General features: G+C 45.7%; 1 protein-coding gene and 1 pseudogene across 1 annotated transcript in view; one reads left to right on the top strand and one right to left on the bottom strand.

Moving 5' to 3' along the window:
• The first annotated feature begins 7,423 nt into the window (after positions 1-7,423).
• Positions 7,424-43,791, top strand: LOC138070215 (guanylate cyclase 2G-like; annotated as a pseudogene).
• A 5,340-nt stretch (positions 43,792-49,131) lies between these two features.
• Positions 49,132-64,523, bottom strand: part of TECTB (tectorin beta) — a 17,744-nt gene continuing 2,352 nt past the window's right edge. Inside the window, exons 3-10 of the mRNA XM_068961732.1 lie at positions 64,025-64,167; positions 63,847-63,919; positions 58,451-58,554; positions 58,226-58,309; positions 53,747-53,909; positions 52,146-52,218; positions 50,711-50,743; positions 49,132-49,181 (exon numbers count right to left, since the gene is read on the bottom strand). Of these exons, the coding sequence (XP_068817833.1) occupies positions 49,132-49,181; positions 50,711-50,743; positions 52,146-52,218; positions 53,747-53,909; positions 58,226-58,309; positions 58,451-58,554; positions 63,847-63,919; positions 64,025-64,167 (723 nt within the window). The remainder of the gene's footprint in view (positions 49,182-50,710; positions 50,744-52,145; positions 52,219-53,746; positions 53,910-58,225; positions 58,310-58,450; positions 58,555-63,846; positions 63,920-64,024; positions 64,168-64,523) is intronic.

Below are 64,523 nucleotides of genomic sequence, written 5' to 3'. Positions count from 1 at the left end.
CCATTTTGCATTTCTTTTTCTTGGGGATGGTCTTGATCCCTGTCTCCTGTACAAGGGCACGAACCTCCTTCCACAGTTCTTCAGACACACTGAAGTATGCACTTGTTCAACAGCAAAAGAATCTGCTGCACTGCAGGAGCCTCAGGAGACTCAGGTTCGAGCACTGGGTCAGGAAGATCCCCCGGAGGAGGGCATGGCAATCCACTTCAGTATTCTTTCCTGGAGAATCCACAGACAGAAGAGCCCGGTGGGCTACAGTCCTTAGAGTCACAAAGAGTCAGACACCACTGAAGCGACTTAGCACACATGCATCCATGTGCCTGTTAAAGGCAGCTATTTATCTTTCCTTTGGCTTATCATTCCCTTAATAAATTAAGATTTATACTTCACCTGACATTTCAAAAGGACAGCCAAGCCCTGATCTTTGGGATATTCATAGATTCAGTTCACAAGGATCCCATCCACATCTTCTCCACATGGAAATATTAACCCTGCTTCCCCACTTTTCTTCCTGACCCTGAAGCATTTACTTAAAAAGGGAGGAGGAAGTGGGAGGAGTCTGTCTTCCTGATCTCAGTTTAATTCTCTGTCAGATCAATTTATTTCCCGGTTCAACCCTGGTTATAGCCCTTGCTGCAGCCCTTCTCCTGTGCAGAACTTGGGAGGGAGCAGTGTTCAAGCCTGAAGATTGAGGACACCAGCAAGTGGGCCCAGCAAAGCAGCGAGAGGTGTGGAAGACCACACACCTGGGGGCCAATAGGCCTGCATCTTCCTGGCTCTGCAAACTTCAGGGAGTCTGTGCCTTCAACCCCTGCTTTTTAGGAGTGGATGGGGTGCCTCCTCTGCGGGGTCCACCATGACTGAAAGTGAAGGGAAAGTGTTAGTTGCTCAGTCATGTCCGACTCTTTGTGACCCTATGGACTGTAGCTTGCCAGGCTCCTCTGTCCATGGGATTCTCCAGGCAAGAAGTGGGTGGAAATTCTGGAGTGGGTTGGAGATACTGGAGTGGGTTGCCATTCTCTTCTCTAGGATTAGTCGAGTGAAATCACTAGAACCTGCAGCACTGGGTACATTGCAGGAACTGATGAATGTTAATGTTGTGTGTTGTCCTGAGTGGGAACACATCTTCAGTCAGTCCTAGGTCAGACTCCAGGTCCTAGTTTGGAGTGTAGAACTGCTGTAGTTTACTCCTAAGGGATTGCTAACGCAGCCTTTGTGTGTGGGGCTGGGCATGTACTAAGGAACAACAAGGAATGCACCTGGGCCTGGTCTGAGCAGCAAGCCTACTGCTGCTGCTGCTAAGTCACTTCAGTCGTGTCTGCCTCTGTGAGACCCCACAGACAGCAGCCCACCAGGCTCTGCCGTCTCTGGGATTCTCCAGGCAAGAACACTGGAGTGGGTTGCCATTTCCTCCTCCAGTGCATGAAAAGTGAAAGTGAAGTCGCTCAGTCGTGTCTGACCCTTCCCGACCCCATGGACTGCACCCTACGAGGCTCCTCCGCCCATGGGATTTTCCAGGCAAGAGTGCTGGAGTGGGTTGCCGTTGCCTTCTCCGGAGCACCAAGTCTGAGCACAAACCAAAACCAGAAAGGAAGGCTGAGAGTGAAGCTTGCAAACTCGTGCCCCAGGGCCTGGCAGCATGGAGAATGTGGGGAGGGCATTCCTCTGATATGAGTCGGCAGGCTGGCATTTTGAGCTCCAAGTTCCTCTCTCTGTCCCCCTTACTGTGTGTAAATGCTTTTCTTTCCAGGAATCACCGGCCCCATGTTTGTGGACTCCCAGGGAGAAAGGCACATGGATTACTTGGTCTATGCCCTATAAAAATCCCCAGACAACTACCTCTTTATGCCTTTTTTTCAATATGACAGCAATCAGGAAGTCATCAGGCATGGCAGGACCTTTATCAAGTTTAGTTCATGCTACGGAAAGAGGCCTGGGAGGAGACAGAGGGTTGGGGTTCCTGTTGGGAGGTCAGCTGGGGAATCTAGCTCCTATAATTAAGTTGGTGCTCTCTGAATTCATAAGTCATGGAGAAGCTCTATACAGTTAGCAAAAACAAAACCAGGAGCCAACTTTGGCTCAGATCGTGAACTCCTGATTGCCAAATTCAGACTTAAATTGAAGAAACTAGGGAAAACAATTAGACCTTTCAGGTATGACCTAAATCAAATCCCTTATGATTATACAGTGGAAGTGAGAAATAGATTTAAGGGATTAGATCTGATAGACAGAGTACCTGATGAACTATGGACGGAGGTTCATGACATTGTACAGGAGACAGGGATCAAGACCATCCCCAAGAAAAAGAAATGCAAAAAAGCAACATGGCTATCTGAGGAGGCCTTACAAATAGATGTGAAAAGAAGAGAAGTGAAAAGCAAAGGAGAAAAGGAAAGATATACCCATTTGAATGCAGAATTCCAAAGAATAGCAAGGAGAGACAAGAAAGCCTTCCTCAGTGGTCAGTGCAAAGAAATAGAGGAAAACAATAGGATGGGAAAGACTAGAGATCTATTCAAGAAAATTAGAGATACCAAGGGAACATTTCATGCAAAGATGGGCTCAATAAAAGACAGAAATGGTATGGACCTAACACAGCAGAAGATATTAAGAAGAGGTGGCAAGAATACACAGAAGAACTGTACAAAAAAGATCTTCATGACACAGATAATCATGATTGTGTGATCACTCACCTAGAGCCAGACATCCTGGAATGTGAAGTCAAGTGGGCCTAAAAAGCATCACTATAAACAAAGCTAGTGGAGGTGATGGAATTCCATTTGAGCTATTTCAAATCCTGAAAGATGATGCTGTGAAAGTGCTGCACCCAATATGCCAGCAAATATGGAAAACTCAGCATTGGCCCCAGGACTGGAAAAGGTCAATTTTCATTCCAATCCCAAAGAAAGGCAATGCCAAAGAATGTTCAAACTACTGCACAATTGCACTCATCTCACACACTAGTAAAGTAATGTTCAGAATTCTCCAAGCCAGGCTTCAGCAATACGTGAGCCGTGAGCTTCCAGATGTTCAAGCTGGTTTTAGAAAAGGCAGAGGAACCAGAGATCAAATTGCCAACATCCGCTGGATCATCGAAAAACCAAGAGAGTTCCAGAAAAACATCTACTCCTGCTTTATTGACTATGCCAAAGTCTTTGACTGTGTGGATCACAATAAACTGTGAAAAATTCTGCAAGAGATGGGAATATCAGACCACCTGACCTGCCTCTTGAGAAATTTGTGTGCAGGTCGAGAAGCAACAGTTAGAACTGGACATGGAACAACAGACTGTTTCTGAAGAGGAAAAGGAGTACGTCAAGGCTATATATTGTCACCCTGCTTATTTAACTTCTATGCAGAGTACATCATAAGAAACGCTGGGCTGTAAGAAGCACAAGCTGGAATCAAATTTCCGGGAGAAATATCAATAACCTCAGATATGCAGATGACACCACCCTTATGGCAGACAGTGAAGAGGAACTAAACAGCCTCTTGATGAAAGTGAAAGAGGAGAGTGAAAAAGTTGGCTTAAAATTCAACATTCAGAAAACGAAGATCATGGCATCTGGTCCCATCACTTCATGAGAAATAGATGGGGAAACAGTGGAAACAGTGTCAGACTTCATTTTTTGAGCTCCAAAATCACTGCAGATGGTGACTATAGCCATGAAATTAAAAGATGCTTACTCCTTGGAAGGAAAGTTATGACCAACCTAGACAGCAAATTAAAAAGCAGAGACATTACTTTGCCAACAAAGGTCCGTCTAGTCAAGGCTATGGTTTTTCCAGTGGTCATGTATGGATGTGAGAGTTGGACTATAAAGAAAGCTAAGCACTGAAGAATTGATGCTTTTGAAGTGTGGTGTTGGAGAAGACTCTTGTGCGTCCCTTGGACTGCAAGGAGATCCAACCAGTCCATCCTAAAGGCGATCAGTCCTGAGTGTTCGTTGGAAGGATTGATATTGAAGCTGAAACTCCAATACTTTGGCCACCTGATGTTAAGAGCTGATTCATTTGAAAAGACCTTGATGCTAGGAAAGATTGAGGGCAGGAGGAGAAGGGGAAGACAGGGATGAGATGGTTGGATGGCATCACTGACTCAATGGACATGAGTTTGGGTAAACTCCGGGAGCTGGTGATTGACAGGGAGGCCTGGTGTGCTGCGGTTCATGGGGTTGGAAAGAGTCAGACACGACTGAGTGACTGAACTGAACTGACTGAACTCATAAAGATTGACTTTGGGCCTTCAAGGAGATCTTGCCCTTGACTGTGGGTATGGCTTAGCCACTTCAGATTCCACTTAGAGCCTCCCTACCTGTACCTCCTCGTCAGCCTAGGCCTCCTCTGATGCTGCTCTGGGCAGGTCCTACTGCCTGGTGTCTCAGGGAGAGGCCCTAGCCCTGGTTGATATTGGAGCACAGCATCCCTTACAGGATTAGGTTCACAGTCAGTGAAACTGCCTCATCCAGACAAGCCATGGGGATGCCAGGACATGTCTGCCACCCTGGGCTCCCAGTACCTGGAAATGCCTGGGGGAAATAGTCTCTGTTTCTGTTTTCTCAGCTACAAATCAATGAGCAACTAAACGAGAATCTAAAACGTAATTCAGTTTCTGCTTGCCCCCCACTGCCACTACCTGCAGTCAAGATTTGATTTAACACTTCTCTCTCCCCTTCTCTTATGGAATTTTGTTATTGTTGTTGAGTCACTTAGTTGTGTCCGACTATTTGTGACTCCATGGACTGTAGTCTACTATCCTGTCCTCTACTATCTCCTGGAGTTTGCTCAAATTCATGTCCATTGAGTCAGTGATGCCATCCAACCATCTCATCCTCTGTCGTCCCCTTCTCCTCCTGTTCTCAATCTTTCCCAGCATCAGGGTCTTTTCCAAAGAGTCTGTTCTTTGTATCAGGTGGCCAGGGTATTGGAGCTTCAGCTTCAGCATCAGTCTTCTAATGAATATTCAGGGTTGATTTCCTTTAGAATTGACTGATTTGATTTCCTTGCTGTCCAAGGGACTAAGAGTCTTCTCCAGCACCACAGTTCAAAAGCATTGATTCTTTGGTGTTCAGCCTTCTTTATGGTCCAACTCTCACACAATACATGACTACTGGAAAAACTATATGAATATAGTTGAATATATGGACCTTTGTCAGTAAAGTGATGTCTCTGCTTTTTAATATGCTTATTAGGTTTTTCTTAGCTTTCTTTGCAAGGAGCAAGCATCTTATAATGGAATTTTACTGTTCCCAAATGGATTGGCCTAAGCAGGAGATGCTGGTTTGATTCCTAGATCAGGAAGATACCCTGGAGAAGGGATAGTCTACTCACTTCAGTATTCATGGGCTCCCTGGTGGCTCAGATGGTAAAAAGTCTGCCTGCAATGCGGGAAACCTGGGTTCAATCCCTGGGTTGGGAAGATCCCCTTGAGGAGGGCATGGCAACCTACTCCAGTATCCTTGCCCCAAGGACAGAGAGCCTGGAGGGCTAGAGTCCATGGGGTCACAAAGAGTTGGACATGACTGAGTTACTAAGCACACACAGAAGAAATAAAGCAACCGTGGCCAACTAGGTTCTCAGTGTTGCAGGAACAGGCATTCTCCATGCAGTGGGGATGTTATAGTCTGTGAAGTGTGAGGATGCTTTCTAACAAGATTTGTCTAAATCAAAAATGGAAGAAAACCCCAGCAACATCGGAGAATTGACACATCGTCTTTGAAGTCAGGAGTGACATGGTTTGAATCAAAAGATCATGTCAGTTATTCTGCCCAGCAAAAAATATTGCTCTCTCATGAATTATACTACCTGAAGGCTAGGTTTAAAGAGTCTAGGTGATGGGGGGAAACTAGATGGGTCAACAGATGTTTGAGTTAAGAGACCAAGGCCTGTTTTTGCAATGACGTGTGTGTTTCAGCTGTCCCTGCTATACCTAAGGTAGAGACAAGTAGAATAAATCAAGCTGGCACTGACCTTTAATTGTCTTCTTTTTTTTTAAGACCCATGGGTAATTTCTCCACTATTTCTTGGCTCCATGGCTCCCTTCTTGAGGACAGACCTGGCTGTAGATTTTCCAAAGGGCTCTGTGAAACTGAGGTGGCTTTTACAGGTCAGAGTGGCCACCTGGAGAAGGGAGCAGAAAAGATTCATTACAACAGGGCTTCTCAGCAGTGGCAACAGCACTGATGTTTAGGATGGGATAATATTTTTCTGTGAAGGGCTGTCCTGTGCCTTGTAGGAGGCCTACCAGCATCCCTGGCTTTCACACACTAGATGCCAGAAGTCCCCTCTGGTTGTAATAACCCAAAATGTCTCCAGACATTGCCAAATATCGCCTGGGGAGGCAACGTCACCGGCCTCCCCTATCGAGAACCTCTGCCCTGAGAAAACTTGGCCCCTGAGAGTTGAGTCTTGGGAATTCCATTTCTACAGAGATGGAGTCTGGAAAAGGGAGTGTTATCTGGTGGTTAGGAGCCCAGGCCTGCAACGAGGTGGATCATACCTGAGAGCAAGTGTAAAGAGAACACATAGTATATGTTGAATGAAAGGTGGTAATGGTATTAGAAGTTTTCTCTACAAGGGAAGTTTCTATATAAGGAAGAGGTGAGTGCAGTTGCCATGGGAATCAGATGGGTATGGGAAGACCATGCACTTGGGGCCCTATAGGATTCCCTGAGAAGATACATCTGAGTAGACTCTGTGTGCTTTAATTTGGACCCACGCCCGGGCAGCTGTTGAGCCTTCTGTTTAGCAGGGCCGGGCTGGGGCCCCAGTGTGGTCACTTTCGCTCCTAGGTGGGCCTCAGCAATGCTATGTCTCTGCCCTTTAGGTGTGACCGCTGTGATCTTCGGAGAAGGCGATGGCACCCCACTCCAGTACTCTTGCCTGGAAAATCCCATGGATGGAGGAGGCTGGTAGGGTGCAGTCCATGGGGTCTTGAAGAGTCGGACACGACTGAGTGACTTCACTTTCACTTCTCACTTTCGTGCATTGGAGAAGGTAATGGCAACCCACTCCAGTGTTCTTGCCTGGAGAATCCCACGGACGGGGAGCCTGGTGGGCTGCTGTCAATGGGGTTGTACAGAGTCAGACACGACTGAAGCGACTTAGCAGCAGCAGCAGCAGCAGCTGTGATCTTTACCCTAACCCTCCTGATTACCATCCTGGGAGCTGTCATCATAGGTCTTATTTCAAGGATAAAGAGAGGAAAACTAGAGAGGCAAAATAAAGATGCCGCTGCTGCAGCTAAGTCGCTTTAGTTGTGTCCATCTCTGTGCGACCCCATGGACGGCAGCCCACCAGGCTTCCTCGTCCCTGGGATTCTCTAGGCAAGAACACTGGAGTGGGTTGCCATTGCCTTCTCCAATACATGAAAGTGAAAAGCGAAAGTGAAGACGCTCAGTTGTGTCTGACTCTTAACGACCCCATGAACTGCAGCCTACCAGGCTTCTCCGTCCATGGCATTTTCCAGGCAAGAGTACCGGAGTGGGTTTGGTGGCAAATCAATTATGATGACATCACCATTCTGCCCCAGAGCAAGGTGAGGCCTCTCCTGGCCCAGACATCTACTTTCCTGCTCACTGCTTGTGCCTCATGGAAGGGTCCTGAGCTAGGAGCCTATGAGGGCGCAGGCTGACTCACTTATAAATTGAATGCTTAATGGAGAGTCTTGGGCCCTGATTTCTTGTTCTAGACCTACCACTTTCTTGCTGGGAATATCATTTCCAGGCCTCAGTTTCTGAATACTTAAATATGATCAGATGGTGTCTAAAGTTCCCTTCAGCTCTGTTTTGTGGTGCGTAGAAGAACCTGTACGCATGCATGCATGCCAGGTCACTTTAGTTGTGTCCAACTCTGCGGTCCCATGGACTGTAGCCCGCCAGGCTCCCCTGTCCATGGGATTCTCCAGGCAAGAATGAGGGAGTGGGTTGCCATGTCTTCCTCCAGGGGATCTTCCTGACCAGAGATTGAACCCGTGTCTCCTGCATCGGCAGGCAGGTTCTTTACCACTAGTTCCACCTGGGTAGTAGAAGAATCCATATATCCAGCTCAGATATTAAAGCTGGCTCCTGGGGAGCATTGAGTTATTTTCAAAACCACATCAACTTCTTTAACTTACTGATAATTAAGACAATACAATTCATTTACTCCACACACACATGTGTTGCCCATCTACCTCAGACCAGCAGAGTGGAGGGTACACCGGGAATAGATGCCTTCCGAGGGAGGCAGGTGCTCTGGGAGGTGTCTACAAAGTGGGGCAGAGACCCGCACAGGCCTTTGTGGATGTGGCTCAGGGACTGAATGTGGCAGCACTGTGAAGGCTTCAGAGAAGGGGTGTCATTTGGGGAGGGTGGGTTTGCTAGTGGTGACCAGGAGAGGTAATGCCAGGGTATACCGAGGTGGGGGCTTCTCAGGGCTGCGAGGTTTGACACACATTTAACAAGCATGACCTCATTTGATACGTATATAACATTTATGTAATTCCAGAAAATACAGCACTAACGGTATTTTATGCATCCTTTAAGCTTGAAGTTTTGAAATGTCTTTTTTTCTTCTCTCTTTTTTTTATTTTTTTGTTTTGTTTTTGTTGTTGATATTAGACAGGGTAATTTTTGCCAGCGCATATTGATTATTCTGAAGTACTTCTTCCCAGAGGGATTAATGAGAAATGTTCTTTAGAGTAGAAAGACAGAACCCAAGTTTCTACACTTTGATAAGAGCTCTTTGTTCCTGCGGGAAGGTGAAGGGAGGGTTTCGAGTTTACTTTCAAGTGATTCTCAAAGTAATTGAAAACCCACAGCTGAAATAAATTTTATGTCAAAGATTAAAAATTTTAGAATTTCAGGTAGTACTTATTCAGGAATATATGCTACTGATGATATTCAGAGAATAGCAAGATAGGCAGATCAACTATTGAATTAGAATCTATGCACTTCAACAAATATGTGAATCTCAAATATCTCACAGCAAAAGTGTTCCAGAATGTTGTTACTTGTTAGAAAATTGCTCAAGTTAGACCAAGGGAAACAGGTTTGTTCTGAACACATTTAGCTTAACTGTAAAAAACAAGAAAGCACGGTGAGTCAAAAACAAACATTCTTCTCTTGTCATGTATATTTTATTCTTGTTATATTGGCTTTATTTTCAAAATTGTAGTTTGCAAAATTAGTTTCCTTTTATTGGTATTCTTAATGATACTATTTATTGAATAAATGAATTATGACTTTCAATAAAAGGTGACTTGACAGGTACTAAGTCAAAGAGTGGAGAAGGTAATGGCAACCCACTCCAGTATTCTTGCCTGGAGAATCCCATGGACAGAGGAGCCTGGCGGGCTACAGTCCACGGGTCGCAAAGAGTCAGACATGACTGAGCGACTAACACTTTCACTTTCAAGTCAAAGAAGCTTGATCAGGAGACTGGTGTTCATTTGTAAATTAGTTTTCAAGTGTCCCTGGGGATCCTGGGGCTCACTACTCTGGCCTCGGGTGGATGATAGAATGAGGTAGAGGTGTGGTGGGGAGGAATTGTGAGCCCTCCTCTTCTGCAACTAAAACAGCTCTGCATTGGTCTATTGTATTCTATATCAGGGTCCTGAGTAAGACTCTTCTTGAAAAGCAGGGTTACTGTGTTTAAGATATATTCTCTAGGGACTTCCCTGGTAGTCCAGTGATTAAGGCTTTGTGTTCTCAATATAGGGGACCTGGGCTTGATCCCTCGTCAGGGAACTAGATCCTGCATGTCACAGTGAAAGATCTTGCATGAGGCAACTAAGACCTGGCCCAGCCAAATTAAAAAAAAAATTATAAATCTTTAAAAAAAAATCTTAAAATACATTCTCTAGGTGTTGGGGAGGCCCTGGGGGCGGGATGCAGAGAGGCCACATCCTCACATGCTCATTGAGGAAAATGACTTCAGCGTCAGGTCATGCATCAGGCTAAGTGCCAGAGTCAGAACTTGAATTGGGGTAGCCTGAGCCCAGAGTCTGTGTGGATCACAATAAGCTGTGGAAAATTCTGAAAGAGATGGGAATACCAGACCACCTGACCTGCCTCTTGAGAAATCTGTATGCAGGTCAGGAAGCAACAGTTAGAACTGGACATGGAACAACAGACTGGTTCCACACAGGAAAAGGAGTACGTCAAGGCTGTATATTGTCACCCTGCTTATTTAACTTCTATGCAGAGTACACCATGAGAAACGCTGGACTGGAAGAAACACAAGCTGGAATCAAGATTTCCGGGAGAAATATCAATAACCTCAGATATGCAGATGACACCACCCTTATGACAGAAAGTGAAGAGGAACTAAAAAGCCTCTTGATGAAAGTGAAAGAGGAGAGTGAAAAAGTTAGCTTAAAGCTCAACATTCAGAAAATGAAGATCATGGCATCCAGGCCCATCACTTCATGGGAAATAGATGGGGAAACAGTGGAAATAGGGTCAGACTTTATTTTGGGGGGCTCCAAAATCACTGCAGACGGTGACTGCAGCCATGAAATTAAATGACGCTTACTCCTTGGAAGAAAAGTTATGACCAACCTAGATAGCATATTGAAAAGCAGAGACATTACATTGCCAACAAAGGTCCGTCTAGTCAAGGCTATGGTTTTTCCTGTGGTCATGTATGGATGTGAGAGTTGTACTGTGAAGATGGCTGAGCGCCAAAGAATTGATGCTTTTGAAGTGTGGTGTTGGAGAAGACTCTTGCGAGTCCCTTTGACTGCAAGGAGATCCAACTAGTCCATTCTGAAGGAGATCAACCCTGGGTATTCTTTGGAAGGAATGATGCTAAAGCTGAAGCTCCAGTACTTTGGCCACCTCATGCGAAGAGTTGACTCATTGGAAAAGACTCTGATGCTGGGAGGGATTGGAGGCAGGAGGAGAAGGGGACGACAGAGGATGAGATGGCTGGACGGCATCACTGACTCGATGGACGTGAGTCTGAGTGAACTCTGGGAGTTGGTGATAGACAGGGAGGCCTGGCATGCTGCAATTCATGGGGTCGGAAAGAGGCAGACACGACTGAGGGACTGAACTGACTGAACTAACTGACTGAGCCCAGAGTCTTAACCACGACACTGTCCACATTGGCCCAGACCCAGCAGTGGTGTGTGGAGCAGTTCAGCACTTGCACTGCAGGTCAGAGAGATCAGCGTTGGAGTCCTGACTCTCATTTATTAACTGCTTTTCACCTTGGCACTAATCGTCCTCATCTATAAAAGTCACAGTCTCGTTAGTACTTGGTCATCCTACTGAGAACAACCGAGTTGTGTCCTGTTTTGCAGCCACCCCAGAGGGCCACGCCTGTGTCCAGAGGGAACAACAGTATCACGTCTAATGCAACAATTTCGGGGGATGTCAACTCCTTTGTGGACAGCCAGTGAGGTCAAGAGCTCTTTTATGCCCCAGGAGGGCTTTACCAGGTACTTCTGAGGGCAGAGTGGTTACATGCAGATGTTCAAATTCTGGTTGTACAGCTGTGTAACCTTGAACAAGTTCCCTAATCTCGATGATCTTGTCTGTAAAAGGATGAATCATACCTGCCTTGCAGGCCCATGCTGCCTGTTAAATGAGGTCTCCTGTGTCGAGCAGTGAGCTTGGATCCTGGACCCAGCACTGTGCTCCCATCCCAGGTGGGTTTGGGTTGGGAGGTGCTCAGCGATCGCTTCCTAGGTAGATTTCTTTCCCGTCTTCTTTTCCTCCCTCCACCGCCCCCGCCCTTTCCTAGCTCTTTCTGAGTGTAGCATTTTCTGGTTAATCCTGGGTTAAGAACATTCTGCTCCTTCGGCTCCAGGGCAAACATGTGGCCATCTGGTATGTTGGTGACCAAGTAGAAGCCTGGATCAGGAAGCCGCCTGTGCTGCAGGCAATTCGGCTGGTGAGGCCCCCACCCCTGGGAGGAGACAAAGCTTTGCTGCCCTCAGCCTCTCCCCTGCCAACTCCCCATTCCCACCTCAGGTGGGAGTGGCCCGCACCCCAAAGGGCAATGGTGGGAGTCTGCTTCCTTAACTTGGCCCAAGACCACCACCCCAAGAGCCCAAACTGAGGTCTAAATACTTCAGTCCCCTTACGCCTGACTCAGCGCCTGAATCCTGGGAGCTCTCCTAGCCTGTTCTCTGCCTTTAATCCTGGCCTTAATCCTGCCTCTTCATTCTTTGTGTCTATCTCCCTCGAACCCAGTCCTTGCAGGGAGTCAGGTTTATAGGGTTCACTTCTGGACACCCTGGTTTTATTTTGTGTTGTGTTAGTTGCTCAGTCGTGTCTGACTCTTTGTGACCTCACGGACTGTAGCCCTCCAGGCTCCTCTGTCCATGGGATTCTCCAGGCAAGAATACTGGAGTGGGCAGCCATTCTTTTCTCCAGGGGATCTGCCTGATCCAGGGATCAAACCTGGTTCTCCTACACTGCAGGCAGATTCTTTACTGTCTGAGCCACCAGGGAAGCCCTGTGGTTTTGGTAAATCCCCATTACTGGGGAGACTTCAATCATCCCTCTGGTTTATTTGCTGGAGGCAGACTGCCTGGATTTACCTCGCAGCTCTGCCACTAAGAAGTTGTCTGGTCTTTAACACGTTACTTTATCTTTTGAGCATCAGTTTCCTAATCTGTAAAATTCAAGCAGTCATAGTTCTTATCTCACAGGGTCTTTGTTAAAACTAACTGACAGTGTGTAAAGCACATAGCATCATCCCTAGGGCGGGAAACATACTATCATCACAAGCTATTATTCCATCATTATTTTCAGATGTGTGAATTAAGGCACATTCCCTTCTGTGGTGTTTGCACAGAATCACCAAACACCTGCATTGTTACCTAATGTTGCAAAAAAGGAAGTCTTAAGGTAAGCAAAAGAATCAATCTTACCTCACATTCGATTAGCAGCACCCTTATGGCAGAAAGTGAAGAACAAAAGAGCCTCTTGATGAAAGTAGAAGAGGAGAGTGAAAAAATTGGCTTAAAGCTCAACATTCAGAAAATGAAGATCATGGCATCTGGTCCCATCACCTCACAGCAAATAGATGGGGAAACAGTGGAAACAGTGTCTGACTTTATTTGGAGGGGCTCTAAAATCACTGCAGATGGTGATTGCAGCCATGAAATTAAAAGATGCTTACTCCTTGGAAGGAAAGTTATGACCAACCTAGATAGCATATTCAAAAGCAGAGACATTACTTTGTCCACAAAGGTCCATCTAGTCAAGGTTATGGTTTTCCCAGTGGTCATGTATGGATGTGAGCATTGGACTATAAAGAAAGCTGAGTGCACAAGAATCAATGCTTTTGAAGTGTGGTGTTGGAGAAGACTCTTGAGAGTCTCTTGGACTGCAAGGAGATCCAACCAGTCCATCCTAAAGCAGATCAGTCCTGGGTATTCATTTGAAGGACTGAAGTTGAAGCTGAAACTCTAATACTTTGGCCACCTCATGCGAAGAGCTGACTCATTTGAAAAGACCTTGATGCTGGGAAACATTGAGGACAGGAGGAGAAGGGGACGACACAGGATGAGATGGTTGGATGGCATCACCGACTCAATGGACATGGGTTTGGGCAGACTCTGGAAGTTGGTGATGGACAGGGAGGCCTGAGATGCTGGGGTTCATAGGGTTGCAAAGAGTCAGACATGAATGACTGACTGAACTGAACTGAACTGAACTGAACTGAATAAAGAAGCTTATCAATGCTTTTGCCCCTTCATCCAAGAGGAGTTCTTCTCCAGTCTAATTTCAAGATCTGAATTATCTTGCTGGGATGCCTTCAGAGGATTAAATTAGCAGCGCAGTTGCCAAGTGTCTGGTTTCTCCGTTCTGGGTGGAGACTGTCTGAGCTTGGTTTTGACTCCTACAGTGTCATAGCTGCTTCTGGACTGTGCTCCTGGGCCCATCCTCCCCATGGTATGTGACCATCAGCTTTATGTCAGGAACAAGGAAGTATTTGTAAAACTCAAGACTGCATGACTTTCTCAATATTGAATGGGGTTATGGTTTCTCCCAGGAAGAGTTCAGGTTACTAGAGTTAGAGTTCTCTGCCTCAGGTGTTATCATTTCTGCTTAATCATCCAAAGTATTAGGATCAAATCTACAGAACCTATGAAGCTCCCTGTGCTTCCAGGTGAGTCACTTGTGATGTTTGGAATAATTGTGTTTCTCAGGATGTTTTGAGAAACTCAGAAATGGATTGGATATTCAAGCTCTCATTTGCATATGACATACTCACATATTATATGTGAATATCACATAAACCTATGTAAAGAACAAATAGTGTTCTTGAGTTGTTCTGTGTCTTGGATTAACTCTAATCTTTCTTGAAAATTCTGGTCCTCTTCAAATCTCTTCAAACAAAATAATTCCACTCCTAAAATCCACCTCTTCCATCAGGTTTTCCATCCTTTTCACCCTCCCTGATCTCAAATACATGTCAACAGAGTAAAATATTTTACACTCAAGTTGGAAGGGATACCCAAATATGAACGGAGTATTTACATTTTAGCGTAGATTTTTTTTATCCCAAGGAGAATCTAATTACTACATCATACAGTGAGTTGGAGAGGGAGATCCTAATAACCCTTCCTTATCCCTAACCCTTGATTCTTTTCCCCAGAAAATGGGATTAACTGTCACAGTCACCATAGAGCTGTTGATCTAAGTGGTGGCCTTAGGATGCATGCCTGAGAAAACAAACCAGCAGGTGAATCTTCACTTTGGGCAAAGAGGGTTGTGATGGATGTAAAGAAGAGGAGGAGCAATAATAGTAATAACAGCTAAACTGTATTTAGTGCTTACTTTGTTCTCACAACAAAATATAAGATCTTAAAAAAAAGGTAGATTTATTATCACCCCCATTTCACAGGTGGAAAATGACTTGGGGGACCCATTCTGAGGGTGCTCTCTTCACCCTGGGCTAAAATCCACCTGGTCTTTCTAAGCTCACTGCATCTGCTTTTTCCATTAGAGGGGACCAAGCCAACGACCTGGAAATGGGTCCTGGTGAGGGAGTCACTCACCCTGACACACGGCAGCAGGACAAGGCTGTCCGGCCATGAGTCAACATTCCCATCCATCAGCTGATAGCCTCCTATAGGCAAGACCCTGCCTGAGTGCTGTGGGGGATACATGGGGGAAACATTAACTCTGCTCTTCTGGGTTTCTAGGCCAGTGACTCACTGAGTGGCTGTGGCACATTGCTTCCCCTCTAAATGGTAGGAGCGGATCAGTGAGCTTAGAAAGAGCAGCGGAATTTTAGCCCAGGGTGAAGAGAGCATTTTCAGAATGCTGGTCCACAGTGTCATGGCCCACCTGCCTCATTTTCCATCTGAAACAGGGATAATAAGAGATTTGCCTCATATTCTGTTTCAAGGATAAAGTAAATTAATGAACACAAAGTGTGAGAAAGTATCTGAGCCAGAGGAAGTATTGCTGTAGCCACGCGTTCTGGGAAACAAACTCACTCAGAAGGGCAATGCAGGTAGCGGCGTGCAGTTTATTACACCGGCTGCCCAAGGCAGAGTCTCCTCTTAGCCAAAGGACCCCGACCAGTTTTTGTGAAAACCTTGTATACCCTAAGTGTACTTGCTCAAACCCACCTCCCCAAATTCCTTGAAACTAGTCTGGACAAGGTAAGAGAGAGATACGATCAAAGTTAACCCATGATTCATGTGTCACAAGACTAGATAAAGAGTGGATATTTATCAATAGGCCTGTGGTCATATCCCGATAAACATAATGGAATTTACCACTTTGTTCTGTTACAGAGATGATTAGCATATTCTTTTAGGCAACGGAGAGTCCAAGTCCAAGTCCTGAGGCTCTTTTATCCGGGGGTCTGGTTTCCCATTGGTATGCCGTTTCTACAGACACTGGGCTCAAAGTTCAGAGTCCACTGGGAGGGTGACCATGTGTGTAGCCTAATGCTCGCAGCCTGGCCTAAGAGGGAGTCCAGCTCTGTCTGTTTCCTCCTTCATTCCCCCCTCTTGATGCTCTTAACTCATATTATGAGCATCACTCATAGGGATATATTGCACCCTGGCTCTCCGACCGCCAATTTGGGAGAATGACATCAACCTTCGGGTTACAAAGTTCATAATACATTGTAAAATTCAGGGTCCACAAAGCAGAACTATCAAGGTAACTATAACAATGGTAAATATAGTTTTCCATCAATTGCCCTTCACCCAAGAGAGAACTGAAGTCCAGAAAGGAATGTTTTCATTTGACATTGTTTTACCTGGTTTTTCATGTCATCTAAAGCAATCGATACATTGCCAGATAAGTCAGGAATGTATACACAACATTCAACCTTAATTATAGCACAGGTCCTTCGTTAAGTAGCTGTATGTCCAAAGCAATTCTATTATGAATTACTGCTTTTCTCATTTGGATTTGCTCTTCATTTAAGGCTTAGATGGCTTTTGTTCTATCTAGGAGGGCCTGTTTTGTGAAATTAGTCAAGGCCTCTACTTTAATCATATCTGTTTTCCCTATAGTGAAAAGTGAAGTCGCTCAGTAGTGTCCGACTCTTTGTGACCCCATGGACTGTAGCCTACCAGGTTCCTCCATCTACGGGATTTTCCAGGCAAGAATACTGGAGTGGGTTACCATTTCCACCTCCAGGAGATCTTCCCGACCCAGGGTTTGAACCTGGACCTCCCAGATGGTAGGCAGATGCTTTACCATCTGAGCCTCAGGGAAACCTAAGGCAGCAATATACTCATACCACTGAAACACAGATCTTGTCCACCTAGTGTGTAAATAAGGTAGATTTATTGGGGCTTGTAGGTTAGGCTTTTGTTACACTGGCCTTTATATCAAATGTAACCCCATGACCTGAGTTTATTGACTGTAGGTCTTACACCAAGAGAGCAAGGAGAGGTTATGATTGACAAGAGAGGGGAAAGTCTCTTTTTGTCATTCCAGAAAAGAGCAGAGTGGTTTAAAATCTTGGCAGAGTGGTGACACCCACCAAGGAAGTCCCTCCATCGCTGACAGAAGCATAGCCCCATTTATCCAGCAGCTGGAGGTGTTTTGGAAGTCTGGTAGGAATGTGCCCATGAGATGAACACATTGTCCCGAGTTGAAATGGAAGTTAAATTCAAAATCATGTTGATGAGGCCAAGCAGCAGGAGTTGATTGTGCGGCTTCATCCTGAAGGGGCTCGTCCGGGATCTTCTTTTCCTTCTTCTTAAGGATGGTCTTAGTCTCTCAAAGATCAGTGGGGTCCCTCTGTGCAGCCCACTCAGTATTTTTTGGGTCTGCATGGTATGTTCTCTTCACCGTTGTATGATGGATCCAAGGGACAATACCTGCAACTTTAACTGCAGTAGGGGTAGTTAGAATAACTTAAGGGTCCTTTCACCGAGGGGTTAGCAAATCATGTTTCCAATCTTTGACCCATACTTGGTCACCAAGCGTAAACTCATGACTCTGTTCCCCAAGGGGGAACGGCACCCTTTCTTGTACAAACTTAGTTATCCGATTTATTACCTTACCCAGTTCCATCTGCTGTAAAATCCTATCCCCCATTACCTGAGGCAAATTTGTTGACACCTGTTTTATTATGGGAGGGGGCCTCCCATACATAATTTTGTATGGAGGATAGCCTTGGGACTGTGGGGTCATCCTGAGTCTGAGCAGAGCCCTTGGAAGCAAGTCCACCCAGGAGCAGTCAGTCTCTATGATCCACTTGGAGAGTCTCTTTAATGTCCGGTTGGTTCATTCCACCATCCCAGAATTCTGGGCCTATATGCAGTGTACAGTTTCCATTTGATGTTTAAAGTTTTGGTTACTTGTTGTACTAAATCAGCTACAAAAGCCGGGCCATTGTCTGAACCAATGCTGGTAGGAAGTCCAAATCTGGGAACTATTTCCCTAAGCAGGCACCGGGCTACTTCTGATGCTCTTTCAGTCCAGGTAGGAAAAGCTTCTACCCATCCCGAGAATGTACATACCATGACCAGCAGGTAACGGTAGTGTCAGTGAGGTTTCATTTCAGTGAAGTCCACTCCCAGGTGTTCAAAGGGCAGCGTGACTTTCAGCTGAATACCCAGAGGTTTTTGTCTAAATACCCGAGAGGCAGCATTAACTTGGGAGCAGGCACCCTGGCCTAGGTGTGTCGCTTGGTGTGTTTGGCTTACCAGATAGTGTGCCAGCTCCTTTGGTACCAATAATTTGCCACTTGGCAATTCCCACCATCCCTTTTCAGTCTTGATGGCCCCTTCCACTTTGGCTAACCTGACAGCTGTTGTCCTTGTTTTATCAGGCTGGTGCCATCAGTATATGGGACCCAGCTAGGGTCTGGAGCCTTGTGTCCTTCTTTAAAACAAATCCCAGAGACCTTTCCTCCTCCCTGCAGATCTGTGCCTTCTTCTTCAACACCGGGTGACCTGCCTCCATCAGCAGCTGGAGCAGCGCTTTTGTCCCTTTCCAGCACTTTTCCTTGGTCTCGGCGGCCAGCAGCAGGACATCCACATAGTGTAGGAGCCAATATTCATACTCTTCCAGATGGAATGAGTTCAGGTCAGAAGCCAAGGCTTCCCCAAAGATGGCTGGGGAGTTCTTAAACCCTTGTGGGGGAGTCCAGATGAGCTGTTGCTTGGTGCCCCCGACCGGATCTTCCCATCCAAAGGCAAAGATGGGCTGTGACGCTGGGACGAGGCGTATGCAGAAGGCATCCTTGAGATCTAGGCGGGTATAAACTTTAGTCCTTGGCGGGAGGAGGCTAAGTAAGGTATAGGGGTTTGGAACAGTGGGGTGTAAAGTCACAGTAGCCTGGTTGACCAGCCTGAGATCTTGTACAGGCCTATGGTCCTGCCCTCCTTCCTTTTTGACTGGCAGGATCAGCATATTCCAAGCCGAATGGCACTCTACTAGAATGCCCGCTTGTTTCACTCTATTGATGTGGGGCAGTATGCTGGCCCAGGCCTCTATAGACAGCAGGCACTGGTGCTTTCTAACCGGGATGGTGCCTGGTTTGAGTTCTTTTATCATTGGGGCTTGATGTTTAGCCAGCCTGGGGGGAGGGGGTGTTGTCTTCCATCCAGACCTCAGGGAATAATTGAGTTAGCTCTCTCTCATGCTCTTCCAGCCCACCTGGTTCTTCCTTTGGAGGCTCATGCAACCTCCACTCATCTTGGGGTGGTATTGAGAGAGAGCGCAAGTAAGTCATAGTGTCCATCCAGAAGGTGGGCCTCTCCTCAGGGGAGAAAGTCACTTGTGCTCCTAGTTTGGTTAGCAAGTCTCTTCCCAACAGGGGTACTGGGCACTCAGGAATGTAGAGGAATTCATGAATCACTTGGTGCCCTGCCATTTGACATTTTCTGGGCTGGCAAAACAATTTAATCATCTCTTCTCCCAATACCCCAGTTACAGTGGTAGACTTTTTGGACAGTGGTGGTCTTTTTGGACAGTGGTGCCACAGGTTTTACTACTGACAGTTCTGTTCCTGTATCAACCATGAAGTCAATGTTTTGGTTGCCCACTCTTAAGGTTACCAGCAGCCCTATTTAATTTCCAATCCAGCAAGCCCCACAACTGCGGGAGCTTCCTCTTCCTTCCTTGCCTTAGGGCATTCATTCTTCCAGTGGCCAAAAGCTCGGCACCGGACACACTGGTTTGGCTGTAATGGGGCCCGGGACCTCTGTTGGGACGTGTTGAAGGACTGTCCTGTCCCTGGGGCAGACGAGGTTTTCCGGAGGGCCCGAGATAGACTTTCTCAGAGCAGCAGCTAGCATTGCAAATCTGTTGTCTGTTCGCTTTCGTTCCCTCTGGCTCTCTGGCAGAGCGCAGTCTCTGCTTAATTCCAACGTCTCCCTCCCCCTCCTGTCAGTACTCACCGGGAGAGGCGGGAGAGGCGGATATAGCTCGGGGGGTTTGGCTGGAGCAGATCCTGGAAGTGTTGGCCAGAGGCTTCTGTCACCGGGATCGGAGCCTGCCCAGGTGGCGGCTCTATGACCTCAGGGAGAGCTGGTGGAGGAGCAGCGGCTGCTGCAGGACTTCCCCTGGCCCTGGATTGGGCATCAGGGTGGCCTCCGGTCCTGGTGGAGCACTGGGAGGTAGGCGCGTCATTATCCAGTATGGGGTAGGGGTCAGGTGGTCCCCGTCCAAATCCTGTAGAATTTCCTTTTTTAATCATCAGTCAATTTTTGTGCCATTAATATTTTTCCCTTCCCCTTCTGGATACAGAACCTTGTGGAAGTAGGAGGGTCTTGAGCTAAGCCTAGCCATGAGTCAATATATGGATATTGATTCAGGGGTCCTTGCTCTCCTGTGACTGCTGTATAGACTACTTCCACTATTTTTAAGTTCAGGGTGTTCTCTGGTGGCCATCCTGCTCCCATACGGGGCCAATCGACCTCACAGAGTATGTGGAGGCGGTTAGGCTTCATCTTCACCTCATAGTCTCCTCCTAATCCCCTCTTTAAATTTTAATCCTGCACTGCAATACAGTTGCCTTGGATTCACTTCCCCCCGTCTTGCTTACCTTCTCAGACCTTCTACTTTTCCTTTTCATTCTGTCTACAAAATTCTCAGAATCCTATGTACTTCTGATATTTCCACTCAATGACACTTAAATAGCCATTCTGCCTCCTTCCTAACTGGGGTGAGAAGAGCCTTACCTGCCAGATCCCAGAGGGAGAAGGGGGATCGGCATGTCTTCACCTGCTGGTCAGCACAGCTGATCCAGAACACCACGTGGTCCAAGACTGTTTCTCCCTTAAAGTCCATTCTGTCTTGGTGGGCTTGATCAGGTGCGGATGAAAACACAGATGGGTTAAATATCCCATGTCCCAGGCCGTCTCCGGGAAAGCCAATTCATACTCACTTATGTACCCCCTTCCTTCTAGCCTAACAATTCCAAGGGGGTCAAGAATTTCACAGCAGATGGGATAACTCCTGGGGAGGGCAGAATACGAGCATACAAGGACCAGTTTTCTATCCTAAAAATCCCCTGGCGATAGCTGGTAATAATTTCCCCTGAGACGGCGTGGACACACCTCCTAAATGACCTTCACAAATTTCCTTCCTAAGCCCTAGCACGCTCATCGACCTGTGTACCAAGCAATCGCTGCCTGCCTATTCCAGGCTCCTTGGGTCCCCACTCCTAGTCCCTCCCAGGGGGGTGATCAGGTCCCCTCTTCCACCTCCTCACCTGAGTGCTCAGTTCCCCTGCTGCCATCCACTACCTGCTAACGTGAAAGGTCCGGGCGTTGAGAAGCAGAATCCTTCTAGAAGGGCGAGGCGCCTTCCCCCCTCTAGAAGATTCAAGCCACAAGGCCTTGGAGTAGTCCCAAATGGGACTTGTCTCCTCAAAGTGAGGAGTTTCCCAGTCCATGTACCAAATGTTGTAGCCACACATTCCGGGAAACAAACTCACTCAGAAGGGCAATGCAGGTAGCAGCGTGCAGTTTATTACACCGGCTGCCCAAGGCAGAGTCTCCTCTTAGCCAAAGGACCCCGACCAGCTTTTGTGAAAACCTTATATACCCTAAGTGTACTTGCTCAAACCCACCTCCCCAAATTCCTTGGAACTAGTCTGGACAAGGTAAGAGGGAGATACGATCAAAGTTAACCCATGATTCATGTGTCACAAGACTAGATAAAGAGTGGATATTTATCAATAGGCCTGTGGTCATATCCCGATAAACATAATGGAATTTACCACTTTGTTCTGTTACAGAGATGATTAGCATATTCTTTTAGGCAACGGAGAGTCCAAGTACAAGTCCTGAGGGTCTTTTATCCAAGTACAAGTCCTGAGGCTCTTTTATCCAAGTCCAAGTCCTGAGGCTCTTTTATCCGGGGGTCTGGTTTTCCATTGGTATGCCATTTCTATAGACACTGGGCACAAAGTTCAGAGTCCATTGGGAGGGTGACCATGCATGTAGCCTAATGCTCGCAGCCTGGCCTAAGAGGGAGCCCAGCTCTGTCCATTTCCTCCTTCAGTATCAGATATATTTTGGCTATTATTATTATTATTGTTACTCAGCCTCCATGTAGGTTTCTTGGATGAGGTTGACCTGATTGACCTCGAAGGACATTTGTTCCTCAAGAATTCGATCGCTCTTTGTGTCTAAGGAGCTAAGTCCTAACGACCCTGTTAAACTTTGACCTCCCAGGCCTTAGTGGGAAGCCAATGTATTGTTACCAAGCGAGGTAGACAAAGAGAACCTCCCTGTGATTGGTTTCCGTGGACAACTCTGAGTCACCACTCATACTATTTTAGTAAAACTTCATTGAGCGTCTCTTAAGGGTTTGATTTAATCTGTGCACGTTCTTAGGAAGACAAGGACTTGTTTTCATCTTTGAATGGCTTAAAATTAAGCTAAAGAAAAAGTGAAAAGGTCAGGAATTGTACATAGGAAATTATTTAGATGGTGGTGTGAAATAGGAAGCTCTGACGTGGTATCCTCTCTTCTGGGATCTTCTATTTTTTCCCTCCCCTACTTTCCATTACTTTCCCTCTAAGCCCAGGGAAGTAGTCTCATCTCATCTCCAGTGGTCTGCCTCCCATCCCAATCAAAGCAGTTGGCATCATTTATATTGGATGTAAAGAGAAAGCTAGTAAGTTCTCACCATGATGTGAATGACTAGCCTTTTTGGTGTGGGTGCTTGGTTTTCGAGAATTAACTCAAATGATGGTCTGGAGAAATGCTGGGGTGGGTGTGAATGACACTTTGAAGGGGACAGTCTCCCTGGTGGTCATCAGCCATTTTAGGGCCCCTGAGTCTGTCCTGCATTCCACGCCAGAAGAACAGAGGACAGCTCGACTCTGCTTTGGAAGGCTTGCTGTCTCCTGAAACGAAATGTGCACATTGCCCTATGTCAAGGCTCATGTAGGGCCTCTGAGGCCAATTACTCTGCAAACATTCCTTGGAAGGGGATTAAGAATAACAGAAAATTCCCTAGATCATGTTGGAACTTTGGCATGGGTGACCTGGACGTGAACCCAGGTGCTGGATCGAGCTCTGGGGGTCAGGTTGCACTTGTGGCTGTCACATACCAGTCATAAGAACAATTCCTTTCCCGATGTCCATTTGACCAGAACCTCCTCTATACCAGGTAGCAGGGAGTTTCTGAGATGCCACCGACTTTTCAAGATAGCAAATGTATATTGATCAAGCACCTAATTGGGTTAACCCAATTGGGAGGGTGCAGAGGAGTGCATGTTATTGTCCTGTGCTCAGAGTTCAACCCAGTGGGGCCAGCTCGGAAAGGATCTTTGGAGAGAATAATACTCATCTTGAGTTAGGGATGGGCCTTTGTTTCTCAGTGAGAGATATCTTGATTAACAGGATGAAGGACAGTTTGGCATAGAAGTTGTCTTGGGGATTTAAACCCTGGCTCTGCCATGTATGGACAGATGACCTTAACTAGTGTCCCTGTGTATGAAATAAAGATAAGAACAGTACCTGCCTCATAGTGTGGTTTTGAGCGCTAAGATACTCTTGTCACTTAACATCATGCCTACTCCAAAACAGTTTTCTAATAAATGTTAATTGTTAGTATTAGCAGGAGTATGGTTTACTCTGGAGGAGGAAATGGCAACCCACTCCAGTATTCTTGCCTGGGAAATCCCATGGACAGAGGAGCCTGGCGGGCTACAGTCCTTGGAGGCACAGTCAGGCACGACTTAGTAACTGAGCATGCATGGTGTTACTGTTACCCCAGATAACCCAATTGCTAATACTAAAAACCATACATTTTCTTATTTAACTGAACAATAGGACAAGCCTGTATTGTTTAAATATTGTACCACCAGCTACATGCGACTACTGAAATTAGCAGTGTGGCTAGTTCAAATGGAGATGTGCTAAAAGTATAAAATGCATGCCAGTTTTTGAAGATTTAGTTAAAAAAAAAAGGAATGGGAAATATCTCAATAATATTTTCATGTTGATTACATGTTGAAAAGATAAGTCTTTTTTAATATATTGGGTTATATAAAATGTTAAAAGTAATTTCACCTGCTTAACTAAAAAATTAAACATGATACATGTGTTTACATTATATTTTTATTGGACAGTGCTCTTCATAATTAGCAATTAATCTTGTGGTTAATTTATCCTTAGCTCTACTATTTGTTATATTCATATTTACTTCATTTTCAAAAGGAAAAATAAACAGGCTTAGTGAGGTAAAGTAACCGGCCCAACTGGCAAGAGGCAGGTCGGGTTCTGCAACCAGTCTGTATCCAAAGGCTGAATCTTTCTTCCCAAGTGCTAGAGAACACAGCTGTGGGATTCAGAGGGAGGAGCCGTGTGGGCCAGCCTCAGCCTTCCAATTGGAAAATAAATGTGGCCTCAGATACGTAGGTAATAGAACTGCCAAAAGTGTATGAAACCTGGCACTTAAATTGTGAGATATCATGGTTCTATTTGTTCTCAAACAACAGAATACATTTCAGGCCCTTAGCGGATATTTCCATCAAGATAGAAAAATAAATACAAAACAGACAAAAGCCATCTCTTGGAGAGAACTACCTGCCTAGGATTTTAGGCAGCCCTAAACATGTCATTTTTGTCCTCATGGAAGGAGTTTTGCTAACATCCCTGGATGTCAGCGGTGGTCACCAGCAACCAGAATGTAGAAGGTTTCACGTCTGGGGTGTGCCTGGCACTAGCAAGGGCAGGGACAGTCGTGTGTGTCCAGGAGGCGTCCTGTGGAATGGAGATGTCTCTGTGAGGTCTGAGAGGATGGGACTCAGGTCTTCCCAGATTTCAAGCCCGGGCCGCTGTTTGTTGGCGCCTCGTCGAAACATTCTAGAGACAAACCTAATGGGCCCCTCCGGGACTGGTTCAGCGAGTCGCATTTCTGAAATGTGATTCAACTTTATCATCTCAAGAAACAATGAAGCAGGGTGGTAAAGGAACACAGCTTCCTGATTTTTTAGGGGTGAGGTGGGGGTAGTGTACCCACTGTCCTGAACGTTTCCTTATTGCTTTCTGTATTAGCCCGAATTCTACGCAATACTGGCTCAGGGCTCTTGCTAGGGCCGACAGTGATTCAGCCTGACATTACTGCTGGAGGAAGAGGGGAGTCCCGGAGCTGGCGCCCAGGGGGCCCAAGGACCCTGTCCCAGGGTACAATAATCCACTCAGGGACACTTCTCAAATTCCTCCTTGCTGGACACTGCTGCCACCTTGTAACCACACCGCGTGACTCAAGGCTAGACTTGTGATTCATTTAAACCTGACACTGTGCCAGAAGAAGAGGTATGCTTTCACTTACCTGCTTCCTGCTCCACCCTCCTCTGCAAACGCCAGGGGTCCAGAAACAGTAAAATGAGTGGTTGAGAAGTGGCTGGACTTCAAAGGTGTCTGAACCTGGGTTTATCTTCCAGCTCCATCCCTGCCCCCTGAGAGCAGTTTATTTTTTAAACATTTTAACATACCTTAAAATTTTTTTTTTAACTCGCGGTATAATTGCTTTACAATGTTATATTAGTTTCTGCTGCACAACAGTGAATCAGCCATATGTATCCATGTATCCCTTCCCTCTTAAGCTTTCTTCCCACCGCCACAGGGAGCAGTTTTAAACCCCGAGTTTCTTCATCGTGAGAGATCTCCCCTCACCACCCTTATCTCCTTGGGAAATAAGAGTCATCACTGCCTTGGGGACTGACCTCCTTTGGCCTGCCTTCAGATTAAGTCCTCTTCCTCCATTCTGATCAGTCTCCTCTGCACTCAGGCTTGGTTTATGTGATATGTAATCTGCACTAATGCAGGTTCTTGCGTCTGGCCCCAAGCATTCCTTTATTTTATTTAAGCTCCCCAGGTGATCTTAATGTGCAGCCAAGGCTGAGAACAAGACAAGGACAAGTCTTCTCAGCTTAATAGGTACATGCATCTCCTGGGGACCGGGTTTCAATGCACAGTCTGATCCAGTAGGTCTGGGCAGGGCCTGAGATTCTGCATTTCTGTGGATCTCCCAGGGGATGCTGATGCTGCTAGTCCCTGGGACATCTTTCGAGTTGCAGGGGTCAAAGGCAGACCCATCTCACAGATGGTAAAATTGAGGCCCAGTTAGATGATTTGTTTGAAGAAACTTAGTGGTAAAGTTTAGGCTTGAACATGTCTTCTGACTCTAGGCTTTTTTTTCTGTCCTCTTTATAAATAAACAATATTATAAATAATAGTGCTTTCTTATTGCATACAAATAATTGCTGTAATGTGTTGTGGTGTGTGGGCTTAGCTGCTGCACAGCATGTGGGATCCCAGTCCCCCAACCTGGGATCAAATCCATGTCCTCTGCATTACAAGGCAGACTCCCAAACATTGGGCCACCAGGAAAGTCCCCTGTCATTTCTGTTTTGACAAGAAGAGTGAGGCACACGGGGTAAAGTTACTTGCCCTCTACCATGTGGTAGAGTTAGGGTTTGAACCCAAGAGTCTGATCACAAGGCTACTTTTTTTTTTTTAAGTTGGCCTTGCCTTTGTGGCTCCACATTAAGGGGCTGGAAATAGTTTTCTCCTTTTTGGATGTCCCTGCCCAGGGTGACCCCCTGGGTGAGGGGCTCTTGAACAAGAGAATGTGGAAATGAACATGTCTCCCACCATGGCCTGTCTGTTTCTGTCTGTCAGTCTCTATGTCTTCCAGCAGCATCCATCGGCCCCTGCTCTAATCCATTTACTCATTTTCACTCTTCAGGGCCTGCTGTTCCTCCACAGGAGCCCCCTTGGGTCCCATGGCAACCTGAAGCCTTTCGACTGCCTGGTGGACGGCCGGATGCAGATGAAGCTATTGGGATTTGAGTTGTGGGAACTCCAGCATGGCCGGACATACAGAACATAAAATGAGGAAACGACGGACCCATCAGGTAACCACTGCAAATCCTGCACCCACGAGCTGTCAGGAGAGGGGAACAGGGCTCCTCATCCCACCTGCACTTTCTGATGCTCATCCGCTCGGGTCCCTGCAGTTGGGCCTTCCTCTGGGGCTGATGGATGCGGTTATTCCGGTCACGCAAAGAGAGGGAAAGAAAAAAAACAAAACAACCCACTGGTGGCCTGAGCCCATGTTGGGGTGTCTGCCCTGACTTAGCTGGGTGGCCTGAAGGGAGTCACTGGCCTTGCCTTCAGTCTTCCGTGTCCCCTCGTGTCTTCATGCCGTGTTCTCAGTGGAGAGGGAACCACCCGCCAGGCCCCTTACAGCTGATGAGCTTGGTAGTTCTCCACCATCTCTGCACTTCAGTATCACATGAGAAGCTTCAAAAGACATGAAAGGGGCTGGGTCCCATCTCGTGAATCAGAACTTATGAAGATGGGGTCTGCGCATCTGTGTTGCTTTCTAAAAGCCTCTTAAGTGATTCTGATGTACACCTCGAGACAAGACACCACCTGGAGTCCAACCCTCCTGCACATGTGTGCGAATTGAGACTCCACAACTCTTCCTACTTGCCCAGGCTTGCTGAGCACTCTTGAGTCTTGCCTTGCACTGTCCTGGGCCCTAGTGAGCCCAGTGTGCTCCGCTTTGACTGCCTCTCTCTGAAGCAGCATGCTGCCAGCAGCTTTGCTGTGTGCACGTGGGGAGGTGTCTATAATATGGTATCTTGCCGAAAAGACAAAGGGGGAAATGTTGAAAACCTGTTAGTAGCCGTTACTTCCTCCGCATCCTGCGCTATATTTTCTCTTCATGATTGTAGCCTATAATGATATAAGAATCCATAAACATCTCCGCAAAAGAAATGTAAGTTTATCAGATATCCAGCACAGATACATCTGTGGAGACAGAATGCGGATTGGTGGTGGGCAGGAGTTGGGAGATGGGGGAAATGGTCAGAAACTGGTTCATGGATTCAAGGTTTTACTTTGGGGTGTCAGAAATGTTTTGGAACTAGATGTACTCAATGCCACTGAGTTGTTCACTTTCAAGTAGTTTCATGTTCTATGAATTGCTACATGATTTTTTTTTTTTTTAATGTAGGCAATACAGAAAGGAGAAAGGAAAAGAAAAGCTGCCTGTAATTGCACAGTCATGAGTTAACTGCTGTTAACTTGTTAGGGCAGGACCGTCATCATTAGTTCCTTCATATTCACACACATGGGCCCCCAAGTGTGTGAATACAGAGATGCCTCCAACCATCAGGGCCAACTTCTCGGGGGCTGGATACTTTCAGGGCTCCTGTGCTTCCTGGAAAGAGAAGGGGTGACTTTTCCTGTTCCACCCAGCAGCTCTGACCTTTGACAATCTTGGCTTTGCAGAGTTCTTACTGGACAGCCCCAGAACTACTCTGGCTCCCCCAGGTGCCCCAGTCTGGCACCCCGAAGGGAGATGTTTACAGCTTTGCCATCCTAATGAGAGAGCTGATCCACCACCAGGACCTTGGACCTTTTGATGATCAAAACCTGACACCAGCAGGTAATGCTGGGAGAGACTCCTTGTCTGGCTTGGTCATTCAGCCTATCCTTTTTTCTTTCCTGTATAGTCAGTTTTTTATTTTAAAAATCTTATATCTTTAGACCCTTTTTGAACAGTTCCATCCTTTCACCCTCTTTTGGTCTTTTAAGATACTGACATTTTCAGAGTCCAGATCTCTTGTCTTGTAGAATGCACTACTACCTGAATTTGTCAGTTTCCCAATGGCTGGATGTAGGTTATTTTTAGTAAGAATACTTCTTCACATCAGGGAGCGCAGGCTATCATTGATGTCAGTTACTTCCCTGGTTACGCAGCTGGTAAAGAATCCAGCTGCAGTGCAGGAGACCCTGGTTCAATTCCTGGGTTGAGAAGATCCCCTGGAGGAGGGCATGGCAACCCACTCCAGTATTCTTGCCTGGAGAATCCCATGGACGGAGGAGCCTGGGGTCTACAGTCCATGGGGTTGCAAAGAGTCGGAATCAACTGAGAAACTAAGAACAGCAGTGAGAACTACCTTTTAAATGCTTGCTTTTATTCTTTGTTTTGTGAGATGTTTATTAATTTTGAATCTATTCCAGTCTTATTTTTTCATTTTTAAAATTCATATTCCTTCTTAAAGAATTAGAAGACAAATTACAGTTTGGTTACAAAAAAATTAAGAAACTCAGAACTACATACTTTATTCAGTTACAGCAGGCAGAGCAGTTCTGGAAGAAAATGAGTCAGATTGTGTCAATTCTCTACCCAGAATCTCCCCCTGACTTCCCATTTGGGGAGTGAAAGATAAGTCCTTACAATAAATAGCCTGCAAGATCACTGAAGGCCTCTGATGGAGCCTCTGTGACTTATATTAGTGTTTGGTGGCTCAGTGGTAAGGATTCTACCTGCCAGGCAGGAGAAGCAGGTTTGATCCCAGGTCTGGGAAGATCCCCTGGAGAAGGAAGTGGCAACCCACTCCAGTATCGTATTCTTGCCTGGAAAATACCATGGACAGAGGAGCCTGGCGGGCTACATAGTCTATGGGGTTGCAAAGAGTCGGACGTGACTTAGCAACTAAAACAAGGGCTGTGACCACAGCTGGCTAGATTGAAACAATATTCTTGCACAGTTCTAGAGACTAGAAGTCCAAAATCAAGGTTTAGCTGGGCTGAGCGCCCTCTAGAAACTCTGGGGGAGGCCCAGTCTTTGCCTGTTTCAAGGCAGCTGCCCCAGCCTTCCTGGGTTTGTGGCCACGTAGGTCCAGTCTCTGCTTCCATCTTCACATTGCCACATCTCCTGTGTACATTTCTTCTGTATGTCTCTTATGAGGACACTTGTCCTTGGATCAGGGCCCACTCACATAATCCAAGATGAACACTTCAACCCCAGATAATTTTTTTGCAAAGACACTTTTTCTTCAAATAAGGTCACATTCTCAGGTCCTGTGGATCAGGACACAGGCATATCTCTCTGGGGACCAGCATTTAGCCTTCCTCTTCCTAATTCTGCCTCTCATACCTTGCTCCTTTTACTCACACTGGCCACTTTTATATGCCTCCAAAGTGACACACTTTCACTCCAGTGAAATTGCCCTCTGTCTGGGCATCTCTTGCTCCATATTTGTAAGTACAAATTTGTTTTGTTCTTTCTTAAGGACCACAACAGTTTTCACTGTAAGGTTATGTTATATCTTGGGCTGGCCAAAAGGTTCATTTGGGTCAAGACGGTACAAACAAGCCCAAATGAACTTCTTGACCAATCCAGTATTACTGATTGGTAGACATTTGATTGTGTCTCTTTTTTTTTTTCTGTTTCAAACTCCTGCAGTGAGTAGTCATGAATCTTTGTGGACACGTGTGAATATTTCTTAAGGGTAGATTTCTGTTCACGAAATTGAAAAGGTAGACCTATTTTAAACATATTTAAATTTTCTGCTAAGTGGTGTCCAATTTTCTACTTACAAAGGATATATTCAGGTTTGAGAGATTTGGGGAGCCAGATTGTCTCTGAACACATTCCATGAGGGAATTAAAGGCAAAAGTAATGGGAGGTGAAGCAAGACCTGATCAAACTTGTTTAAAAAATGCACAGTAGGCATAACCCCCAGCACTGTTATTTTCCACTTTGGCTGCACATTGGAGTTTCCTGGGGCACTTAAAAAATGTCTGAGGTTTGGATCTCAGCCTCAGAGAGCCTGATGTCACTGGTTTGGGGTATGACCTTGGCATCTGGGTCTCTAAAGTTTCCCAAGTGATTCTAACATGTAGTTCAGGTTGAGAACCACTGTTGTGGAGAGAGGATGTGTGTGTGTGTGTGTGTGTGTGTGTGTGTGAGAGTGTGAGTTTGCGTGTAAACCAGCCCACCTTCCTCTCTTGATTTCTTTCCCCTTGCAGTGCTGTGCTCAGCCATGTCTGACTCTTTGCAACCCCATGGACTATACCCCGCCATGCTCCCCTGTCCACGAGATTCTCCAGGCAAAAATACTGGAGTGAGTAGCCATTTCCTTCTCCAGGAGATCTTCTTCCTGATCCTGGGATTGAACCTGTGTCTCTTGCATCTCCTTCATGGGCAGGTGGATTCTTCACCCCTAGCACCACCTGAAGGGCCCTTGTCTTTTCCCCCTTTTGTTTACTGCCTTCCCTACCATTTCTAGTCCATCCCTGATGGCCCGTCCCAAACCGCTTCTTTAAATCACTGTGCATTTCCTGGAGACTTTTTCAAGTAAGGAGCCTTTCTGAGTGTACTAGTCACTTTGAAAGCAGATTCTGGTTTCTAATTTGTGGCAAAATGTAGGAGAGGTGAGACTCCTCCCAAAAGGTTGATCTCAAATCCAGGGGCATCTGAATTTGGAACCAAGCAGCTAACAGGTCTTCCCTCACTGAACCCGGGTGGAAGCCCGCCTACCCTTGTTAAGCTCAGCTGCCACGTGATTGTGCCAGCTGGGTGGGGAGGGGGTGTGTGGAAAGACTATGGACAGTGGGTGCATTTCCCCCTCATTGTGGTCATCTGCTCACCAAGCTGAATGAGAGGCAGTCACAGGGGACGATGGGTACAGGACCACAACCAGGAAGGGTACAATAAGCTCATCGTTTATGGGCAAACACTCCCTTCCATTAACCTCTACATCCCTGCAAACAAATCCTGGTCCTGGGAACAATATCAATTCCCTGCACACATTAGACCAATGGTTCTCAAACATTTTATTGCTTCCCAGGTGGCGCAGGGGTGAAGAATCTGCCTGCCAATGCAGGAGACACAGGAGACAGTGGTTCAATCCCTGGATCAGGAAGATCTCCTGGAGAAGCACACAGCATGCAACCCACTCCAGTATTCTTGCCTGGAGAAACCCATGGACAGAGGAGCATGGCGGGCAACAGTCCATAGCATCGATAAGAGTCGAAATCAACTTAGTGACTGAGCACTCATACTCTCAAACAGTTTAGCGGGGATCAGAATCACCTGGAGGGTTATTTGAATTGAAAAGTAGAGGGATGTGCCCAGGATCTGTGTTTTAATTAGCTCCCCAGTTGATTCTGAGACCCGCTAACACTAACGTTTGAGACTTGATTTCCTCTCTCCCTATACTGTCCTCTTGAGAAAGAAGTCACTATGTGAAGTTTTCTCCTAAGGACAGGGGCGTGTGCTCCACCACCTTAAATGGAGAACAATCTGCATAAATTCTTTGGAATTTATTTCTACGGGTTTGTCTATGCTCTCCCATTTATTTATTCATTCAGTTACCTATTATATTTCATTTATGATATGTATATATAATTTATTGTATGATATAGTTATTTTATATTTTGAGTTATCTAATACTACTTTTTTGCTCAAATTGTTTTATCTTTGACTGTTTCATTTCAATTGTCTTCTGTATACCTTTGACATATACCTGTTGCAGGGTTGTATTTTGTGCTTCCTTAGTTTCTGGTGGTATAAGATGCTTTAGCCTCATCTTGGATTTTCCCTGCTTCAGTACTAGAGTCAACTGTTTTTTTTTTAAGAAACTCGACTCCTTTATTGGAAAATGAACACCAGGATGCTAGATGTGCTTGTTGCTATGGGCATACTGTTGTTTCTAGCCCCTCTTAGTAGACAGAGTGAGATAATATGTGTGTGTATACTAACTCACATGTACACACACATTCATATCATTAACTCCCCATCTGTGTCTGTGTTAAGGTAAACATGAGTTCATGTTGACATCTCCAGTGTCATTATTGCACGGTTCGTTTATTTTATTCTCTCCCCATCACTTATGCATAACCTCCTTTTCCAATAGCGAGCATCCTGGCTCCCGCCATCTGCCACCGGTTTACTTATTTGTTCAATCCCAGTATATGTTTACAGTAGTATCAGAGTTGTTCACCTGAATCCCCAGGAGAAGCAGTTCTACCAGCTAGAGGATAGTGATTATGGACATTTCCTTTTGACTTTAGTCACCATCCCTACTCATTTTATTTTATTTTTAAATATTTATTTATTTAGCTGCATTAAGTCTTAGTTGCGGCGTGCAGAATCTTTATTGAGTCATGCAGGTTCTTTTGTTGCCGCCTATGTGCTCAATTGCCCTGTGGTATGTGGGATCTTACTTTTTTGACCTGGATCAAACCAACATTCCTTACATTGCAAGGCAGATTCTTAACCACTGGACCACTAAGGAAGTGAACACCAAGGACCACCTTAAGAGAACTCTTTTTTTTTTTTTTTTAATGTATCTAGTGGCATGTGGAACTTCCCCAACCAGGGATTGAACCCATGTCCCCTACAGCAGAAGCTCAGAATCTTAACCACTGGACTTGCCAGGAAAGTCCCTATCTTCTCATTTTAGAAGCTGCTTCCATCAGTGCTCTACTGCCTGCCCCTTCAGTGAGGTCATGTCACACGTTTGTAAACCAGATTCTTTGCTCTCTGTCTGTGTTCTGCCTTGCAGTTGTCCAGTCTCCCAACTGGTATATTTTTAAACTTGCATTCTTTATGATTCATTCTTTGTGCTATAAAGTCCTGTGGGTTTTGGCAAATACACAGTGCCATGACCCACCAATGCAAATTTTGTGCAGAATAGTTCACAACCATAAAAAAATCCCCAGTGCTTCCCCTATGTAACTTTTTCTCCTCCCCCAATTCCTGGCAGCTTCTGATCTATTTTCTGTCTACAATTTTGCCTTTTCTGGGATATCATATACACAGAATCACACAGAATGTAGCCTTGTCAGACTGGCTTCTTACACTTAGTAAAAAATTTAAGATTCATTCATTTTGTCACACCCACAGTGTTTTTATAACAAAAACACGTACGTTGTTATCAATATTATTTCCTCCACAAACCAGAATGTTTAATAAAAGTCTGTAGATGCTAATGAGGAAGTGAAAGAAAGCAGGTTTACATAGTTGGACACAGAGGCAGAACATACTAGTTACAATTTATTGTTTGTTAAAATAACTTTTATGAAAAATTTTACTGGTAATGCAAATTTCATAAAGCACACTTAGAGTGTTTCTAGTGCCAAATGCATATATATTCCTGAGATCATGGGGAGATATCCTTCATTTCAAGAAAAGTTTTATTAGAAAAAAATCAGGTTAACAATGGTATACATTAGGAGTCCTCATTTTCCAGGAGAATTCTAATATTTCCTGTAAAATATTCAGATTTCTTTGAAATTTTAACCTGTTTGATTTGCTTAAAAACTGAATTTGTAAATTTGAAAACACCTCTGTTTAAAGTGAAGTGTCCTCAATGGCCCAAAGTTCAGGCATTGAGCTACCTGAACTCCAAATGGATTTCAGAAATCATCCACCGAATCAAGGACCCTACGGCCTCCGAGCCACATCGACCTTCCCTATCGGAGGAGGAGGGAAATGAAATTATGGTGGTCATGGTGAAGGCATGCTGGGCTGAATCTCCAGAGAAAAGGCCCACTTTCTGTTCCATCAAATTTTACAGGAAGCCTGTCCGGAGGGTGAGTTAGGTGTGTAGCAGAGGTTTTCTCCTAATTATTGAACCATCAGAATTTTAAAGCTCTGTGACTATGACTGATTCTGTGTGCCTCCCTCCCTCCCTCCCTCCCTTCCTTTCCTTCTTTGATCATATGCTCATACAGTGCCCATCATATACAAAGCACTGTGCCCCATGCTGGCTGAAGTCTAGGGGCAGATTCTCCCTTTATTCCATAAATGACATAAACAAGGATCAGACTTTCATTGCCCTCCTTTGTCCACCCCAGATACTGCTTATCAATCAAGACTCTCCTTCCCAAGGAGTTCTAATATGACCTCAGAATCTTTTTCAAGCCAGCATTCCAGGGGGTTATGACTCATCACTGGGACTAGATGGTAGGATAAAAAAACTATTCACCAAACTTAGAGTAAGTTATTGACTTTAATTATTCATGCTTCTTGAATAGTTTTCTCAGTAGTGGCTTCACATGAGGGTCACTGTGTCATCTTTTGACCCGTTGAATGTCAGAAGGTACAGCCTTTGAGAAGTAGCTGGAGTTGATAGATGCCTGGGTAGGAGTCGGGCATCTACTCCTAATTTGGCCATTCCACTATACGTTCTTAACAGAACAGCCCTGTGTTCTGCATTCTCCATATCAAAATAGTTTGAAATAGTAGGTCTCAGGTCAGTGAATACTTTTTACTTAGAAAATAGGGTCGCCAATGTAAGGTAAGTGTATTTCCTATAAGAGCCTCAGTCCCCTCATGTCAAAGATGAAAAATTTGATTACTCTGAAGACGCCTCTAAAACAAGAGCCTAAAATAAATAAATTTATATTTTAAAAAGTAAAATAAAAAGCAAGAAAAAAAAATCATTCCTACGCACCTCAAAAAATAAATTAATAAATAAAACAAGAGCCTATGGGATCTAGAAATGCCCCTGATATCTGTCACCAGAAAAGAAAACATCTGGTATTGCCATCTGAAGAGAAAAGAACAACTCATCCTGAAACCTACATTTCTGCACGCCTGTGACAGTGACATGAAACATGTAGGGAAGAGTGGTGTGGGGAGGGCAGTGAAGGCTGCCGTTTGTTCAGTGCCTGCTGAGTAGCAGACACAACCCTAGTACTCACTGCCTCGCTGAATTTTCTGAAGGACCCTGTGGAGTACGTATTATTATCCTCATGTCTCAGATGAAGAAACTGAGGCTGGAAAGAAGCGGGCAGTTCAAGATCACAGGGCTGGTAAAGGACAGACTGTCCTGTCACGTGTCTATGGCCACTGGCTTTTCACTGCTGTCCATTGGCAGCCCTTGAGGATGAAAGCTTAAGGGCAAGACCTGCTGTCTTGGAATGTATACTTGGATGCTGTGTTCCACTGTGGTCCTAAAGTTCTTGGACAAAGAACTCTGGGTTCCTTTAAAGCTGCGTGAGTGTACTAGAGACAGTGTGGTAAGCAAGCTGGAAGTGTACGCCAATCACCTGGAGGAGGTGGTGGGAGAGAGGACCAACCAGCTGGTGGCCGAGAAGAGGAAAATGGATCAGCTTTTGTCCACAATGCTGCCCAGGTATTCCAAAGTTCCGGGGGCCTTGACAAAAGAACCAGCAAGCAACACCATTGCTGTTTAAGGAGGCCCCACATGGAGAGACACTTTCCTTTGTTCTTTTCTTAAGAGACTGTTAGGCTCTTCTAAAATGGGTCAAGCATTCTGTGTGTAATTTGGTACATTTTGTAAAGGGAGACAGAAGCAAATGCCCTCTAATCCACAGGAATTACGAAATATAGACCTGTAAAAGATGGAATATAGTGAATGCAGCAATAGGAGGATACCACTAGATGGCGCTCTGGCTTCATGAGTCCGATGCGGCTGCTGCTGCTGCCAAGTAGCTTCAGTCGTGTCCGACTCTGTGCGACCCCATAGACCGCAGCCCACCAGGCTCCCCCGTCCCTGGGATTCTCCAGGCAAGTGTGCTGGAGTGGGTTGCCATTTCCTTCTCCAATGCATGAAAGTGAAAAGTGAAAGTGAAGTAACTTAGTCGTGTCCGACCCTTCCCGACCCCATAGACCGCAGCCCACCAGGCTCCCCCGTCCCTGGGATTCTCCAGGCAAGAGTACTGGAGTGGGTGCCATCGCCTTCTCCGCATGAGTCCGATACTCTCGGTCTATTCAGATTATTGTTCAGTCGCTGAGTCGTGTCCCACTGTTTGGGACGCCAGGGACTGCTGCACACCAGGCTTCCCTGTTCTTCACTATCAGATTATTTATATCATACGTCTGTCCAGATACTTTGCACAATGCGCACTACTAACTTCAGATTCAAAACTTGCTTCGTTTCTGGCTCTGTTATCACCTGGGCACTCTCTGGACAGAGCATCTGCTGGTAAAATCCCTGTACCCTTCCCTGTGTTTTGACTAAAAAAGGGGGTTGGCGATTTGAATGTGTTGATGTGAGATTGGTTGATAGAAGCAAAAATGTTAATTAATGAATTGATGAGTGTTCACAATTGTTCCCACATCTGCAGGCTGAGTCTTTCTAATCAACTCTATAACCAGTAGGGGAAAATGCAGTTCCCTCAGGGAGAAAATCTTTTTGAAAAGGCATTTATGTGACCTGCTCCTCACCCCTCCCCGAATTTATACCTACCAATTAAAAAATCTCTTTAGAGAAAATGCAGGCTGGGAGATGGGTGTCAGAAAATTCCCTCTAGATGACGGATTCTTGTTAACCAAAAATCCAATGCACTGAAGCAAAAAAGGTCTACCAGGGAGACTTTGTAGGATGTGTAGGAGGCAATATAAATAAGATACTATTCAAAAACGTCCTTATTCTCTGTTTTCAGCTTCACTGGAGAACAGCTTATAGCAGGAAGGTCCGTGGAACCAGAGCATTTTGAGTCCGTGACAATCTTTTTCTCTGACATGGTTGGATTCACAAAACTCTGCTCTCTCAGCTCCCCCCTGCAAGTTGTGAAGCTCCTTAATGAGCCGTACAGTTTATTTGATCACATCATTAAAACCTATGACGTGTATAAGGTGAGACACCTGGTTTCCTGGGTCGTGGGGGCACACATGACCCTTGTAGCTGTCCCCCCTGGGCAAGAATGAAGATGAATTCAGCCCAAGACATCAGTCAGGAAGAAGGCTCTATTTTAGGCTGGTAGTCTATCTCAATTCATGGCAGAAACTCAATATTTGATTCTTGTTTGTTTTCTTGGAAAAGGGCTTGATTCATCACAGATGTAGCTGCTTGTCAAGAATCATCAGCTGTTCCCTCTGTTTCCTTCCATTATTTTATCTCACAGTAAACACATTTCTCAAACAGGCATTGACCTTCTACTGGCTAATTCCTCCAGTTCCCTCCTGAATATTTCTTTTTCATATTCAAAGAGGCTCACATTTACTCTCCTTTAAAGATTGTCTTTGAATCCGGTGTGTCTCACTTCTATTACTGTGATCTTTAGCAATTCTAGCTTAGATTATCAGACTCATGACTAAAGGTCAGATAGCAACTACCTGACTAGTACTATTACTCTGGAGATGTATGAACAAGGTCACCTAGAATGAAAGATGAGTTTTGCAGGGGAAGAGAACAAAAGCCGACAGTTTGACTTCATTCATTAATGACAAGGCCACTTTATATGTTTTCTGGTGGGGCCAGATGATGACTCCAGGATGCCCGTGTTCACACACACCAGGTGGGCAGCCACAAGCTCATCAGCTCTGACCTCTGATGGCAGGGCTCTCTGCCTATGGTCCTGGATCAGGAAGGGGCAATGTAATCATGTCCTCTGGCAACACATCCTCAGTGGTATTCCCCCAAAGTTCCCCAATGATGTAGCCCCAGTTCAAGAGTGGATAGAAAGATAGTACAGACAGTCGCAAAGAGCAGATCATATTCACCCAACAAAAACAGAAGCTGCTCTGCTTAGAAGATGCTCCTCTGGAATTGCCTTTTAGCGTTTTCTTCTCAGCTATGCTTTGCGTGAACTAATCAGTTTGTATTTCTAAAGGATGTGCCCAAGGTGGGGTGAGGTAGCCTAGAAGCAGTATGACTTGTGTGCTTGTTGATTTTGGGTAATTTCAGTGTCACCAGGAGGCAGACGTGTTCTTGCTGCCTGGCTAAGTCCTGAAATTTCACCTTTACCATCATCGTTGGAATCTGCTGAAATGCAGATGGATCTGAAAGGAGCTGGAAGTTTATACTTATGCTTGTCATTTATTATCTCTTGTGAATGAAGTATCTGAAAGATGATTTTATTAGGAGGATTAGGGAAAAAGAAGACAGATGCCTACATTTATATATTTTGTATAGTATAAATGTATGCATAATGGTACCTAAGGGCCCTTCTGTGGAGTGAAGCTAGCTATTCCAGGTTGGATAAGATGGACTGCCCTTGATGGACCCAGGTGATCTTACAATGTTTGCCTCATCAGTGTGTCGCTGTCTGCCTAACTAGTTTTGAACTTGGGTTGGGAGAATACGGTCACCGGCAGCCTCAGATTTCAGAAGGGAAAGCCGTGACTGGGGAAGAGGGTTGGGGAAGGAAGGGTTCATGGAGGAAATGGGACAAGGGTGGGACCTTGAGGAAATGCTAGGACTTGGACGGGGTGGAGGTTATGGAGTGCGGCCCTTCCAAGGATGGGGCCCAAAGCAGGATCAGTAGCGAGGGGCCTTGACTTGCACTCATCCCCTCACTCCCAGCCTCCTTTGGGAAGAACACAAAGCCGTTTCTTCCTTTGTTTCCAGGTTGAAACCATTGGAGATACATACATGGTGGCTAGCAGACTTCCCATCTGCACTGGAATCTGACACGTGGACGAGATTGCCACAATGTCCTTGCACTTCCTCGGTGCCACCATCCACTTTCAGATTGGGCACATGCCCAAGGAGAAGCTGAAGCTCCGGACTGGTCTCCACACAGGTAGACAGCACTAAGGGCAGGTGGCCTTGTGGCCCAGATACAGCAGCTGCTGCTGCTGCTAAGTCGCTTCAGTCGTGTCCAACTCTGTGCGACCCCAGAGACGGCAGCCCACCAGGCTCCCCCGTCCCTGGGTTTCTCCAGGCAAGAATACTGGAGTGGGTTGCCATTTCCTTCTCCAATGCATGGAAGTGAAAAGTGAAAGCAAAGTCAGCAGCAGATAGTTCTAAATCCACACCCTAGGCCTGAGGCTTTCAGAAGCCCCAAAACCAAATGGTAAAATCCTCAAGGGGGAAGAAAAGATTGAATCATCTTTGCTTGTGTGTTTCTACTTAGCCAGATTGCTTGGCAACAACAAGCACACACAAAGATTCCAAGGTGCTTAGCCCAAAAAAAGGAGGAGCCTCCAAACCAGAACTGTTACTACCAGAACTGCTTTGCATCCGTGCCTCACCATCAAATTATCAAACTCATGGGCCTGTGACTTGGGAATAGATGATCTGCACTTGATTAAATGCTATTCTGTCACTGTCTTGAAATTCTTGATAATTTTTGAATGGAAGATCCCTTATTGTCATTTGAGACTGGACCCTGCAAATTATGGTAGCCAGACCTTTTCCTCCCTCTCCTCCACACCTCAACTAAAATAGACCCTGACTCCTAACCAGAATTAACCACTCCTATGTTTGTGCCGCTGACACTTTGTGTACATCCCCAGTGCATGAATAACATCATCATTGGTTTATGTCTTAGTCAGCCTGGTTGTTAGGAGAAGGCAATGGCACCCCACTCCAGTACACTTGCCTGGAAAATCCCATGGATGGAGGAGCCTGGTGGGCTGTAGTCCATGGGGTCGCTGAGAGTCGGACACGACTGAGCAACTTCACTTTCACTTTTCACTTTCATGAATTGGAGAAGGAAATGGCAACCCACTCCAGTGTTCTTGCCAGGAGAATCCCAGGGACGGGGGAACCTGGTGGGCTGCCGTCTATGGGGTCGCACAGAGTCGGACACGACTGAAGCGACTTAGCAGCAGCAGCAGCAGCCAGGTTGTTAAAATGCCGTACATAGACTGGGTGGCTTAAACTACACACATTTCTGACAGTTCTGGGGGTTGGAAAGTCTAAGCTCAAGGATTCTACCACGGTGGGTTCTACCTATTCAAGCGTGTAGAGTGCCTTCTGGCTGCGTCCTCATGTGGAAAAAGAGAGAGAACTCTGGTGTCTCTTCCTGTTCATTTCAGGGCTAAGTCATTTCAGTCATGTCTGACTCTTTGCGACCCCATGGACTATAGCCCACCAGGCTCCTCTGTCCCTGGGATTCTCCAGGCAGAAATACTGGAGTGGGTTGCCATGCCTTCCTCCAAGGGGTCTTTCAGACCTAGGGATCGAACCTACGTCTCATGTCTCCTCCATTGGCAGGCGGGTTCTTCACTACTAGTGCCACCTGGGAAGCCCAATTCCTCTTCTTACAAGGGCACTAATCCCATCAAAAGAGGCCTACACTCATGACCTCCTCTAATTACCACCTAAAGGCCCCACTTCCTAATACCATTGTATTGAGTTTAGAGATTCAACATGTGAATGTGAGGGGGGGCACACAGACATTCAACCCATAACAACTGATTATGTTGCTTTCTGCTCAGAGTCTGTGAATTCCGTAGTTTGCCTCATTGTAAACCTTGAAATCTGTTGCCAAACTTTGCCCCAGGAGAGTAGTTGACAAACATTTGCTGACTGGGTGTGCATTGTGGAGTTGACACTGGGGAAATTGCGGACTGGCCGTGCCCCTCTGTCCTTGGCTTTGCAGGTCCCGTGGTGGCTGGTGTGGTGGGAATCACCATGCCCAGATGCTGCCTGTTTGGAGACACCATGAACGTGGCGTCCAGAATGGAAAGCAGCAGTTTGCGTGGGTATTGTTTACAGCACTTTGCAAACACAAGCTCGCTGTCCCTCTGATCCCCTATCTTTAACCAGAGAGTACTTTTAGAAGACCATTTGCATTTTGTCTACTCTTTTCCATCTGAAGGACAAGATCATTATCCATTTTAGACAACACTGGTTGCAAGCTTTGTAGATAAGCCTTTGCACTGAGCTCTTGATGGAGCCCTGTAAACACACGTGACAGCTCCTTCTAAGACTTTCCATCCTAAACAGTCATGTACACATAGGGTAAGATCATTTAAATAAGGAGTAGGAGTTGGCCAACTTTCTGAGCAGGACCAGAGAGTAAGTATTTTAGGCTTTGCAGGCTATAATCTCTGTTGCAACTATGTAACTGTTGTTGTCATGCAGAAGCAGCAGTTTGCAACCTGTAAATGCTGGGTGTGTTTATGTTCCAATAAAACTATTTGCAAACACAGCTGGTAGGCAGAATTTGTCCTGTCAGTAGTAATGTGCCAAACTTGGTGTATAGTTTTGGTGATACCAAAGAAATCTATGGCCAGGAACTCTGGGGAACATCAAATTCTTTTGCTTCAGAGTAGTTTTATTGCACTGATTATTGCTAGACATATATATGCCATTTATTGACTGAGACATTTATCAACTGGAAAACTATTCAGTCATTTAAATATTAAAAAATTTAGATTAACATTCTTTTGAATTTGTAAATCTTTCACAGCGCATAAGACACACACACAAAATCTTCTCCCCTCTGATTACTTTCTTGTCTAAGTTAATCAACTGAGTTCCCAAATCCAGATTTAAAACACTGTCTTCACTTATAAGACTTCAAGGATAAAATATGAAATTGGAAGTGCTGAGGTAGGCTCCAAGCCTCACTTTGGTTGCAGCAGTTCAAGTTACAAAGGACCTTTTTGGTGGTATATCTCAGTTCTGGTACCATCCCAGGGAACCCGAGGGGCCCAGCTGACCTCCATCCATCAGGAACACCGACTTGCATATGGAGTCAGTTCTTATTTTTAAACTGAACCTATTAAAGCTTGAGCAACACCCAGCAGCATGTGAGAAGTGCCCGTATGATTTGGGGTCCCAGCCCATGTGTCCCAGATGAGGGAGATGTTGTCTGTGATTCGCTTAATGAGACGTGCTGGCAGTGCCCGAATTTGAGCCAAGTGTGAGGTGTTCCCTCAGCCTTTGCTCTACTTTTAACATCCATAGGAAATTCACAACCATGGTGATGACTAGACTGTAACTGGTTTCTGGCAGCTGTCCGGATCCAGGTCTCTCAGAGTACTGCAGGCATCCTGCTGGCATTTGGCGGGGGGGTACGATTTGCGAAAGAGAGGCACCATTCCAGTCAAGGTAAGACCAGGGCCACTTGGGTCCCGGAAGGAGATGTCAAGGAACTTGATGGAATGAGTGAGTCTCCATGCCCTGGTTCATGGAGATCACTGAGGTCCACACAGAGCGCTCTTGATTGCCAGTTGTCTTGCTCCAGAGAGGGCTGTATGGTTGCCTTGATGGTCAAGCATGGAATCTGTGACCTTGGCTCCCACCTAGACTAACCTCTTGTGTGACGCCTCCTTCCTCTTTGCTGCGCTGGTCTCCTGGCTTCTGCCTGAACCCCCAGAATGAAATAGTCTCCCACACGAAGCAACAGCAAATACAACCCAGGAATAATCATGCCCATATTCTTCTCTTTCCCTTCTCCTGAGTCTAAAGTGCCCAGGTGGAGATGATGGAAGCCCATTGGTCTGGGAGCACTTAGGCCTCATCTCATCTCTACACATTTCAGTATCTCTTCCCTCTCCCTCTGCCTTTTTTCCATGCTGGCTCCCAGTCCATCATTGAAATGTACCATGAAACAGCCTCACCTTTTTGATAAACCTTGCCTTTCTGGGGGTGGTGGTACTTCTCACAGCTTGGAGATGTTCACACTGGGGGTGGTGAGTGGTTACTGGGACTCTGGGAGCCTGAGTGAGTGTCAGGGTCCAGGGAAAGAAGTGAAGTGGAGGGAGGGGGGTTACCTTCAACTCCTCAGTTTACTAAGCCTGGCTCTGGCATCATCTAATGTCAGGTAAGAGGAAGCTTTCCTTAGATGGTGGAAGTGTAGACCTAGCTATGAATCCTGTCCCCACTAGTTCCTAGCTGTCTGATCTGGGGGCTTGGTTTTATCATCTGTAAAATGGGAACAGTGATAAGACTGCCCTCACAGGGTGGCTGTGAGTGTTGTGAACCTGGATGTGAGGTGTTTCCCCTGGTGGCCTACTCATGGTAAGAGCTCAACAGATTTTATTATTACTTTAAAAGCTTTTCTTTGCAGTCGATTGAGACTCCACTGGCCCTCACCCCCTAGGCCACTTGCTGAGTGTCCATTTGGGCTTATCAGCCTAGTCCAAGGACATGATCACGCTTTCATCGGTGATGAAGCTTCTCCCTTACCGAGGCAGCTCCTGCCTGGTTGCAGTTTGGGCTACAGACATGATTCTCAGGAAGCCAGCAAGGATGACCTGAGTTGTCTGCAGAGAGACCACACTTGACAGACAGCCCCTCCTGCTCTGAGATGCACCAGCTCTCCTTGACTTCCCACAGGGCAAAGGAGAACAAATCACGTTCTGGTTGAAGGGCAGAGAAGACTTCACTATTCCACTCCCCGAATTTGCTGAGAAAGAAGCTGAAGTCCCAGGGATCTTCTGAGGTGAGTATTTTCTTCAGAGGTGTTTGTGGGGTCCCAGGAAAGTCTGTGGGGGTGCCTTAAATATCCCATTTAGGGGTTGTGGTTCAGATGTCCCGGTAGTTAAGAACCTACCTACCGATGCGGAAGATGCGGGTTCGATCCCTGGGTAGGGAAGATCTCCTGGAGAAGGATATGGCAACCCACTCCAGTATTCATGCCTGGAGAATCCCATGAACAGAGGAGCCTGGTGGGCTACAGTCCATCGGGTAGCAGAGTCAGACATGACTGAGCTACTAAGCACACACCTGTGGTTCCAGGGTGTTGAGTCAGTCTCCCACTAGGGGGCGCCATCTAGCTGGCCTCAGCGCACCCTGGCGCCCCGTTCAGTTCAGTTCAGTCGCTCAGTCGTGTTCAACTCTGTGACCCTATGGACTGCAGCACGCCAGGCCTCCTTGTCCATCGCCAACTCCTGGAGCTTACTCAAGCACGTGTCCATTGAGTCGGTGATGCCACCCAGTCATCTCATCCTCTGTCGCCTTCTCCTGCCTTCACTCTTTCCCAGTATCAAGGTTTTTGCCAATGAATCAGTTCTTCGCATCAGGTGGCCAAAGTATTGGAGTCTCAGCTTCAACATCAGTCCTTCCAATGAATATTCAGGACTGATTTCCTTTAGGATGGACTGGTTGGATCTCCTTGAAGTCCAAGAGACTCTCAAGAGTCTTCTCCAACACCCCAGTTCAAAAGCATCGATTCTTCAGCACTCAGCCTTCTTTATAGTCCAACTCTCACATCCATACATGACCACTGGAAAAACCATAGCTTTGACTAGACGGACCTTTGTTGGCAAAGCAATGTCTCTGCTTTTTAATATGGATTCCTGTGGCCTCGAGCAAACCTAGAGTTTGATGAACTGGATACAGTGAACTCATTTCCTGGGGGACCAGGGCTGTTGCTCCCAGACCTGCCAGTGAGCCTGCCTCCCTGCCAGAAGTTTCCAGCCCATTAGCTTGCGAATTGGCAGTGAATCCAACTTCATTCTGGGGAAGGAGAAAGCTGGAGAATGAAGCCTGGGGCCAGGAGCCTGCCTCCCTTTGCAAAGCGCCTGCTCCCTAACCTCTAGTGTTTATTATCCTTATCAGCTAATCAGAATGCAGGGACGTTTAAGCCCACAGCTGAAGGCATCTCAGGAATGTTTTCTAGGCTGAAGCTCTGTCTGAGGTGTGAATCACTGAAATCCAGCCGAATTAGGCCACCTGGGGGCAGGCAGAACCCCCACACTCTGGCTGGAAGGCCTGGCTTCACTTCCTGTGAGCACTGCGCCTTCCAAATGCATAATATCCTGTTCTCAATTTATTGCTTAATTTCTTTCCTATCCACTGAGCAAAGGACAGAATCGAGGCTTGAATTTTAAGTAGGATTTTTAAAATTCATTTATGAAGTATTTAATTTTTCAGTCTCCAGGAGAAAAGGTGAACCCATCAATTCTGCCATGAGTAATTCCCCCTTTACAAAAAGAATGGGGTCCCATGTTGGTTTTGTGGGTTTTCCTATAGACCTACTGAACCACTGATGCATTTACAGTATTTTTTTTTTTTAATTCCGTGAAACTCCTTGCATGTGGCTGCCGCTGAAATTGGCAGAGCAACTTGAATGATATGTCCTCTTTGAGTCTTTTTCTATTGAATTTCCAGGACTAAAGATGTGAAAACCAAAGAGGAATATTTTCTTTTTCGCTTGACCTCAGAGAGGCCTTTGTGGAGATATTTCTGAGCTCTGTATAAGGCTTTTTGGTTGGATGGGAGCATTTAATACCAAATTTGACAAAAGGTTTGGTGGAATTCCTGCCTTTCTTCAGGAAGAGGGACCCTAGGCACCGAGGGAAGAGCTTTGCAAACAGTAACCCAGCTCCACTGAGTGCCTGAGCCTTCCCATCAGCAGGACTCCTTTGCCCTGAGGTGAGCAGTTGAATTCTAGGACCTTCACAGATGCCACAATCCCATTTTCACTGTGGCGGGCTCTGCTCCTCTCCAAAGCCCTTCAGCATCAAGGATTGAAAGCTCGTGACTGATGCTTAGAAGGAGAGAGGAAGAGGCATTTATATACGGGAAACATGGAGCTACCTCGGCATGGAGACCATGGGCCAAAAGTTGCTCCTTGTGCCTGATACCTTCTTCCCTGGTTTGGGATCAGGGTTTCTGAGTGCTAGCACTTTGTCCCATCATGAAAGCAAACAAGGCAGCTTCTGCTCTGGGGTCTCTCAGAGAGACTGGCCGTTCCCAACCATCCATCCATCCATCCATCCATCCATCCATCCATCCACCCACATATCCATCTATTTCTCTACCCATGTATCTGTCCATCCTTATGGACATTTCATTAATTCAAAGAGCATTTAGTGAGTATTTACTCTGTGCCAGGTACCACAGTGGGAGACACAAGAAAATAGGAAACTTTCCATGATCTTTAGCTCTCAGTTTACTGGGAGAGAGGAAGCATACTAGTAACACAATGTAATAGACTAATAGACGTACGTGCAAAAGAGCGGAAGTATCTGAGAAACCCAATATTCGTGCATTGAAAGACAATTAGAAAATGATACACAGATGTAGGGATGGGGTGGGATGTGATAATCAACTATCATTGTCCAGTCTTTGTATTTGTATCAAGTATGGGTGTTTATTCTCTTCCAGCCCTAGCCCACACGCCTACACAGTTATGTTCACATAGTAAAGACTTTGCTACCTCTGCCTTTTTCATCAGACATTATGACACAAACTTTTGGCATCCAATCACACACATGCCTGGAGAATACATATGTACACACACACACATGTGCCTAAATATACATATTCACACACATTCACGTGTATACATACACATGCACAGACATAGACTCTTATATACCCATATGCTGAGTATATGCATACATCTCTCTATATCTATCTCTCTATAGCTATAGGTAAAGCTGTATCTATCAGTTGGCCAATAGGTAGAGATTTCTGTGCATGTGTATGCTCAGTATATATATGTATGTGTATATGTCCTTGTCTCTCTCTATGTATATCCTTTGAATTACTCAAGTTAAGAGACAGAGATGTCTTTAGGACTCATAACCAGGAATTTCGATAAGAGCAATTTCCTAAAATCTGTATCCAGGTTGCTTCTATATCAACCAAGGATGCCTAAAGGGGAAATTATTGTTCCCTCCTCCTCTCAATGTCTCTTTTTTCTTCAGCACTAGTGGGAATTTGCAAGACAGAATGTTTGGAGAGTAGCTTTCTTTTAGTGATAGAGAAATTGTGAGACATGAAACCTACAACCAAATATCATAGACCTGTTAGTTAACTTCAAGTCTAAACATGTGCAGTTTCTGCTGAGACATGATGGCCTGAGAGACAGCGATGGCCACAAAAACTTTTCCTCCAAACACTCATCATGTGAAATGGCTGCACCTCCTTGCACAGAAACCCAGTACTGGAATTTTCAAATGCAGATGTAGGATAGAATGGTTGAACACCAGTGGAATATATGTGGATCTAAGAAGTGCTAGTTGTAGAAACCCCTGAGTGGATTGAAGAACTGGCTGTCAACATGATATATTAACACTGTAAGCTATAGTCATTATTTATTTGCTTTAAGACATTTAATTTATTCTGTAGCACCACAAAGAGATACAAGATCATTAAACATTATGATAAAACAAAGCAAAACTACCACAACATTGTTTTACTCTGACAGCCAAGGATTTATGATTATGGCTGTGAGTATGCTATTAAAGAGTTTTTGATTAGAACTGATAAAATATATCTTCTGTCCTTTTGAAGTAAAGGCTAGCTATAAAAATTCTGAATTTATAGGAAGAAGAGATCCCAAACGGTTGGAGTACCAGCTTTGAGACCAGTTCGACTACATTGACTTATTTTAATGTAACCTATTGCTAAACACGCACTCTGTGTCTCCAGAGATTTTAGAATTAGTTTAATTTCTGAGTTCATTAACACCATTTAAAAGCACCATCAAACTACAGATCTTAAAACTTCTCAAATACATTAAATGCAGAGATACAAGCTGACATGTTTTCCAACAATAAGCCCAAATCTATACAAGACAAAGAACAGAATTTAAAGTTCAGGCTTTTCCAATGACACCCCAGCTGCTAGCCTCAAACTGGGGTCCTCAATATATTTTCTGGGATCTGCCGATTATCTACCAGGACAATTTCTTTCAGTTTTTCTTTGTTTTCTGGGACACTGGAGTGGCAGTGCTCTCAGCATCAGACACCACATGGTTTCACTGGCCATTTATTTTCATTTTCTTTGTATTTATGTTTCCGATGTTTTGTTGGTTCCATTTGAACAATACAGGTTAGTGAGATAAAAACAGATATGGGCTTGAATGTTGCAGTCAAGGCTAAATGAGGTCAGGCCATTCTCTGAATCAAGATTTCTTAGCAGAGTGAATAAAAATAGTGAGCGCCTTGGGCATCGCAAGGCATATTAGGATGGGATTGCCAGGCTGCAGAGAACCTGTCACGGTAGTCCCTCTGAGGCATGTGCAAGCAGCAGTTTCGTTTAGGCAATGCTGTATTAACATGTGAAACTAATGCTAATGTTTTATTCCTTTTGCAGCTTGAGTCCTATTCAATTTGTCATTTTCTTCTCATCTTAGAAGTCTATATCAGCTATAAACATAGTGAGTGTCTACCTACGTAATGTCTATACATATCTTAAAACTTCATAGTAAAAAAAAATTAGGTTAGCTCTCATGGGGATTTCTCAAGAATCGCTTCCCTTCATACTGTTCAGTTTGGAGCAAAAGAAACGTTTCTGCTCTGATTTCCACATCATCACTTGAAAGATTAAAACCCCTGCCTGGTGGCTCAACCCTGGTCCTTAGATAGGAATTGCACAGCCTTGATGACAAAGGCCCCTTCGGCAGAGTTGGCCGTTCCTGTGCGTTCTGTCCCCAGTGCTGACTTTGTGCTTATTCTTTACCGCCTCCTCAAAATGTTCAGCTGTGCTTGGCTGCTACTCTTTCCAAATTAGAATAACTTTCAAAAGAGTCCACTGCAGCCCCGACTTGAATCTGGGGAAAGGAGACTTCACCGCCAGCTGCAGGGGAGACACGGCAGAACCTAAGAGCCACAGGAAGTCACAGGAGGAAGTAGGGCACCAAAGGAAAAAATGATCACTGAAATTCTCAAAGATCACCGGAACACATATTTGGCCAAGCGCTATTCTCTGCTCCCCAACGACACGGTCTTCTGTTTGTTCTCTTTTGGCAGCGCAATAAATGTGGTTTGTCATTGACAGAGGAGATGGTCTTGGTGGAGGAGCTGCATCTGCCTGCCCAGCTCTCCCTTATAACACAGCGCAAACCCCCAGCATCACGATGAGGTGATAGAGCACATCTGTGGACCAGACAGGAAAGGAGAGAGAAACAGTTCGACAAAGAGCAAGGAGAACTCAGCAAGAGAGTCAGCATCAAAGGGTCCACTCAAGGGTGCTGGGTTTTCATAAAACTCTGCACGCTGTATACATAGTCAGATTGTTTCATCCTCCAGGGTTTCCATAGCTCACCTTCATCAGTGCAAAGAACCCAACAGATAAGCTCAGGATATGGAACTCTGACAAATGGGAACCTGAACTTAATGATGGTCCTTTTCACTGTATGGCATTAGCTGTAGAACTTCCTTTAAGAATGAGAATCCGGGTATCATAAAGAATTGATTTGCACAATTTCATGTAATTATGAGAGCAAAGCCTACATCTGTGAGTTTATGAATAAATAGAACTGTCTTGCCCATCTTCTCGCATAGCTACCTCCTTCTCATTGTTTGACGAGACCTTATTCCTCTAAGAGGCTTCTCAGGCTGCTGTCTAAATCACTATTCAGCTCCCACCCGCCCCACTTCACACGTATTAGGAAGGGCAGGAGCCCTGCTTGCTTTGTTCACTGTGATAGTCGCACCACCTAGAAGAGTGCCTGGTACAGAGTCAGTACTTAGGGTTGATATTTACTGGATGCTTGCTGCACGCTGAGCATTGCTTAGGGCTCTTGGCTGTGATAGTTAATCCACACAACAACTTCTGTGTATGAGACGGGCAATTATTAACCCAGCTTCAGAGAGGAAACTGGGGGATGCACGGGTGAGGTCATGGCTCAAGGTCACCCAGTTCATGACGGGAGGGTCACAAAAGGGACTAGAAATATTTGTTGAATGAACAGATCATTGAAAACTCAAGCTCTCCAAATGCAGAAACCCCCAGGAAGCCACCTGGTGATGTCTGTGCTTAGACTTGGTGGGCCTGGGGGTAGGGGTCCCGTTCTGCTTCATCCAACTTGCCCCCAGCTCCTCCCTCCCTTCCGAGCTCAGGGGCTGGCTGGAGAGAGACCACTACTTCCAGTCCCCCTCCACATCATAAGGGTGTGCTTTAAAGTATACCTTTTAATTCTTAAGGGACCAAAGGTAAGCTTCTTTTAGAACACAAGAGGAATTTGCTGTATGGGTCAGGAAATTCAAACGGGAACTCTATCAACCTAGAGGGGTGGGATGGGGAGGGAGATGGGAGGGAGGTTCAAAAGCGAGGGGATGTATGTACACTTATGGCTGATTCATGTTGAGGTTTGACAGAAAACAGCAAAATTCTGTAAAGCAATTATCCTTCAATAAAAATAAATTAAAAAACCACATGTGCATGCTAAGTCACTTTGGTCATGTCTGACTCTTTGCAACTCTATGGACTATCCCCTGCCAGGCTCCTCTGTCCAGGCAAGGTTACTGGAGTGGTTGTCGTGCCCTCCTCCAGGGGATCTTTCTGACCCAGGGATCGAACCCTGCATTGGTAGGTGGGTTCTCTACCACCAGCACCACCTGGGAAGCCCCTTTGAAACACACATCTGCCTGTTAAAAACATTGCATGGAGCTCTTTTCCTTACCTGAGAAGCTATAGAGACCAGAGGATCCCCTGCCTGTAGTGAGTAAAGAGAAAATGCAGAAGCTTTAAGATAATATCACAAAGGGAAAAAAAAAAAAATCACAAAGGGAGCAGCTGTGTTCCCAAAACACAAACCTGACTGATTTCCCCCTGATTAAACCAACCGACTCCCCATTGCCTTTAGGACAAAATTTCTAGCAGGCTTGACAAGGCTTCATCTCACCATTCTTTTTTCAGCTTTCTATAGCAGGGCTTGGTAAACTTTCTGGAAAGAGCAGATGATAATAAATATTTTCAGTTTCACAGACCACATGGTATCTATTGCAGCCACTTGAGGTGGTTGAAAGCGAGGGGTGACAACCCCTAAATGAACCAGTGTGGCTATGTTCCAGTAAAACTTTCTGTAGAAACACTTACATTTGAATTTCATATAATTTTTGAGTGTTATGAAATACTGTTTTGATTTTTTTCAACCACATAAAAAGGAAAAACCATCCTCAGCTTGCAGATCATACAAAATCAGGCAGTGACTGGGTTTGGGTTCCTGGCCAAAGTTTGGTGACGCCAGCCTTGCCACAGGCTTGCCCACCCTTGATGTCACAGCCCCCTTGAGGGCCTGACTTCAAGACAACCCACAGAGGTCTTCCTCAAGCCTGACTAGGGTGAGTTGCCCACCTGGCCGTCCCCAGGGACCCTGCCTCCCCCAGCACGATGGACAGACGTCTCCCTCTCCCTTAGCATTTAGCGTCTCTCTCTCTTTGCTGGATGGTACATTCTAGAAGATGAGACCCATACGGGGCTCCTTTATTTCTGAAACCCCAGCACCAACCCAGGCCAAGCTCGCTCCTTTACTGGTTTGTTGAATTGCCCTGGATGCCCTGCTGCTGCTAAGTCACTTCAGTTGTGTCCGACTCTGTGCGACCCCATAGACGGCAGCCCACCAGGCTGCCCCGTCCCTGGGATTCTCCAGGCAAGAACACTGGAGTGGGTTGCCGCTTCCTTCTCCAATGCATGAAAGTGAAAAGTGAAAGTGAAGTTGCTCAGTCGTGTCCGACTCTTTGCAGCCCCGTGGACTGCAGCCCACCAGGCTCCTCTATCCATAGGATTTTCCAGGCAAGTGTACTGGAGTGGCCTGCCATCGTCTTCTCCCTGGATGCCCTAGTAGCTTCGTTTTCTGTTATTATTGCCTGCACACCATGTCTGGAAGTTCAGCACTTCCTAGTCCCTGAGGGGCATTGGAATTGCAGCCAAAGGCCCAACTTTTTAGGGTAATTAACAAACTTCCCCACCGTCCCCAGGTGGGGAGACTCGTTGCGGGTAAAGGTTGTGTCTACAGGCACAACTGGTTTGGCAATTCAGTGAAAATGCTCAAACTGGCCGTGCCTGTGGACATAGCCCGACATGAAGGCAACCGTTTGGAAAACAGAGAAGCTTACTACGGAGGGAGAGCTCCACCACCAGCACGCCTCCAGTCTGGTCCCGGAGGAGGCGTTTCCGCTTGTCACAAGTCTGGAGACACAGCAGAAGCAAAGGCGAGAGAAGGGGAGGGCGGAGGTGGGATCAGAGACAAACACAGGAGAGAAAAGAGATTTTTTTTTCAAAAGTCACAAGCTTGATGGAGTCAAAATCCCCCAGACCTCAGATACTAGTTCCCTTATACTTTTATAACCAAGTGAGAGATGTATCTCATCCCTTCTCTGACTTGACAAAAAGGAATAAATCTTTCCATTATGAACTCTTCAAGCTGGAACAAATCCACATAGCATTTGGGAGGGAACTGACCCTGTTTCTTTTGATGAGAAGTAAGACTTCTGTCCATAGTTACTGTTGTCAGAGTGGTTTGAAATGTGGACACCTGCAAAATGTGTTCCGGTTCATTTTCATTTTTTAAGGGTAATACCAATTACCCTTCCAGGATTATCCTTCCAGGAACAGTTAAATGTTTCTCTACTGCCTTCCCTTTATCTGTTTGTGCATAATTGACTACTGTCTGGCCAAATAGGGATCAACAGAAATAGAGATTATCATCTTATTTCTGTTGGTTACTACAGGTGAGCAGGTACCCTCTTCAGAAATACTGTGTCCCTCCTCACCAAGGTCTCTGGTCCAAAGAGACTGGAGGAGGCAACAGTTTGGAATTAAGCACTTTGAGGTCTTTAAGGCAGTGGTTTTCCAGCCGGAGCATGCCTCAGAATTACCCGAAGAGCTTGCTAAAGCACAGGTGGCTGGGCCCACCCAGAGTGTCTGAATCAGGTGGATCTGGGGTAGGGGCTGAGAATTTGCATCCTCACCTAACAAGTTCCCAAGTGATGCTGAGGCTGCATGGACCACACTTTGGAACCACTGCTCTAAGGCCCAGCTTCACATTGGGTCCCAGTGGAAAACTGTCTCCCACCTGAATTCTCTCTGCATGTTGTTTGATCTTCAGCAACTTCTTGGGGGAAAAGCAGAAGGGAAACTGACCGCCCTGCGTGAGGTGCACTAAACGTGTCTGGGAAGCTGGGCCCTTTCTCTCAGGTGATCAGAACAACTATGATCTCACGTGGGAATTCCTACAGCATCTCTCTGGTCTATCACAGGTCCTAGAGATGGACCCTCAGGCTGGTAAGTCAAGAGCTAAAAGCACCTTTGCCTTCCACCCAGAGCTTACTGCTATCACCTGGATTTTGAATTTCCCTTATCCTTTTAACTTTTCCAAAGCATTTCCATGTCTGTTATTGCTTTCATTTTCCCTAACACTGCTCTCTGAAGAGAAGGGCCGCCATTACTCATCATGGCTCTATCTTTAAAGATGGGAAAACCAGGCTCAGGGGTTAAGTAACATGGGCCAGACCGTGTAGCTTGTTGGTGGCGGGCAGAACCGCCTGGGACATCTGCTCCCACCCTCAGCATCCTTTCCTCCAGAATGTCCTCAGCACACACCTACAGGGTCTAGTGATAATTTCCCAGCTGAAAAAAAGTACAGCTTCTCAAATACTGCTTCCCCCGCCACACCCAGGCTCAGGGAACACTCTCGTTCCAGGGAGGGGTGGCTCACCACGGGGCAGGAGAGCTTCTCACTGTCACAGATGAACGTCTCGCAGTGTAACCACACCTTAGACAGTTTGGGGATGTTCTGGAACCGGAAGGCATTGAATTGGAAGGTTGCCCTGTGGTCTTTCCCGTTCTCATGCACAAGGACGGTTTCATCCGTGGGGCAGCTGCAGCACACGGGGTAGAGGGAGGGAAGCGGGGGAGACAAGGTCACCTCGTGACTCCAGCAAGAGTGTCTGGGGCAAAGCCGTGCGTAGCCTCCTCTGGGAGCACGCTATCCTTTGGAAGCACTTTGACTGGTGTCATCTCACTTATCTTCGTTTCTCTGGGGTCTCTTTGGGGAGCTATGAGATGGCTGTGGTCATCCCTATTCTACAGACAGAGTACAGCCAGGGCGAAACAACTTTTGAGAAGACACACATCTGGTAAGTCACCACGTCTCTGTCCCAAAAAAGTGAAACCCCCAAGACAGTGTCCTTGGCGGACTGGAGTGTGTCCAGACTCTCAGCATGCGTCCAAAATAGAGATGGTGGTGCTAGGAGCAGCGTTTCCCACTCTGCTGGCACAGCAACCTCTGCCCAGGTCACACCCAACACACTGTTGTGTGTGTATTGTGAGGTTTTGCCACTGGGAATTTGAATTTATATTACTGAAGTTTTATGTCCATTCTATTATACATGACTACTTTGGCAAAAAAGTGATATTTTTAATATGCACACAGAAAAAATGGCGTGAAGGATACTACCTAAATGTTAACCCTGGCTATTATGGACAGTTTTTTTGTGTGTGCTAAATTCTCTGTAAGGAGAATGTACTATTGGGAAGTTTCAAAATTCCAAAAGTACATTGCAGTAAAAGAAAAAGAAAATGATAACATAGATGGACATGGGTTGAAACCCATTGTTTTCACCTGGAGGCCATTTGGCATGTAGTTGTCATGACTTGGGGGACAGGGGAAAGCTCCTGGCGTCTAAAGGGTAGACATCAGGGATGCTACAGAATGTCTTGGAGGGCACAAGACAGATCTCACAACAAAGACTGATCCGGCCCAAAGAGTCCATGGTGCTGAGACTGGGAAACCCTGGTTTAAGCACAGTAATTTTTCATTTGCTCAGCACATATGGATTCTCTACATAAGTGCCAGACATTCAGGCAGGTGTTTGGAAGAGACACTGTTTCTTGGGAATATACAGGGGCCACAGAGTGTGGGGACTTGTGTACAGGTGATGGTAAGGAACAGGATCTGTCCTCTGTGGAACAAAGGTCTATGGGTTCAAAAGCTCAAGACCAGGGAGCAGCCCTGCTTGGACCCCAAAGTTCATGCCTCTCCTGGCGTGTCCCTCTGACTCTACTTTCGTTCCAACTCAAGACATACAACAGAGAGCAGAGCAACCACCCCAGGGAACCTTCATGGTGGACCCTCCCCTGCCGCCTCTATCAGAATCAGACTTTAGGAGCCAAATTAGAGGTAGGACAGAAGGGATGTTAACTCTGAGAGTCACTGAGTGAAATGAGGCATGAACACTGCACATTTTATCTGACCAAGGCTGGAAGTGGGGTTCTGTTGGTGGAGGCCTCTGAGCGGTGACAGAGCTGGGGGCATTTTCCGAGCTGTGAAACAAGACTCTTGAAGGATCATTCGGTCTTTAAACCCGAGATCCTTGTACGAATTCAAGACCAAGTGCTTAAAATAGATCCTTGCTGCTGGAGTGTCCAAGGCCTGGTGTCAGCCAGTGGAAAACAATGTAAGCAGAGCTTTGTTGGCGGCAGGCAGGAGGTAAGCCACAGGCAGGCCTAGATGCCTTGGCACTTCTGTCTCTTGGTGCTGACTGTGGCATTTGCCTGTCCGTGACAGGTAGCTCAGGATTGTAGAACGTCCAGAGGGAGGCTTGTATACCGTCATCACAGGAGTCTCCTTTCCCCAGCTGAGGTCAAAATTCCTGACAACCTATTTATTCCAATCTCTCCAGGCATCTTGAAAACTGGGCTTTCCTCCCAAAGGGCCTGGTGTGAACCAAAAGCTTGTGGGAGGTTATGGAGTGGACTTTCTAATTCTTCCCTTTGGCACTGGTCTTTGTGCATGTAACTCCAACTTCAAGGGGCCGTTTCAGCTAGGCAGAGTTTGCAACTATATCAGGGCTTCTCTGATTTAGCAGCACTTAAATGCAGATTCCCAGGGTTCACCTCGGGATCTTCTGAAGTTGTAGGTTTGCGATGTGTCTGCATGAGCAGCAGGCACCCGAAGGAAATCCTGGGCGCACTAGAGTTTGAGGCCCACTTGTAGAGACTACCCCAAAGTCACAAGCATTTCCTTTTCTGTCATATCACACATCTGCTAAGTGAGCAAGAGTACCAGAACTATCTAAGGAGACAATCCCATGATGTGCCAGAAGACTTTGCCCTTGTGTGGCTATTGTTTGAGAGAGGGTTCCCAATGCCTATTGGTAATTTCAAGGTCCCTATAGGTCAATAATTTATTTTAGAATCTCTCTGAAGTCATTGGATTTGTACCAACAACAACAAAACCTAAATGGCTCATTCAATAACATATGAAATAAGGACCCAAACTGAGCTGTCATCCCTGCAGGAAGATAGGTGGCTTGCATGTGGCCCTTACTGACCTGTCCTACCTGGTGTTCTAAGGTGATGTGTGTGTGCATGTGCACACGTGTACTCAGTCATGTTCTACTCTGTGCGACCCCATGGACTGTAGCCTGCCAGGCTCCTCTGTCCATAATGCTGCTCAGATCATCATCCCTTGACTAGCTTAGACTTGTGGAATTTGAATCTGCCTGTTCCTCAGTTTCCTCATCTATAAAATAGTGATTATTATACTACCTACTTTATAGGAATTTTAATGAAATTGAAAAAAGTATTTGTAAAATACCCATCTAGAGCAGTGTCTGGTATGTTGTAAGAGCTATATCAAGTGAAAATCACTCAGTCGTGTTCAGCTCTTTGCAACCCCATGGACTATACAGTCCATGGATTTCTCCAGGCCAGAATACTGCAGTGGGTAGCCTTTCCCTTCTCCAGCAGGTCTTCCCAACCCAGGGATCAAACCTAGGTCTCTAGCATGGACTTCCCTGGTGGCTCAGATGGTAAAGCGTCTGGCTACAATGTGGGAGACCTGGGTTTGATCCCTGGGTCGGGGAGATCCCCTGGACAAGGAAATGGCAATCCACTCCAGTATTCTTGCCTGGAAAATCCCATGGACGGAAGACCCTGGTAGGCTACAGTCCATGGGGTCGCAAACAGTAGGACAGGACTGAGCAACTTTCTTTCTTTCTTCTCTTTACCAGCTGAGCCTCAAGGGAAGCCCAAGGGCTGTATGAATGCTTCTTAAATAAATATAGATAAAGATCCAAAGTGGCTTTATCTTTGTTATCCCATCATCTTTGTCCCTGGTCCCTGTATTTTTGCTTAGCCCTGATGAGTTTCAGTGTAATTGTCTGCTTTGGTGTGGGGAATGGCCTCTTCTGAGTTTACTGTGCATTGTGTGGACAATGCCTGCATCTCTTTTGTTTTCCAAAGTTACAACTCTAAGGGTTTCTAGACAATTGTCATCTCGGGGTCAGCATGTCATCATGAACTCAAGGAGAATCCAGACTCCCTTACCCAGAAGCCCTCTTCCCTGGGAGCTTACACACTATTCCTCATCTTCACAATCCACCGTCAACAGTAGAAAGCATCCTTTGTCACGTGTTCTTCAGAGGCTGTGCCCTGTCCTTCCCTCTACTATATCTGATCGGTCGCTAAATTTTTACTGCTTCTCCCCGCTCGGATGGCGTTGGATGACGTTCTTTTCATTCACTCCGCTACAATGTTGATTCAGGTGTTATCACCTTGGGCTCTAGAGCTGCCACAGCCTCTAAGCTGGTCTTTACGCCTCTTGGGTACTGTTTCTAAACCATCTATGTATGATTTCTAGAATCATTTTCCTATGCTGTAATTGCAATACTTTAGTCCTCTACTCCAAATGTTAAGAATTACCCATGGAATCATTAGTCAATAAAGACAATGATATTAAAACTGATTGGATACCAACCCGGTACTCTACGCTAAACTTTTTACATGGGCATCTAATTTAGTCCTCATCTGGGTTCTGATGTCAGATGGACTGGATTTGAACCCAACGTGCCTATTCCCCCATAAACGCACACATACACTAATTATGTGACATTACTTAACCCCTCCTATGCCTCAGTTTCCTCATCTGGAAAGAGGAGATGATAGTAATCATACTCACCTGTTGTCAGGGAAGTGAGTTAGTACATGATAAAGCTCTAGGGATAGTATCTGGTACCTAGAAAGCACTGTGTAAGCTTTTCCTGGTATCATTACTCAGTCTGGAAACACAGAGGAAGTCACTAATGTGGCCCCAACAGGCTCCATCTCTTCCTCCTAAGCCGTCCCGAGGCAGAGTCGCCCCGGATCACCTGGTCCCACCACTCAGGCTTGTGTTCCAGAGAACCGTACCTACCCCTTGTTGATCAGCTGCCACTGCAAAGGATACATGAAATCAGCCGAGGGTGTGGCCCAACAGCTGTTCAAAACCACTTTAAACCTGAAAACGAAACAAAACACATCTCACTTGAAGCCTGAGAATTATATGTCTAGAAACGCTGGGTGATTAAAAAGCCTCTGGTCTGGTATTTTTTTCTCATCTTTGTATTTACACATACAGACAATAAGAATACACACTTACCTAATGCTTAACCCTTTGGCTTCTACTCCTGCAAACAGATCTGAACCGATTTCGGATGTCTCCAGGATAAAAGGTGCTTCTTTCTTAGTGGAGAACTTGGCATTCTTTGGAAGGAAATTGACACTGGGCATTATGATATGTCAGGCTGAGTAGTCTGGTCTGACAGGAGCAGATACATCAGGACGGGGTGGGGGGTGGGGATCAACCCAGAGACGCACACAGTGAGACCCTCGAGGGCCAGAGAAGTGGCACCTCCTAGGACCCTGGTGCCATCTAAGCATGGAGGAGGACATCATATAACTGGGTTTGCTGGTTACAGTGAGACACATACTGTATGTCGCATCTATGCCGATGAGGAGCAAGACTTGCTTGATGGAAAAAGAGTGGAATCCAGCAACGCTGGATTTCCTTGAGCAGATTCCAGCTTGGATTGGAAAGTTTTTACTTTGATTCCCAGTGCAGTTAACATTAACAGCAGAAACAACTTTCTGATCACCTGCTATGTGTCAGGAACTGCCCTCTATGTTGAGAGAGTCTCTAAGTCATGCTGTCCTGTCTGTTGAGATTTATCAGTGAGCAAGTAGAGATCACTGTCTCCAGCCACCTGACATTCTAGCCAGGGAGTTGGACAGCAGACAGTAGATTAAATGAATTATATGGCTAGCATAGACTATAGTATTCTGTATAGAAAAACTATGGAAAAAAAAGTAGACCAGGGTAAGGTGGATTGGGAGTGCAAGGAGGGGACAGGTTTTAATTTGAAATACAGTCGTTGGGAGGCTTCCTTGAGGAAGTAACATTTGAATCAAGACTGGAGGGAGGAGATGCCAGGTAGGCATCAGACCATGCAGGAAAAGGCCCTAGGGGGAGACGGTGCCAAGTAGGACCTCAGGGTGGCCAGTCTGCTGGAACGCAAGTGAGTAAAGGGGAGGTGGGGAGAGGCAGGGAGTGAGGAGGGCAGGAGAGGAAGTTAGACTGTAGGGTGGATCCAGGAGACTATGGCTTCAATTCAAGGACAATTGGGACTCATTGCCATGATTCAAGTACAGGGGAATCAAGACAAGTATCCTGGATTAATCCTAGTTCCCACCACTAACTTGGGAGTCACACAGGCAAGCCAGCCTTTTGATCCTTAGTATTCCCATCTGCACAATGGGAATACCTTTTGCCTTCGTCTGCCTTGCAGAAATGTTTCTATGATGGTGGCTATATGCAATAGGAGCATAAAGCTTAGACCAGGATACTAATGAAAAAATTGAGTTTCATGAACTTAGATATTCACGGAACTGCAATAGGTAAACAATGACAGCAAGGACATCTAGATAAAATAGACCTTAACTCCCTAAGGGTCAAATTCAGGGAATTGACAAGAGGGTTCGGAATCATCTTCTAGGGTCTCTTACATTATCTTATCAATCGCAGGTCCGGCCAGGGCCTCCTGACTTGGTCACCCAGAAGTCAATTATTTTTCTTCCCTTCTCTCAGCCCCCTGCACCAGTTAAATGTTTGTAATGATTAACCAATAACATTTTAAAATATAAGTGATCAGCTTAATGTGCAAGTTGAAGTGGCAGAAGATAATGGCTTCTAATGTTCCTTATTATTTTCTGAGATTTATTTCAAGGGACTGTTTCCAAATGTAGGATCTACCGGAGGATGATAATACCATCACTAATGTAGCCAGAGGTACTTCTCCTGGCCCCCATCTCCTAGGAACCAGGAATTGGAATACTGGAATGCCTCCACTTGCAGAGGAACCCTCCTGATTGTTACAAAGTGTCAAACACAATCTTCACCCTTAATTCAATTTCTGAGAAGAAACACCTTTGATGGTCAGTTTCTCTGCTTCTCACCTGACAGAAGGCAATGCTCAGTGTGTCCCCCTTACTTTCTTAATAACATGAAAATTAGGGACCTATGTCCAAAGAGCATCACCCTTTAATACCTAGGCAATTTGTTTTGGCAAATTCTGGGCTCCACCTTTTAGTAGGAGCATTAACCCAGCGTAGAGTGAATAAGATGATGAACGGACCACCAAGAGTGGGATGATATTTCGTTTGGGAAAGCAGTATCATTTCAGAGGAGAGAATTGGGACTAATGGGCCAGAGTTCAGGACATCAGATTTCACATGTTGACCTAAAATGGGAAGGCCCAATTTGTCATCGTCCTTGGAAGAGATAGGGAGTTCATCCCCCAACAGTCTTGCAGAGGGTTTGGGGCATTAGATGGAAGGTCTACATTAATCACCTCTGAGGTTTGTTCTGACTCTGGAAGTCTATGATTTTGGTCTCTATTTCTTACATTTGTTCCATCCCAGCTTTGTCATTTCTTTCTGTCTGACTAAAAGCAACAGCCTATACCATTTTGATTGAATAAAAGTCAGCCTAATCCCACTCTGACATTGACGTTCAACCCTATAAAAGTAACAATGCTAGAGCCAGGAGCTCTCAGTTTCCGGTTTAAATGAGGTCTGGAGACCTCTCTGGTGATCCAGTGGCTGGGACTCTGATTATCCAATGCAGGGAGCCTGGGTTCAATCCCTGGTCAGGGAACTACATGCTGCAACTAAAACTAGACATAGCCAAATAGATAGACATTTTAAAAATGAGGCCAAAGTTTACAATTATGAGAATGACTACTTCCTCAGACACTTATTTGTGCCAGGAACTGTGCAAAGTGTTTCATAAGGATTATTTCATTTAACCCTTGTAACAAACCTCTCAGGTAAGTGCTGTTATCCCCATTGAACAAATTCATAGGTGGAGACCAAGAGGAGTTAACTAAATTGCCCAAGGTCATATTACAGTAAATAGGGGACCAAGCGTCCAACCTGTGGTCTGATGTCAAGGCCTATTTGCTTAACCTCAATGTTAGGCTACTTCTGCAAGTTGGCTACCTTCCTTTATTTGGGATTGAGAGATTAAAAAAAACTTTTCACCAAGAATACCAACTATAGAACCATTCGCAGTAACAAGTAGAAGAGGACGGAGAGAGGAGAGGAAGCAGGCTGAGCAGAACTGGTGGTTTTGGAGCCCAGCGTTTGGAGCTCTTGGAATCCTGGGCAATTAGCAGTGCACTGATTCCACTGCCCCAGGCAGGGTACTGCTCTGTCTCTGCTAATTTGATGGAAATTTATACAGGGAGCAGCTGTTGCTTCAAAAGCACACAAGAATGCTCTGAAAGTGGAAGAAGGGAGGAGAAGAAAAATACCAACCACATGGATAAGGCACAGGAAACCGAGCCCATTGCGGGAATGTTAATCAGTACCAAAATCTCGGTTGTAACCTCAGCGCCCCCTTGTTGCCAAGGTTCATTTGTCTGGTAAGGGTTGTGTTGGCCTTAGCAAGAACTCATTTCTAGCAGTTCAGGGAAGCAGTCTGTCTAGCTCAGGGGATGGCCTGGTGATGCTGAGAACATGCTTCCTGATTTTTGTTTTTTCTTTAAAAAGATCTAAGGTTTGATATTCACGTCTGAAACTTCGCTCCACATAACTGATGGTGAATGATGCATTTTGACAATCATGGCACCTCTCCATTTCCTCCTGTCATAAAATCTTCATGGGGTCATATCTACAGTTTTATTTGGTTAAAGCAACAATCCTATACTTCCGGACAGGGATTCAGTAGTAAAGGTAACCCATCATCAACATGTCCCCTGGGTCTGTTGTCATGTGTAAAACTTATTTCCCTTCCTGGAGAACCCTTCTCAGTTACTTCAGTGGTTTTGCCATCCTTTCATCACCCTGGTGATCCACATTGCATCAAGCCCCTGCCAATATAGGTCAAGGGTTGTATGGGATTCCTTTTCTCAGGACTTAATCACTAGTGGTGTGTAGCCTGGGGCAGATCTAGGTTGTATGGGACCTTGAAGCTTATTTAGAGAGCCCTCTTGAAAGAAAAGAATTAAAGCTTTGAATACAAAATTAGACACAGGGCCTTGAAAAGGGCCTGTGCATGTCAGATTGGAGGAGAGGGATGACAGAGCATGAGATGGTTGGATGGCATCACCAACTCACTGGACATGAGTTTGAGCAAACTCCTGGAGATGGTGAAGGACAGGGAAGCCTGGCGTGTTGCAGTCCATGGGGTCACAAAGAATCAGACGTAACTGTGCAACTGAACAACAACAACAAAATGTTAGGGGTCATGACACTTAGTAAGTCTGCCCTGGAGACCAGTGTTAGAAAACCTTGTTCCAGACTGGGAACTGCTCTAGTGGGGTCTTGGGCAGATCATTTTCCCACTGGGTTTTAGATCCTGTTCTGTAAAATGAACTAGGTTATTCTAGGATCCCTTTTACGTCTCACCTTCTAAGTTCAGCAGATTAATAGCTTCCAGAGAACTGGGAACTGGGTTCCCCTTGTGGCTCAGTTGGTAAAGAATTCTCCTGCAATGCAGGAAACCTGGGTTCGATCCCTGTGTTGGGAAGATCCCCTGGGGAAGGGAAAGGCTACCCACTCCAGTATTCTGGTCTGAAGAATTTCATGACTACAGTCCATGGGGTTGCAAAGAGTTGGACATGACTGAGTGACTTACACTTTCAGGGAACTGGTAAAATGAGTTCCAAGAGTTCAAAGTCAGTGGAGCTCCAGGTAAGATAATTGTTTCCTTTATGAAATGAATAGGTTGCTCTTGATGGCCTTTAAGGCTATCTTCCAGTTCTAATCTTTTACGTAAAGGTTTCTATTTCTGGTTTCTGCCTGTGTTTTCCTTTAGCCAGCTGGGCTATTGCCTCCTCACTGGAAGCTGCGGACCTAAAAGACAAAGCACCTCTGTAAAAGGAGGGCAGCTGGGCTAATGGCCATTGCACACTTGGTTTCTCTGGAGTGTTTTATTCTGAGTGCCTTTAGCTTCAGTGTCAACATAGGCAGTATGCCGAAATTAGACAAAGAGGAGACCCACTAAGCAAAGGGCTTTGGAGACCAAAAAGCCAGGCAGCAGCAGCCACCCTAAACTTTCCCCTTACCGCTGTCCCAGGTAGGAAGCTCACTACGCCGTGCCCGATGTTTTAACAAGAGTTGGATCCTAAATTTAAATCTCTAGAGTGGGTTGTAGTGGAAACTAATCTTGGTTAGGAATTAGCCTGTGGCTGTCTTTACTGCCTACTGACCTTTGGTGACTCACAAGATTTCTCTTGTCTCAATTTTCTCATCTGTGAAATGGGAAGATTAACCTTATTTCTCTGTGACACCTTTCCTTCCATCCAGTCTATGAATCTGAATGTCTGTTGCATCCGGTCTTCAAAGAGGCTTAGCAGTAGACCAAAGCTTATGATTCAATGCCAATTCAAGAATGGGCTTTCATATACAGCTTAGAGGAGAAGAAACGCTGTGGAAACATCCCATCATCTCCTGTAAAGGCCACAGGGCAGCAGTGGGGACCTGGAGACCACTTACAGTATAGAAGTTGAGAGACAACTGGCTTTCAAACGTGCCCATGCTCCCGTTCTTCACGTGAACAGTGGCCACTCTGTAAAGGGGAGAGAATTTTGCATAAGGGCTGAAACATGCCTGGTTGACAGGAACTGCAGAACATGCGCAAGGCAGCCAGCCCTCCTCTCTCAGAGCAGCTTACCTCTGGTCAAAGGCAGCCTGGTTCACCAAGTAGGTGGAGTGATAGGTGCAGGAAAAGGAGTAGTTCACAGGCTGGTTCTTGACGATCACGGTGCTGTCGTTGGAAACGATGTGACTGTAGAAGTGGTAGATGGGGGGCTTGTACTGGAGAAAGGGAGCAGGCAGTTAGGGTAGCCCTTTACCCCCATGGTGTGAGTGAAAGCTCTTGGAAAAATGGTGGACGATGGCTCAGAAGAAAGTCCATGGGGTGCCATAGATATTTCCCATTGATATAACACCCATTCTTGTTTATAGGTGAGCTGATAATTTTTGTAAAGAGTTCTTAAGTCTGTTCAAGATTGTTTAAAATAATCTAAGTTGAATGTGGTACACTTAAAATAAAAATCCATGTACCTATCAGGCTTCTGACCAAACTGAACTAGTTCAAGAATCTCTCATCTCCCAACATCAACTTTTTATTGATTTCCCCTGCCCAAGTAATCTTATGTGACACCTTCACC

This window comes from Capricornis sumatraensis, chromosome 23 (assembly GCF_032405125.1).
Source record: "Capricornis sumatraensis isolate serow.1 chromosome 23, serow.2, whole genome shotgun sequence".
In the NCBI taxonomy this organism is placed as follows: domain Eukaryota; kingdom Metazoa; phylum Chordata; class Mammalia; order Artiodactyla; family Bovidae; genus Capricornis; species Capricornis sumatraensis.
The sequence above is the reverse complement of the archived record's forward strand: the minus strand, read 5'-3'. Positions and strand labels throughout refer to the sequence as shown.